The 72,089-nt window shown below is 40.5% G+C and overlaps 1 protein-coding gene across 3 annotated transcripts; it reads left to right on the top strand.

Annotated features, from left to right (window-relative positions):
* Positions 1-37,720: 37,720 nt before the first annotated feature.
* Positions 37,721-71,013, top strand: LOC122704987 (neuronal regeneration related protein). Of its 3 annotated transcripts, none has more exons than XM_043920160.1 (5): positions 37,721-37,830; positions 38,200-38,241; positions 39,533-39,601; positions 63,448-63,525; positions 69,228-71,013. In XM_043920160.1, the coding sequence occupies exons 3-5, from the start codon at positions 39,599-39,601 to the stop codon at positions 69,351-69,353; spliced, it is 207 nt and encodes a 68-aa protein (XP_043776095.1). In that variant the 5' UTR covers positions 37,721-37,830; positions 38,200-38,241; positions 39,533-39,598; the 3' UTR covers positions 69,354-71,013. The 3 variants fall into 3 exon arrangements, with proteins under 3 accessions (XP_043776095.1, XP_043776096.1, XP_043776094.1); XM_043920161.1 differs by lacking the exon at positions 37,721-37,830 and adding an exon at positions 38,046-38,064; XM_043920159.1 differs by lacking the exon at positions 37,721-37,830 and having other exon boundaries at positions 38,089-38,241.
* The last annotated feature ends 1,076 nt before the right edge of the window (positions 71,014-72,089 follow it).

Below are 72,089 nucleotides of genomic sequence, written 5' to 3'. Positions count from 1 at the left end.
TATACAGAAAACATCTTCTTTATCCATTCATCTGTTGGTGCACATTTAGGTTGTCTCCATGTTTTGGCTGTTGTGAATGGTGCTGCTATGAACATAGGGGTGCATGTAACTTTGTGAATTATAGCTTTGTCTGAATATGTGCCCAGGAGTGGGGTTTACATTCTCACCAACAGTGTAGGAAGATTCTCTTTTCTCCATATCCTCTCCACCATTTATTTGTAAACTTTTTGATGATGACCAGTGTGAGATGGTACCTCACCATAGTTTTGATTTCTGCAATGGGATTTTAAGCTCCTTGAGAGAAGGGGGAAATGCTAGAAGCCCCTTTGTTGTACTTACAGGTCATATCAAAGTATTAGGCAGTTAATAGGTAGTCGTTATATTCTGAATATTTGACTGATTAAGTCAAATGAGTCATCTATTAGCAGTTATTCATTAATTCCCCAAATATTTACTGGGCCAGACTGTGATACCACAGTTGGTTTGAGCAGGCACTTTTTCCAAAATATTTTCCTTTGCCATGACTGTCCTTATATGCTCTGTCTCACAATATGACAAAAAAAAAAAATTATTATTATGTAAAGAAACAGAAGCCCTGAATCTTGTCTTGGCTCAGCTTTCTTGACTCAGTGACTTTGGGATGCCAGTTAATATAGTGGTGTGGTAGACAAAATGAGTGCCTCTCAAAGATGTCCCCATCTCATTCCCAGAACTTACGTGACAAAAGCACTTCGCACATCTGATTGCATGAAAGATTTTGAGCTAGGGAGATTAACCTGGGTTTTCCAGGTGGCCCAATGTAATCACAAGGGTCCTTAAAAACAATGGAAGAAGGAGGCAGAAGGATAGGAGAAGGAGGTTTGAGAACAGAAGCTAGATGTGAGAGAAAAAGAGAAAGAGTTGGGGAGGGAGGAGGAGAGGGGCAAAAGAAAGGGAGAGAGGGCTTGATGATGCTGTGCTGTGGCTTTGAAGCCGGCCCTTAGCCAAGAAATGCAGTTGGCTTCTAGAAGCTGGAAAAGGCAAGGGAACAAGATTCTCCCTGAGAACCTCCAGAAGGAATGCGGGCCTGCTGATATCTTGATTTTAGCTCAGCAAAAGTCAGTTTGGACTTTTGGCTTCCAGAACTCTTAAGATAATACATGTGTATGGTTTTTAAGTTTGATAATTGATTACAGCAGCAATAGGAAACTACTGTGGTTGTTATTCAGGTTTCTCTGTTCAAAAACACTGCTTTGCCTCAGTTATTCTATTTCCAAATGAGAATAATGAAAGCACTTTCCTCTTAGATAACTGCTTAGTTATTCTTGATTTTTAATAAATATTTGCAAGTATTCTGTTTTCAGTTGATTTTAAAGCATCAATTGTAGCTGTCATTTATGTATTTTTAAGCCATTTAATTAGCTACTCCTGGAAGAATTAGCTGCATTTTACCAAAGCAATCTACTCTCAGAGGTCTTAGTATAATTTAATGGATGAGTCATTTTTTAAACAAAAATATATATTACTGGATTTCAAGGTTAAATATAAATTCTTTGATTTGAATATTAATAATCATTGTAACAGAAACTTTACCTCCTATTCAGTTTAGAAAAACATTTTTTAAAATCCTAGACTGTACAGGACAGGTGAAGCCAAATCAAAAGGATGATTCAAGCAACTGTGGAAAAACTTTGATGTCAAGAGAAATGGTTCAGAATAATTCAGATTGATTGTCCACACAGCTTGAATTTACCAAATGAAAGCCAAGTTTCCCCTACATTCCGCTGTGCAGGCCTTCTTTGTGAAGCAGCATCAGCAAAATCACCTTGATGTTTCCTACAGGAATCAGCAGTCTTGAATAGAATATAGCCATGAGGTGGCCAGTCCACTCCCTGACTGCTGACATACTCATTTTATTTATTCTTGTGTATTCATTTAATAATGATCCATCTGTGCTTCCCCGTCTATTCATACAAAGTGGGAAGATTAAAAGAGAGCAGGTTTTTCTCTTTCAATATAGAATAGAGCCATAATATGGTGGAATATCAATACCTCTTTATATGTCATTATAATGCTACTTGGACCAAAGATGTTTATACCTTATAACTGTCTTAAGGCAAGACAATTCTTTATATCAAACTTTTATATTGAATTTTGAACAGAACACTTACTAATCTGTTTTCTGTTAAAGATGGATGCTATAGATATCACTGAATTCAGAAATTTTTTATGATAGGTATTCACTTCTCAACTTTCCTTGATAATATTGGGTATATAGCATTATGCAAGAGAGTGAGGAGAGTTGCTAAAACCTAACACTTTGTCCATCTAGTCAAGGCTATGGTTTTTCCAGTGGTCATGTATGGATGTGAGAGTTGGACTATGAAAAATGCTGAGCGCCAAAAAATTGTTGCTTTTGAACTGTGGTGTTGGAGAAGACTCTTGAGAGTCCCTTGGACTGCAAGGACATCCAGCCAGTCCATCCTAAAGGAAATCAGTCCTGGGTGTTCATTGGAAGGACTGATGCTGAAGCTAAAACTCCAATACTTTGGCCACCTGATGCGAAGAGCTGACTCATTTGAAAAGACCCTGATGCTGGGAAAGATTGAAGGCAGGAGGAGAAGGGGATGACAGAGGATGAGATGGTTGGATGGCATCACTGACTCGATGGACATGAGTTTGGGTAAACTCTGGGAGTTGGTGATGGACAGGGAGGCCTGGTGTGCTGTGGTTCATGGGGTCGCAAAGAGTCGGACATGACTGAGCAACTGAACTGAACTGAACTGAACACTTTTCAAAATGAAAAAAAAGTAATTCTGTTGGGAAATGCCCATATTTCATTTGAATTCCTGAGCCCACTTAACCGAGTGGCTTGTGGGGATCCTTGTGATTTGATATGGCTGGTTATAGTTTTTAAACAGTACCATACATCCTCTTTCCCTTGCAAAGGTCCATTTGTATCCTTTGTACAGTGATGTTTAACTACAAAGAGCTAGGAAAACTAAAAATCAGAAATAACCAACAAATAACAAGAAACACATCACAGAAGAATTTTCTAATCCTAATGTGGCTTTAATATGCGCCAGTTTAGCCAACTGCCAACCGTATTACAAATGACACACATGAAAATAAGCTACAGTTGCATCACCAGCAGAAATGAGTTTTATTTTTTCATTTTATTCAAAGGATTTTTTCTTGCTTTCTCCTCTCCCTTCTTGTTTCTTCAGATTATGTAGATATTATTTATATAAGCACAGTACCTTGGAGAGAAGAAACCTTGCTTTGCTCTTTTCTCACAAGGGCCCTATTAGAGCAGAATCTAAGTTGTTACCTACTTTGCTGAAACCATCTGCGAGAGACTGTTAGGGTGGTAGGTAAGTATGCATTCATGCAGGCCATAAAAGCTTATATAGTCATAAAACCTGGAGTGTAAAATGGACGCTAAGCTATCAGTTAAATGTGAATCTCTTATTGTCAATCCATTAAAAAAAATATTGGTTCAGAGAAACAAGTAATTTCCTTATACCTGAGTCTAAAGCAAATTATTTCATGTTAATAATAAAAAATAACTCTCTTTTTCTCTCTCTCTCACAGACACACATAGACATACATAATACACACAAACTGTTGGGTATCTGTGTTGATGTGTATGTAGCTTCAGAATGTTCTTGCACTGAGATCACTGGGGAATACCACTGTCAGATGAGGAGCGGCTGAAGAACCTTGAGCAGAGAACACTACCGATTGGAACGAGGGAAGACGGATAGTGAGGGGCTATCCGGCAGGGCTGAGACTATGAGATGGAGATGAGTTCTGAGGCAGCCGGTCCACTGGCTGCCACTGGTTCCATGTGGTCCACTCCAGTATAGAAAAGTCTAATCATTTTTTTCCCTGTAAGGAGATTAACATTACCAAATCGCCAAAGATCCTAGTTCCCCGAAAGTGCTATCTCCAGGTACAACAGCATTACTTGCATGTTGTACCTTGATTGCATAGACTTCATACCAGGTTTTAAAAGCATTGGATACCTGACGTGTCCGGGGCCAACTAACAAGAATGGAGGAGCTTCTCAGACTATCACATCTGAGGAGTGCGTGACTGCGCTAGTGATATTTGGAGCAGAAAAAGAAGCAGTGAGGTCATGCTAACTGTCTGTAAACATTTAGGAGAGTCATGTTGAGGACTTTTTCTATATAGTTTAGGAGGCCAGGAAGGAAATGTTCTTGTTCAGAATGTTCTAAAACTAGAACATTCTGGAGACTGTTCTAATGAAATGGAAGTAAACACTGAGGACAGATATTTTAACAAATGTAAGAATGGACCCTCTAGTAATTAGAGTTGTTTGAAAATTAAATGAGATTCTTTGAGAACTGCATAAGCACCCTGTCACTGGAAGCAAATGCCCAGAAAGCGAAGGACCGTGAATGAAAGATAGAGGCTCTTTCAGAGGAAATGGGACACGTGGCCTCTAAGGCTCTTTCCAGTTTCTGAACACCCTCATGGAAAAGTAGAAATCTCCATTTATTTTTCTAGCTCTTGCTTTCATCTTCCCTCTGCATCTCCTTTCTTCTATCTTACCGTCTCCTCCTTGTAGTTTACATGTGAGAACGAAGGGGACTCAGGAAGACATAAGAGTGCTTTAGATCGCACTCCCGCCCCAGTGTTGCCTCTCAGCCTCCCCATTCCCACTCATCGCTACTGATAATCCATGTCTTCCCCAATCTGATAGAATGTGCAAGGACAGGCACAGCTTGAAGTCCTCCTTCCTTCCACCAACTCACCACTTCAAGCCACTTCTTAGGTATAAATTCTGGAGTCATCATGCACCTATTTTTACCAACAATAGCTTCCAAAGCTTGGAGTAATGATTAGTCACTTTAAGATAGAAATGAGTTATATCTGAGTGCAACATCTCTTGGGTTTAACAAAATCATGCTTCTTGTTAATGAAGAGAATCGTGATGGATATTTTGTGGTCTAAAGAGTCTGTATTAAAGGAAGAAATGAAACAGGATTATTGCTAGGAACACCTCCTCTTATTTCTCTCCAGGAAGATAGGATTCAGCTTCTGGCCTTCAGTTTCATGCACATATCTGATTTCTGTCTAGGCAAGCTGCTCAATGACTCCACAGCTCCACGCCTGATGGTAGCACCAAGGGAGCCCTGAGACTATAAGGCTTCCCTCGGCTGGGACAGTTTCCCCATTTCCAGACACACCCGGCCTGAATTTGTGGAAAGTAATTTTGTTCCGGGGTAGTATCATTGTATTTCTTTATAAAAATAAGTGGAATTAGTGATGATTGCTGCACCTTGAAAAGTGTAACTTTTTGTTTAATTCCCATCATTGAGTATCCTTTGCCCTAATAGTTCTCAAACCAAGCCCTGTGGTCTTTATAGATAATTTGCAACTGAATAAGATTTGCAAATGCTTCACATTCTATTATTCTTGATGAGTCAAATACACATTAATATATCAAAGGCCAAGCAGTTCTGCAGGAAACAACATTTTAAAAAAATATGTTTAAACTAAAATTTCCTCAACTTATTTGGTCATGCAAACCCTTTTTTTCAAAGACCATTAGTGATGCAGGACATCATTCCTCTTCTGGATATAGATGAGAAATGCAGCGTCAAAACAGACCAAAGCTAGAGAAGGCAATGGCACCCCACTCCAGTACTCTTGCCTGGAAAATCCCATGGACGGAGGAGCCTGGTAGGCTGCGGTCCATGGGGTCGCTAAGAGTTGGACATGACTGAGCGTCTTCACTATCACTTTTCACTTTCACACATTGGAGAAGGAAATGGCAACCCACTCCAGTGTTCTTGCCTGGAGAATCCCAGGGATGGGGGAGCCTGGTGGGCTGCCGTCTATGGGATCACACAGAATTGGACATGACTGAAGTGACTTAGCAGCAGCAGAGGAAAATGCTGTCTCACTGGGAAAAGATCTGTTTGCTTCTTTCCTACCCAACATTTGGTTCTTTCTACCCACTGGGTTTCTATCATGGTCACCGTGGGACAAACAGTATACTGTCAAATTCAAGCCTGAATTACTCCTTTGCTGATTCTGGGTCTCATTTCACCAGCCAGGTTTAGACAGAGACAGCAGATACATTCTGGAAACCAATCAAAGGCCATAATCCACAGGCCTCTTGGGGAGCAAGAAGGTGACTGGCAAGGACCAGAGAGTAAAAATGAGGCTTGGTCAAGAGGAATGACTGTGGCTCTGTACAGAGTCAGCCTTGACAAGCTCTGGGCTGGCTCAGAGGCTCCTTCTTTGGGTGCATCTGAACCATATTGTTCTAGCCTTCTGGGCAACTTGCCCTGGCTTGCTCTTGCCACCTATGTCAAAGACCATATCGCCATGCATCTGTAGTGGTCATCTTCTTCCCACATCTTTGCTGGTCTCTGATGCTATCTGGTTAAATCAGATTCTGGGGCTGAGAAGAGAGAAGAAAGCTGAGAATTCAGCATTGACTTGAAACAAGTTGTGCCAGAGATTATAAACTCTTTTATTTCGGTGGCACACTGGTTTCCCTAAACTTCATGAAAGGCCAGAAGCCATGAATCTGATGACTGGACGAAATCCAGGGGGAAGCACACTGCCATGTCAGGGGGGAAAGACACAGCAATGCTTATAAGGGGGCACAGAATATTCTTCTGCGTCATAGGACAAGATACGGGTTTAGTCTAGATGCGAGACTGTTCTTTCCCTTCTTGATAAGGAAAGCTAGCAGAAAGTTTATTTAAATCACTTCTTGAGCTTTTATCTTTTTGACAATATACTGGAGAAACTTTGAAAAACCAGTTCCAGCTGATACACATATATGCATTTTTTGATAATGTAAATACAACAGCCACATTTTAATCCACCCTGCACTGCTTTGAGTGAATATACTTCGAAAAAACCTTTGTTCTTTAAGAGAGAAGGCTTTTTTCCCTCTAAACAGGAATGTAAATGTCTATTTTACTATAAATAACAAGCTTGTTTTTCTTTAATGAAAAATGAAATACGAGATAGGCTGATGATGAAATATTTGTCTTGCAGTCTGGGCATTTTTATTTTTAAATATGGTCCTCATCCCCTCCCTGTAAAGTCCCAGCATGTTACAATAAGGGTTGTAGTCAATATGCAACCCGGTTGGGAAGAGGGGTTTTAGAACCCAGTCCAATCTTTATTTTTTTAACAGAAGAGTCTGAAGCCCAGAAAGATAAAGTGACCTGGCGAAACTCACATATTTAGTGACAGAAAACAGGCTTAAAACCTGGACTGGAAAACTGTCAAGTGCTGGGTGCCTCAGGAAGAAACCAACAAATTAAGGCCTGCTAATTAAGGGCAGGCAGCAGAGTGATACCAAGGACAGATCTGCAGCAAGAGTAGGGAGAACATGAAGATAAGAACAGGAACCTTACTGGTCTGTGGCTTATTTAGGTCTAAGACTTAAATGAACAATCGTGTTCTGCCAAGAATACTTTTGAATAGTTTCTACATATAGGACCTTATAAGGATCAAAAGGAACAAGATGGGAAGGCAGAGGGGGCGAAAGTAAAGCAATGGTTTTCATCATTGTCATTAGCTGATTAGCTCAAGTTTGGTGAAAACCCTACCCTGAGTCACAGGAGGGGATTACTATTTGCTCCACATCTTTTTAAAAAAATTAGTGAATGTTAAAAGAGTTTGCTCAGGAGACTGGGGGAGCTGTGTCTTAGTGGACAGGAGTCTAAAGTACATTGGAATTTACTAAGAAACCTGTTTGTAAAAATTATTACTTATTGCCATTTTCTTACAAAAATATATTTTGGAAAGTTGTATACTGTCAATTAAACAGCTTTTGTCTAAGCTGGCTCAAGCACTAAAAAAAAAAAAAAAAAAAAAAAAAAAGACCAAAGCTAGTAAAGCCTACATATAACCAAATACCTGGCCTTAAATGGCCTCAGTAGACATCTTCACTAAAATCTTGTATTTTGCATCCACCTAGCTGACAGGGTTAAGGATAATAATGACCAATTACATTGAATATTTGGGTCAAATAATCTCCTATTGTATATTTTCCCCAACATATAGAATATATATGAGGTAATATTAGAAAGATTTTTTTACCTTTTAAGAAAATTAAAATTTCAAATTACAAAGCAATAAGACAAGAATTTACATAGGACCCCAAAGTTAGTGCATCTTCCCTAATCCATCTCTCATGGGACCAGTCAGCATAGAGATTTAAAATGGAGATATTGTAACCAATTACATAGTTGGTAACTCTATTCAAAGTGTCACCTATAGTTTGGGGGTTGTCTCCTGCTAATATTGCAGAACAATTAGGCCTTTTTAACACAAGTTCATACAAAGCCTGAAAAAATGTGTCTATTAAAAAAATATGGTCCTTTGTTTCCCTACACCCATGTACTTGAATTTTCCATTTATTGTGTACATGACAGGAAGTTTGCGTTTTTTCTTTGCTTTGCTCATCAAAGTATTATTTTTAGAGATAATTTAGAACTCTCAGATGCCCAGAAAATTTATTTTCAGCTCTCTTTTACAGAAGAGTCAAAAGCTTCATATAGTTAAGTATAAATAAAATTAATCACTCAAAATGTAAGAGAGTCTAATTTGAAACACACATTCTCCAAGTTATGAATATGTTCCAAGGTTCGCAGAGAATATGATCACATCTGTAAGGATTGCCATTCTCCAGCACAGGCAGAGGTGAATTAATGCCCTTCGATCCTGGTAGCTAATAAATTGCTTTAGGTTAGGACATTTTTTTTTCATTTATTTTTATTATTTGGAGGCTAATTACTTTACACTATTGTAGTGGTTTTTGCCATACACTGACATGAATCAGCCACGGATTTACATGTGTTCCCCATCCTGAACTCCCCTCCCACATCCCTCCCCAGGTTAGGACATTTTGAATGAGTTCAATTTTAAAACTCACTAGTCACACTCATAGGCTGACAATTCCACATACTGTAGAATTTTCTGTCCTCTCCTTATGGAAATCCAGGGATGTAGCCCTGGAAATAGGAGTGAAGAATTTAATAATATGGAATCAGTTCCTTAGTGTATCAAGTCACTTGTCTTCTCCTTGGCTGTCCTTGAGATCTACCTTTTTATGCCTAAAATATAAAGCAACGCCTCTCCTGTCTTGGTCTTGTCTGGCTGCTATAACAAAATACCATAGACTTATAAACAGCAGGAATTTATCCCTCACAGTTCTGGAGGCTGGAAATGTGAGGTCAGGCTGACAGCATGATTGTGTGAAAACCCTCTTCTGGAAAGCAGACTTCTCACTGTCAGATAGTGGAAGGGGCCAGGGGTCTCTGAAGCCTTGTTTATAAGACATGAATTCCATTCAGGAGGACTGCACCTTCATGATTTAAGCACCTCCCCAAAGCCTCAGCTCCTAATATCATCTTGAAGGGCTAGGATTTCAACTTATGGATTTTATGGGCACTCAAACATTCAGACCAAAACACCGCTCATCCTTCCTTGCACTGGCAGCCTTACCCTTTTAGGCTACAGAACTCTTAAAGTTCAAAGAATAGTACTTGAGTTCTAACAGTGTGCCGTGAAAACACATATGACCCAATTCTTTAAGCTTAAGAGAGAACGAGTCCAAATTTCATTACAAAGTTCTTTAATTTTTTTTTGGAGATCCTGAAAGTGAGGCTGTTTTATTTATCTATTGCAGCATAACAAATTGTCCCAAAATTAGTGGCTTAAAATAATAATAATCATTGACTACTTCCCATAGGTTTTTTGAGTCAGTTAGGACATGGTGGCGATGACTTGCCTCTGCTGCACAGTGTCTGGACTCTGCCCTGAAAAATGGGAAAACTAAGAACAGGAATCATCAGGCTTGCATGCCCACATTTTTAGGGGTTGATGCTTGCTTGTTGCTTAGCTGAGGCTGTTGCTCAGAATACACACACCCATGACCTTTCCATGATGCATGAACTTTCTCACAAAATGATGGTATGGTTCCATGGGAGGCCTCCTGTGAGAAAGCAGGAGCCAGATGGAAGCCATATTGCCATTCTGGACTTAGCGTCAGAATTCACGTAGCATTCCTTCCGTCACGTTCTACTGGGTGAGGCACTTATAAGCCATCCACCAGGTTCAAGGAGGAGCATAGACTCCATTTCTTGATGGACATGTATCAATGTCACATTGTAAAAAGATCATGAGGGATGAAGTATACACTGGTGGGGACTTCTTTGCAAAGTAAAGTGAAAGTCGCTTATTCATGTCCAACTCCATGGACTATGCAGTCCATAGAATTCTCCAGGCCAGAATACTGGAGTGGGTAGCCTTTCCCTTCTCCAGGGGAATCTTCCCAACCCTGGGATCAAACCCAGGTGTCCTACATTGCAAGCGGATTCTTTACCAGCTGAGCCACAAGGGAAGCCCAAGAATACTGGAGTGGGTAGCCTACCCCTTCTCCAGGGAATCTTCCCAAGCCAGGAATCAAACTGGGGTCTCCTGCATTGTAGGCGGTTTCTTTACCATCTGAGCTATCCTATCAAGTAAATATTCACAAACAAAAAAACACACATTAAAATATTTTCCGTGTAGCCGACTTGACTGAAGCTTGCAACAGTGGACAGAATTTACATTGCAGCCAAACAACTTAGAATATGAAGAGCCCTCTGCATTCCTTCCTATGTTCCAGGGCTCTCCTCCATGGTTTCCTCTGTTTTCTTATCTACCCCTTCTCTCTCAGGAGTGAAAACTTTAAATGTCTTCCATTTTATTATAAAAATTAATTCATGTTAGCTCTGTTGAATCTCTCTAGACTCTGTACTCAGTACATAGACTCTCTGTGTGTGTACAAAGACCCACTAATGTATTCTGCTAAAAACATACAGGGCATCTAATTCTAAGCCTCACCCTTCCCTCCTCTACTTCTTTCTGCAAAAAGAAAAGTGAAAGAGATTTAGTCCTTTATATATATGAGTTACTCCCTACTTCCACTCCTAGCTTCTCCATGGAAAGGCAGAAGTTGCCACATTCATTTGTGGTTTTAAATAACATTTTCCCCCTCTGTATTGCACTAGCATGCATTGAATTGCAGCCAGCACTATCCACTTAAGTTTTCCATCTCTAATTTCCAAAACATTCATGAAAAGCTTCAGCCTCAGACTTTATGAATATACCCCAGAACAGAGCTTCTGAGGCAAAAATCACCGTACAGTCAAGAGAGAGTCTCCAGTCCCTGTTTATAACAAAACCAACTTGGTATATTCACTTTTGTCTTCTCTCCTAGAGCACAATGCTGGGTCTCTTTGAGTTCCCTTTCCAAAGTCTATCCTTTCATCTTAAGAGCTTTTATAAATTGATTGACTCAGGAAAGGCAATATCTAAATATGATGGAGATGCTCTCTGAATAATTTCTTACTAGCCAGATTCTGGAAGAATATTGCTTCCCATATGGCAGCTATAATACAAATTCCAACTGTTTTCTCCACAGTTATGTCCTCACCACTTCCATAACCCACTTCTTAGCAAATCTGCCCAGACCCCTTTCCATCTCCACAGCCCTGCTGAGAGGGAGTGTACCATGTGATCCCACACACTTGCCTACAACGTAAGGGATTACGGTGGATAAGTGGCTCAAACTCATCTAACCAGATGGTTTTCCCAGGACAACAGGATAGGACTAAAAGATAGTAGCTAATAGCCTGAGCCAGGCAGAACAAACCTCTCAACAGTAGCAGAGCACAAAGTAGATGCTGAGAGATATCATATGGATGCAAACCATTTGGCTTCCAGAACTAAAAGAAATCTGGTTCCCCAGAACCATCTAGTTCCTGCTTCCAGGCCTTGGGTAGGTCTGACTCTTGTTCTTACCCATGGGTTGGCTGAGATGCTGCCAAAATAAAAACATAAGCTTACCTGATGGCTTCAACCACTTTATAATCAAGTGAACAGATTATTCTACATAGAATATGAGAAAGAAAATAGAAAGATATTTTTATTTTCATTAATTTACTCACTGTCTTCTGGGCATATATATGTCATCAGTAGTGAAGAATTATAAATCAAGGAGTTTCAAGAAAGTATGATTGATGTTCCTGTTTGGCATTCTAGGATATTTAAAAAGATCAGACATACTTGAATACTGAATGAAATGTCCTTGTGAATTTATCCCAGGTAATCAAAGAAATTTCTCAAAAACTGGTAGCTGAAGTAGCTAGTAAAGTAGCTCTGAAGATATTTTGCATAAATTAACGCTTAGATGCTGAACTTTATTTGAAGGAACCCCATAGCAGGGCTTTGCAAGATGCTAAAGAATATGCTACTCGACAATTTTCTCAAGAAATCTCTATCAGTTCCTTAGGGTGAGTGTCACAGCAAAAACAAACAAACAAGCAAACAAAAACAAACTTGTAAAGCATTTCTGAGAAATGTGTGTCCATTTCAAGAAATGAGGTCAAAGGCATTAGTAAATTAATTAAATTAAATGAAGTAAATTAAATTAGTAAATTAATTAAGAAATGTAATGAATTTGAGGGAAAGCTAAGTCACAATTAAATAAGGATTTGGACTCTGTATGAAGCTGCATGTGTAATTCTTTATGTGAGGAATTTTTCCCACTGACTGACAATGGACCATGTAATGTACAAACAGGACATGGTTCAGAGGAAAGGAAGTGGGCGGTACACTCACCAACTGCTAAGCAAGCTACTTAGCTCATTGAGCCTGTTTCCTCATTTGTAACCTGAGGATAACAGCATTATTTACTTCAATGGGATACTTCAGGGTTTAACAATATAGTGCACGTAAAGCACTTGGCACATGCATTGATGCGATCAGTAAATCCCATAATACTTGTATAATAGTTATCTTCCTTATCACAACTCTATCTGGAAATTCTGGTGCCATTTTCTTGGCATACAGACAGCCCGATGTGCTGGCTAGAGACTAGCAAGCCACTTGCCTCTGATCACCCATACCACTCTGGTTTCTGGTGTTTGTATGTGTGTGTGTTTGCACACAAGCTAAATTGGTCTTTGCTTAATCCGATAGTTTCTGCCATCAGGCTTCAGTTCTTTGGCTTTCTTTGCCTTGCTTTATTCATGAGCAAAACAAGAAGCTGTTTTAATATTTTGCTGTCTAACCTTTAAAATTATGGTGGAAGGTTCTGATAGAATGTGGTCCACTGGAAAAGGAGATGGCAAGCCACTTCAGTATTCTTGCCTTGAGAACCCCATGAACAGTATGAAAAGGTAAAAAGATAGGATACTGAAAGATAAACTCCCCCAGATGGTAGGTGCCCAATATTCTACTGGGCATCAGTGGGGAAATAACTCCAGAAAGAATGAAGAGATGGAGTCAAAGCAAAAACAACACCCAGTTGTGGGTGTGACTGGTGATGGAACTAAAGTCCGATGTGTAAAGAGCAATATTGCATAGGAACCTGGAATGTTAGGTCCATGAATCAAGGCAAATTGGAAGTGGTCAAACAGGAGATGGCAAAAGTGAACGTCGACATTTTAGGAATTAGCAAACTAAAATGGACTAGAATGGGTGAATTTAACTCAGATGACCATTATCTACTACTGTGGGCAAGAATCCTTTAGAAGAAATGGAGTAGCCATCATAGTCAACAACAGTCCGAAATGCAGTACTTGGATGCAGTCTCTACAGAATGATCTCTGTTTGTTTCCAAGGCAAACCACTGAATATCACAGTAATCAAGTCTGTGCCCCAACCAGTAATGCTGAAGAAGCTGAAGTTGAATGGTGCTAGGAAGACCTATAAAACCTTCTAGAACTAACATCCAAAAAAGATGTTCTTTTCATTATGGGGGACTGGAATGCAAAAGTAGGAAGTCAAGAGATACCTGGTGTAACAGGCAAATTTGGCCTTGGAAAACAAAACAAAGGAGGTCAAAGGCTAACAGAGTTTTGCCAAGAGAGTGCTCTGGTCATAGCAATCACCCTCTTCCAAGAACACAAGAAAAGATGCTACACATGGACATCACCAGATGGTCAATACCGAAATCAGATTGATTATATTCTTTGCAGCCAAAGATGGAGAAGTCAGCAAAAACAAGACTGGGGGTGGGCTGTGGCTCAGATCATGAACTCCTTATTGCCAAATTCAGAGTTAAATTGAAGAAAGTAGGGAAAACCACTAGACCATTCAGGTATGACCTAAATCAAACCCCTTACGATTATATGGTGGAAGTGACAAATAGATTCAAGGGATAAGATCTGATAGAGTGTCTGAAGAACTATGGACGGAGGTTCATGACATTGTACAGGAGTCAGTGATTAAGACCGTCCCCAAGAAAAAGAAATGCAAAAAGGCAAAACGGTTGTCTGAGGAGGCCTTACAAATAGCTGAGAAAAGAAGAGAAACTAAAGGCAAAGAAGAAAAGGAAAGATATACCCATCTTCATGCAGAGTTCCAGAGGATAGCAAGGAGAGATAAGAAAGCCTTCCTCAGAGATCAATGCAAAGAAATAGAGGAAAACAATAGCATGGGAAAGACTAGAGATCTCTTCAAGAAAATTAGAGATACCAAGGGAACATTTCATGCAAAGATGGGCACAATAAAGGACAGAAATGGTATGGACCTAACAGAAGCAGAAGATATTAAGAAGAGGTGACAAGAATACACAGAAAAACCATGCAAAAAAGATCTTCATGACCCAGATAACCACGATGGTGTGATCACTCAGCTAGAGCCAGACATCCTGGAATGTGAAGTCAAGTGGGCCTTAGGAAGCATCACTACAAACAAAGCTCATGGAGATGATGGAATTCCAGCTGAGCTATTTCAAATCCTAGAAGATGATGCTGTGAAAGTGCTGCCCTCAATATGCCAGCAAGTTTGTAAAACTCAGCAGTGGCCACAGGACTGGAAAAGATCAGTTTTCATTCCAACCCCAAAGAAAGGCAATGCCAAAGAATGTTCAAACTACTGCACAATTGTACTCATCTCACATGCTAGCATAGTAATGCTCAAAATTCTCCAAGCCAGGCTTCAACAGTATGTGAACTGTGAACTTCCAGACATTCAAGCTGGATTTAGAAAAGGCAGAGGAACCAGGGATCAAAATGCCAACATCTGTTAGATCATCAAAAGAGCAAGAGAATTCCAGAAAAATATCTACTTCTGCTTTATTGACTATGCCAAAGCCTTTGACTGTGTGGATCACAACAAACTGTGGGAAATTCTGAAAGAGATGCGAATACCAGACCACCTGATCTGCCTCATGAGAAATCTGTATGCAGGCCAAGAAGCAACAGTTAGATCTGGACATGGAACAACAGACTGGTTCCAAATCGGGAAAGGAGTGAGTCAAGCTTGTATGTTGTCTCCCTGCTTATTTAACTTATATGCAGAGTACATCATGAGAAATGCTGGGCTGGATGAAGCACAAGCTGGAATCAAGATTGCTTGGAGAAATATCAATAACCTCAGATATGCAGATGATACCATACTTATGGCAGAAAGCGAAGAAGAACTAAAGAGCCTCTTGATGAAAGTGAAAGAGGAGAGTGAAAAAGTTGGCTTAAAACTCAACATTCAGAAAATTAAGATCATGGCATCTGGTCCCATCACTTCATGGCAAATGGATGGGGAAATAATGGAAACAGTGACAGACTTTATTTTTGGGGGCTCCAAAATCACTGCAGATGGTGACTGCAGGCATGAAATTAAAAGATGCTTGCTCCTTGAAAGAAAAACAATGACCAACCTAGACAGTACATTAAAAAGCAGAGCAATTACTTTGCCAACAAACGTCCGTCTAGTCAAAACTATGGTTTTTCCAGTAGTCATGTATGGATGTGAGAGTTGGACTATAAAGAAACCTGAGCACCAAAGAATTGATGCTTTTGAACTGTGGTGTTGGAGAAGACTCCTGAGAGTCTCTTGGACTGCAAGGAGATCCAACCAGTCAATCCTAAAGGAAATAAGTCCTGAATATTCATTGGAAGGACTGATGTTGAAGCTGAAACTCCAATACTTTGGCCACCTGATGAGCAGAACTAACTCATTGGAAAAGACCCTGATGCTGGGAAAGATTGAAGGTGGGAGGAGAAGGGGTTGACAGAAGATGAGATGGTTGGATGGCATCACCGACTCTATGGACATGAGTTTGAGTAAGGTCCAGGAGTTGGTGATGGACAGGGAGACCTGGCATGCTGCAGTCCACGGGTTTGCAAAGAGTTGGACATGAATGAGAGACTGAACTGAACTGAACTGACCCTTTAAAATTCCCAGCAACAGAACAGACTTTTGGACTCTGTGGGAGAAGGCAAGGGTGGGATATTTCGGGAGAACAACATCGAAACATGTATATTATCAAGGGTGAAACAGATCACCAGCCCAGGTGGGATGCGTGAGACAAGTGCTCAGGGCTGGTGCACTGGGAAGACCCAGAGGAATCGGGTGGAGAGGGAAGTGGGAGGGGGGATTGGGATGGGGAATATGTGTAAATCCATGGCTGATTCATGTCAATGTATGGCAAAAACTACTACAATATTGTAAAGTAATTAGCCTCCAACTAATAAAAATAAATGGAAAAAAAATAGGAAAAAAAATAAAAAATAAATAAAGTAAATTACATCCCCCCCCCAAAAAAAATTCCCAGCTAAACAATCATATTTCTGGACCTCCCTTAAATTGTCTCAGGCATTAAACTATTTCATGTCAGACATTACACAGGGAATCAGGCATCAGTCAGACTAGATGGAATAAAGTGACCCTGCCAGCTGGCAGAATATTTTTGGAGTCTTCCCATCTTTACCTATGGCCCTGACAGTTCTGGAACTTGGACAGTCTTAAAATCACACACCTTGCCCTCAGTATGTTTACTTTTTCTTTTTTTAGATTACTCAGAGCAATACAACCAGCATTTGAACTTAAAAACTGAGCCCAAAACATTTTTTGTTACTAAATACCACTAGCATACATATCTTGGTTAACATGCAACAATAGTGAAGCATCGTTGCATTTACTCCTGAGTGTCCCCACCTCCCTTACATTTCCACTGTCCCCTTTAAAGAGAAATGTGTGTTTACATGATATACAATTCAAATTGTACAACAGGTCATAAAATTAAAAGTGGGCTACCCACCTCCCTCTCAGAGATAGTCACTGTTAGTTTCTTGTGTAAAATATACACTTAAACACACAATATAGCATACATAAATATTCTCAGCCAAATTTCCTGGAGAGAATTTACCTCTCTAAGGCATCAGTTGTGTGTAATAAATTAACTTTTCTCTTAGGCATCAGGAAGGTTATTATGTGCCATCCTTGGGAGAATTGAAATAATTACAAATAATTTTCTGTGTGCTGTATTTCAGACAAGGAACTCTAGCTGAGAAATGCTTTTATTTAACAATCTAGTTTGCAGATTATATACATGGATACACATGGAGCTGCTGTCTTCCTCCTGCCCATTCTCATCCATTTCCATGCTCTTCCTCTTGTGCTCTTTTCTTTCTTTCTTTTTTTTTTTTTTTACTGAGTTATAACATAAGTTAGAAACTGTATAAAGTGTACTTACTTAAGTACACAGCATGAAGAGTCTTGTATTTGTGTATACCCCTGTAATCACCATTCAGATGATGATACAGAGCATTTTTATCGCTTTCATACCCTCAGAGTCAACCTCTAGTATTGTCACTACAATTCATCCTGCCTGTTTTGAAACTTTATATAAACAAAACCATATTTATATTTTCCTTCTTTCCCTCAACATATCAGGGAGATTTTCCATGTTGTTGTGTATGTCAGTTATTGTTTTTATTGCTGAGTATTATCTCATTATGTTAATGGATTCACCTGTCAATGGACATTTGGATTGTTTCCAGTTTGTGGCTATTTTGAATAAAGCTGCTAGGAACAGATTCACACGTGTCTTTTGATGGTTACAGGGGAAACGCCAGGGAGCAGACTGGGTCGTAAGGTAGCCTGTGTATAGCTTTAGTAAACATTACCCAACAGTTTTCCTAAATGGTTGTTCCAACTTTGTTCATTCTTTTTAACAGATGAATAGTGTTGTATAATTTTTCCATGATTTCTTTAAACTACCCGACTCTTAGGAGAAATACAAGTTGTTTCCAAACATTTGCTATTACAGCATGTTTCAGATATCATCCTTTTACATAATCATTTTCACATATACAAGTTTATCTATAAGAAAATTTGTAAGAAGAATATTTGCTGGATCCAAGGATATATGCATTTTTCACTTTAGTAAATATGAACTAATTGCCTCCAAAGTGTTTCAACTAGTCAACTGGCAAAATTGGACATTGTCTCACCTCATACTCACAGATACAGTATATCATAAACTGTTTTGAACTTCTCTGTCCAATGGGTATAAATTATAAATTATTTGTGGCATTCATTTTAGTGTTCCTTATGATAAGTGATATTGAGTGCACTTTTGTAAGTTTGAAAAGCATTAGTATTTCCTTTTCTGTGACTTCTTTTAAAATATACTAATTATTCTTTTGAGTTGCTGGTCTTTTATTGATTTACGGGAACTCTTTATACACTAAAGAAATTAGTCTTTTCTCTGTGATATACATTACAAATATTTCCCCTCAGATTGTTGCTTGTCTGCCATCACTGATAATAACTGAAAGAGCATTTTGAAATATCCTTTATATCAGTTTCTAAAGCATACTACAAAGCCTTAGCCTACCCTTTCTTTCACCTCCCACAAGATGGGTCTTGATATTATTAGTGAATAAAAAGTTTATTCTCATTTATGCCCTAAATGCATTCTATGGATTATTAAGAACAATCATTCCCTAATGCACACTCCAGAGAACTGAACGGAAGCCTGTATACAAAACAGCAATTAACAGACACACAGAACGTGAGCATGGCTGCTATCGTAACAATTTTAAGACAAGTTGCAGTCTAGAAAGATTCTGTGTTAGGGTTACTTGTTCAGCTTTGAAAACTGTTTATATGTGGTAACCAGATGCCTTATGCTTCCTTTAGAGCAGTCCAAAGTAAGAGAGAGATTGATAATCACAGCACACTGCTCCCAAATCCTTGGTCAATTTAGACTATGCCATAAAATGCCCTCAAAATGAGGCATTATTCTAAATAGCTGTATCAGTGAGATGCTTCAGAACGATTAGTCTCATTCCTCAGGATGATTTCTCATCCCCCCTGACCTCGTCCATTAAAATCAAAGCATCATGACCTTACAGGGCACTCACTTTCTTCTCCATCAGATTCTTTGCAGCCAAGTACCGTTTATTATTTATATCAGTTTCCTGTTGCTGCCATAACAAATTGCCACACATTTAGCAGTTAAAACAATACCCATTTTTAAAAAATCTTGTAGTTCTGCAGCCTAAAAGTCCAGGTCACCATAGCTTAGCTGATTCCTCTGCTTTAAGTATTGTAAGACAGATATCAGGGTGCCAGCAGGGCTATGATTTCTCTGGCGCCTTTGGAGGTGAATGAGTTTCCAAGCTCATTCAGGTGGCGGGCAGAATTCAGTTCCTTGAGATTTGCAGAGGTTGCTGCTTCCTCTCTGGCTGTCAGTGAGGAGATCCCCTTGGTTCCTTCAGGCCGCCTGCCTTCCTGCTTTATTGCCAGCCCCCATCTCCAAACCCAAGCAGGGACTGACTCCTTCTCATATTTTGAATCTCTCTGAATTTCCCCTTCTGTGATACCTCTTTTAAGAGGTTCTCTGCTTTTAAAGGCCTATGTGATTAGGTGGGCACGACTGGATAATATCAAATCATCTTCCCTTTTAAGGCTTTAATTATGCCTGCAAAATCCCTTTTGCCATGTAAGGTCACATATTCAGAGGTTGTGGGGAGAGGACACAGACATCTTTGAGGGACCATTAATATGCTTACCTTACATATTGTGCTTTTTCTTCCTCTCTCCCTCTTTCCCTCTTTATTCCTCTCTTTCCTTCTCTTTATTTTTTATTCACAGCATCTAGCACAATGCTGGGTTCATAATGTAAGGAGAATGAATATTGACTAGTTGAATGATCTTTTCAGAATTCTTCATCTTGAGGCGTTAGTCTAAATTCTCAGAATATATATTGAATCCAGAATTTGTCAGCTGGTTTATAAACTGCTGGAATATCAGAGTAGAAAAAACACAAGGGGCTTCTCATTATCTTTCTCCTGCAACCAGGGATGGAGGGCCTGCCTGTTCCAGGAGGGTGGTTTTGTGTTTCTTGATCTAAGCAAACACTTAGGGCTGTTTGTGCTATGCAGGGCTCTGAGGACAAAACAGATAGAACTCTGCGATGACACAAGCCAAATTTGGACTCATCAGGGTTTTTAGAAAAACAGAGAAGAATATTAGACACTCAATAGAAAGCACTGTATTTTGGAACAAAGAAATACTGTGGTAGAGGAAAAACTTTAGATCATTGTTACCTTGTCTTTGGTTATGGGGTCTTCTTGGCAGAGAGCAGAGATATCTTTGCATGAGAATTAGATCACAATCTACACAGAGGCAACTGAGAAAGACAAATTCTCACCGTTCCCCAGCAAATTTCACTATAGATAAATCCTTATGATTAAATATTCTCAGTGGAATAAATAAACATCTCCAAATTTCTTGAGCAAAGTGATTTTGACTAATACTTTAGCTGCCACTTCTTGGTTGGTATAAAGTAAAAGCACTATATCATTATTGCTTTTTTTTTTTTTTTTTTTTGCAATGGTCAAAGACTGATTTCAGTTCAGTTCAGTTCAGTTGCTCAGTTGTGTCTGACTCTTTGCAACCCCGTGGACTGCAGCATGCCAGGCTTCCCTGTCCATCACCAACTCTTGGAGCTTACTCAAACTCATGTCCATTGAATCAGTGATGCCATCCAACCATCTCATCCTCTGTCATCCGCTTCTTCTCCTGTCTTCAATCTTTCCCAGCATCAGGGTCTTTTCAAATGAGTCAGCTCTTCACATCAGGTGGCCAAGGTATTGGAGCTTCAGCTTCAGCATCAGTCCTTCCAATGAATATTCAGGACTGGTTTCCTTTACGATTGACTGGTTTGATCTCCTTGCAGTCCTTTAGTTACCTTAAAATACTATTTATATTTATTTTAGAGAATTATATATTTACTAGAGTTTTTATGTATGTTTACAACACAGTCTTCCCCTAGGCTGCACCTTCCTTGAGCAAAGGTTTCATCTTTAACCCAAGAACATAGTACAGTGTTGGGCATATAACAGTTTCTTTTTTTTTTTTTAATAAAGGCTCAGAGAATCAAATGAAAGTTACTTGCACTCTAACTTGCACACACTACTGAATGTTGGGGCCCATAACCAGAGACATATGGATGATGTATAAACATAAATGATAGTTGAAAGAAGATGTGCTTCAGTGTGGCAAAATTCTGGAATTATCAATACTATGTTGACTTTAGTTGAATACAGATAAACACAGAACCTAAAATAGATCATCTGAATGTCATTACTCTGCTACTGAAGAGAAAATAAGCAGCAGTAACCATTAGTAACAAGGTGACATCACCTAATCCAAAACTGCCATGTAATGAAACTCAACATAGTTTGTGTCCAACCTCAGTGATGAATAACATGTAACCAGAAAGATTCATGAAAAGGGACATTTTAGGAAAGTAACATCTTTCAAGTTCTGAGTCAAAAGTTATTCCAGTTAGGTTCTTCTTGGGAATCATAGCAACCCCCTGCTCAGAGGGTGTGACTATATTTCCATTAAGAACCAAGGGCATCCATGTCAGTGTTTAGTGAGAAACTGGATGAGGTAACTTGGTTTTGCAGCTGTCTGTGTGGGACCAGACCAAGTATGCTCACCAGGTACATAAAGAATTTCTCCCAAACCGAATGATGATTTACTTATGGCAGCTCAACTTCCAGACTTTCAGAAATAAGAATATTTCTTAGGTAGAGATTGCCCTTTAAAATAAAGCTTTGCATATTAATGATGGGCATCTCAGAATCATTTCTAAAATTCAGTGAAACAAGCCCTGACAAAAATGACAAAAGAATAGTATTTCAAGCTACTGAAAAATTCCAAAATAAAAAACCCTCCATCCTGTCACCTCTGATTGCTTATCAGGAATGCAGCAGTGAGGAAATGACCAAATAGTGTGATTGAGATAATAATTTCACAAATCATCACAGTTAGAAGGCAAAAAAAGTATTTCATTTAAACAGAAGACTCCACTTATTGATTTTTATATAATAATTACATTCTAAACTTTAAAACCCAAGGGCTTTAGAGTGCTGGAAATAGAGGGATTTGGAGTACTTTCCAGCCCAAATCCCTTGTGTTATAGGTCATGGAATTCCTGAAGTGAAGTGAAGTGAAAGTCACTCAGTCTTGTCTGACTCTTTGTGACCCCATGGACTGTAGTCCATGGAATTCTCCAGGCCAGAACACAGGAGTGGTTAGCCTATCCCTTCCAGAGGATCTTCCCAACCCAGGAATCAAACCAGGGTCTCCTGCATTGCAGGTAAATGCACTGCATTTACCAACTGAGCTGTCAGGCCTCTAAAACTTTTTCTAATTACAGTATTTTATAGTGGCATTTTTAACAACCTATAAATTAAACTATTTTAACAGCTGATAATTTATTTTGAAATCATTTTGTAATCATGATTCTTTTGCTTTTTTAGCTAAAACTGGTCATGAAGAATGTTTTAGGTATTTTGACATAATTTTGATTCATATAAGAGGGATAGGGAAATACTAAATATTGATGGCACAGTAAAATGCTGCCTCTAACATGTCCAACTGCTTTAAATATGTATACAGTACATGTGCACATAAAAGAGTGGGAAGGCTCTAGTCAGACAGTCCTGCTTTCAGATGCTGTCTCTGTCATGTAGTAACTGTGTGTGAGCCCAGCAAATTATTTACTCAGTAATCCCAGATCTGTTAAGATGAGTTAAAAATGCCTGACTTAAAGAATTTTGTGACGTTTAAGAGGAATTATGCAGGAGAATGTACCTAACACAGTACCTCTCAAAACATATAGCTTAATAGCTTCTTCTTTCATTCCTTCCCTCCACCATCATTTATCTGTCTTCACCTACTACTTAAGCACATTCTGTATCATTTTGTGATTTCTAAATGAATTAGTCCCATTCTCCTAATAGCTATGCCTTCTAAGGCTCAGTCATGTCTGACTCTTTGCGACCCCATGGACTGTAGCCTGCCAGGCTCCTCTCTCCATGGAATTCTCCAGGGCAGAATACTGGAGTGGGTAGCCGTTCCCTTCTCCAGGAGATCTTCCCAACCTGGGGATCAAACCCAGGTCTTCCGCATTGCAGGTGGATTCTTTACCATCTGAGCTGCATGGGAAGCTCCCTAATAGCTATAGGAAACAATTTTTTTAACATCAACATGGATAAGAAAAATAAATTTAAATACTTTTGTTCTTTAGGTGGAAACAGATTTTTCTATATTAAATATTTCTTTCCTGGCAGAAGAAAAAGTTTCCATGCATGAGTTTTGGAGAATACTTTGAAAGTACCCATTCAAGTTATGCTATAGGACTTTTTTCTGTTGCTTGCCCAGGGAGAGGGGATAACTGGGAATAATTCATTATTTTTCCTTCCTGAAGTCTAGTCAAATTAACATCAACTTCATTTCAACTTTGGCAGTAAATCAAATTTGAACTTGATATGGTTAAGGAGAGAGAAAAATAATATTAACACCTCAAATGAATTATAAAGGTAAGAGCTGCCTTTAGAGCCTAAAGAAAGAAACTAGCTTGCTTTTATAACTCTCCACAGGTTCTGTGCATATTGGAACTTGAATATTGTTAATTTATTAAACATTTAGTAAAACTTCATTTTCTTGAACCAGTTGACCACTTAAAACTCTATTTTTGAAGAAAACATATGCTCTTTTGTATTTATACATTAAGCAGATATTTTACCTACTTTTTACGGTTTTATGTGAGACATCAGGGATCCAAAAATCAAAAGTAGTAATCCCCAGTCTGGTGATAAGACAGGCAGACATGGTGAAGTCTTACAATACAACACGGCACGCGCTACATTAGAGCAGTCCTGCCTTTCTGGTCTCGTCTTTATCCCTCTTTCTTCTGCCACTACCCTCTAGCTGGTGTGACCTCAACCACACTCTTCCTCTCCTTGAACACACCCACTGATCTGTGCCTCGGTACCTTTGCAGTTGCCTCCCCCCGCACCCCACAGGAATGTCTCCTCCAAATCCTTCAGTGGCTGGCTCTATTTCATTATTCAGGTCTTAGCTCAAGTGTCACCTTTGTCCCCAGTCAATCTTTGCCACATCATTTTTTAATTCTTTATCTAAAAATGCCTTGCTTACTAATTTTTTATTTATATCTTGAATAGGTAATTGTAATTGTAGAATTAAATTTCATTAAGACAGTTCCTGGTCTATCTTGTTCATGGTTCTATCTCCAGTGCTCAGCCCTCTGCCTTGCTCACAGTAAGCAGTACTCAATAAATATTTATTGAATTGAATGAAGGGTGCCATGAGGAGTAACTGGGGCCGTCAGGCAAACTTCACACAGAGGGTAATGCTTGAGGCTTGAAAGACCATATTTAAAATGTGGGATTAACACCCAAACTGGGGACTGTTTAGAAGAGGGATTTCTGGAAGTGTGACCATTTTCATAAACAGAACAGAAGATGGTCCTATACTTCCAAGATAATAACTTCGGTTTCAGATAAGGTGAGTTTATGATGCCTATGAGTCATTCAGGTAGGGATGTGCCATGAACAGTTAGACAAAGGAGAAAAGATCTGTCTTGGAGACAGAGGTTTCTGCTACCTTTTTGCCTTGTAAAGCTACTCAGGACAGTTGCCTGCATAGGCATAACTCTTTCAGGGACTGCTTTAATAATTTTTCTATAATTAGCAGCACATTTTGTGAAAATTACTGAAAATAGGCTGAAACCAAACTTTGAAATATAAAGCTAGAGTTTCAAAAGCTTAACTTTTGTTTATCTCATTAACTTCTCTTATAAAAATATATTCATATATTTTTAGCCTAAAGTTTATTCATATATTTTCATTTTTTTAATATTCACATATTTTAAGCCTAACTCAACTGAAGCATCAAAATTCCTGACTGCATGGATTCCATTTATATATCATCATGTGTGTCCTTGAACCCCTGGGGTAGGGGAGAAGTTTAAAGTATATTGAAACTTACGAAAATTTGACAAAAAGAATTCAGGACATTTTAAACTATAAAACTATAAAAAGTAAATTTGTTGACAGAGGGAACCAAGAAGTTTCTGAACTTAGCAACTGAAGAAGAATTACCATTTGTATGATCTGTGACAGAAAGAAATTTTCTTCCCTTGTCCAGCTCTGCGAGGGAAAAAGCCCTTCCCCACCCCTTTCCTGGACCTTCAGCTCCTCTCTCCCACCAGGAAGGACCCTGACTCTCTGGAGAAGTCAGTAGACTGCCAATCTGAACTTGAGGTTGTGAGGGGGGAGCACCAGAACTCCAAGGGGGACGAGAGGAGGAGGAGCAGAAGAGGGAGAGCTGAGGGTGCCTCCTAGACGAGGGAAGGGGGGAGACCCAAGCAGAGAGGCTTTCAGATGTCTGTCCAGGTGGACTCAGTGTGGAGGAGGCAGCTGAAGATACACGATGGAGAACCACCTTGCACAACCCTCTGCACTGGTGATCTTGATTGTCTAAACCTAAGAATTCTCTCTGTACTGAGTGTTTAACCCTTTCACCCCTTCAGGGCATAGTTAAGGGATTACAGCTGGATGCTTTAAGGCTCTGATCTTTTGGTGCAAAATGAGGCAAGGATGCAAATGAAGACCTGGCAGTTCTTCTTGGACTCTTCATATTTCAGCTTCCTAATATGCACATTCTCAGAAGTCTCAGGAAAGTCTCACGGGACTTCCCAATTGCATAGTCAAATTCTCACTGTTTATTATGATGCTTTCCAGAATCAACAAAAATAGAACTTTACACTTTTTTAAAATGATTAAAAACTCTAACAAGGTGTTTAGTTTAGAATGAAAGAACAAAAATACACAGTGCCAAAACCAAGATGAACTTGAGGTTATGAAATCTGTGTACTTTTACAACAATAGGTATGTAAATGAATATATGTGTGTGGTATGGGTGGAGAGCTGGGGAAGAGAACCTTAGTTTTTCAGTTCTGTTTTCTGACAATATGTTATTACCAGTTTTTGGTGGAGTAACTGGCACATGATGTCATTCAAAACCATTTGCAAAATAAGTTAATCATTTCAGAGAATCTCAGACAGTTTTAGGGCCAGTTTACGTGTTTTTTTAACAAGCTGTTCTGCCTGTAGAACCATCTCATTTCTGTAAATTGCCAGAATTTACAGGGTAGAAGAAGGAAGATGAGTTGATGTAAAGGTCAAAAGAAGCCAGAAAGTAGGGCTAAGAAATTAAGGGGAGTCAAGAAGTGAAGGACTAACCAGTGTCCGTTGAGTCCGGAAATTTCTAGGCCTCTGCGCCCAGCAGAGGAAGTACAAGAGCGTGATGATTAAGAGACAGAACTCTAGAGTCGGACTTCTTGAGTTCAAATCCCAGCTCTACTCTTTACAATACGTTAAGTAGTTGGCTGACTTTCTCTTCACCTCAGTTTTTCATCTGTGAAATGAGGATACTGATGTTACAGCATTGATACAAGGTCTCTGTAAGCGAACTCCCTGCCCGTGGGGAATGCTTGCTTCCAAGTGCTTGTCTCTGAGTACCGGAGGGTTTTCGGTGAAAAGTAATGCAGTCTAGTCATGATTTCGATAGTCCAGTGTTACTAAGTGACTTCTTTCAATATTTTTGCCTTCTTTCTCATGTTAAATCTGTTTCTTGAACCTTATAAGATATATTTTGGAAGATTTTCACAAGATAATACAGAACAAAAAAATATGTGAAAGTGTTATTCTTAAATTCAAACACTTTCATCGTACTTTGCATGTGTATTCCCATGTATTCCAGGGCACCGCAACATCTGATGTCTGAAAATTGTGGCAAGAGTTTACCTTCTTGAGTATCTCCAGAAGGAGAGGGAGTAAATAATGCCAATTTTTAAAAAAGAAGAACCTCATACTAAAGACAAGAAGTCTTCGGGCTTCCAGTCAGCTGTTTCTCTCTTTGGTCAGCCTCGTCCTTCCCTCTCCACTCTCCTTGAGTGGTCAGGTGAGAAGGGTGATGAGGCGAGGAAGGTGCCCCGAACTACAACCCTGGGTACCTCAGGTGCTGTTGAGTCCTGAAGTCTGAGGGTGACCATCCCACCATGAAATGACAGAACTTGGTTTAGCTATCAAGGCACTTAATTTCAAAAATAGATTTAGTATGTATAGAATTTTGTTTTAACCATGGCACAATAGCAAGGGATATTTAAGCCTGGAGACCTTTTCTTGTTACCCCATGTCTTAAATAAGAGGAGCACTACCTTTATATGATAGTATATGTTCTGTCAGCTTTTTAGAGCACATTTCTGCATTTTCCCAGTGTTAGAGAGAGTATCCATTGATTACTCTAATCAATTTTAAAATTCACAATTTCCCATGGGGGGGGAAATTCTTCTTTGTTAAGGTTAATTAGCTAACACACACGCACGCGCACACATGTACACATGTACACACACACACACTGGGATCTTTAAAATAAATTCCCTATACTTGTTTTGGAACAGCATTTACCACTCATATTATTTTTAAGGTTTTACACCACCATTCAGATAAGTTTTAAGGCAAGCAGAAGGCTAATTTTAAAATATGTTTTATATTTTAAACATAAAATGTTTTGCATAGCAGGGATAATCTGAATAAATCTTCCTTTGAGACATTCCTTCCATTTATCTCTCTTGTTTCTACAACAGCCAGCTTGTTCTTTACCTACAGGAGGAATAACAACTTTTCCAGGGATTTTCAATTATTTCCAGATGTTGGACAAAATACAAGATAGAGAGAACCATGATTTTCAAAAGTTATTCATCTCCTACATTTGTCTTTTATCTCTCAAATGCTATGTCCATCATTATGTTTGTTAGAGTGATGTAAATTAGAAGTTATCCTATATCCACTTTGACATTCATATTTCACGTTTCCCTAAATGTAAATCTGTTTTTCTTCCTTTCATTGCCAATGTCCCCAACATCGATGGCTCAGTTCTTATCTTGTGAGCCTTCCTGAGATTTACTGTATTCTCAAACATGAAGGCACTTTTCTGAGCTCACTTTCAGTACGGGTTTGTCAGTGGTGAAGTGAAGGATCCTCATCTGTGCTGCCTTCAGCAGCTGTGTAAATACAGCTGGAAACTTGCAAGTGGACAGTGTTGATCGTCAGTTGGCTTCCTTGTGTGTTTTGGGATGCTGTGCTGAGAACCATGAACCCTCGGTTTCAGATGAGCCTTCACGGCTGCAGCCTTCATGTGCATATTTTATGTATTCTGGGTTTGGACAAAGCCTTGCCCTTAGTAGACATGTTCTTCATTAGGACCAGGCTTCTTCTTGGATTTTCTATTCATAGTTTACAATATCCTGAAACTGGTAACAAAGAGAAACCTTACAAACCCTTTACTCTTCTGGGTGCTTGGTATCATGAGGGTGTATTAGTCTGTTAGGGCTGCAATAACAAAATACCACAGGCTGGGTGGCTTAAACTGGGTGGCAGTTTACTTCCTCACAAATCTGGTGATCCAGGTGTCAGCAGAGCTGGTTTCTTTCGAGATGATCTCCTTGACTCGTAGGTGGAGCATCTTCTCCCAGTGTCTGTACACAGTGTTTACTTTGGGTGTGCCCCTGGGTCTTAGGGCTTCCCTGGTGGCTCAGTCAGTAAAGCATCTGCCTGCAATGCGGGAGACCTGGGTTCCATCTCTGGGTCGGGAAGATCCCCCAGAGAAGGAAATGGCATCTCACTCTAGTACTCTTACCTGGAAAATTCCATGGATGGAGGAGCCTGGTAGGCCACAGTCCATGGGATTTCAAAGAGTTGGACACAACTGAGCAAGTTTACTGGTTCACTGGTTCACAGAGTCTTAATTCCCTTCTTATAAGGATGCAAGTCACACTGGATTAGGGCCTACTCTCATGAGGCATTTTATCACACATGCTCAGGCATTAAGTCATGACTGACTTTTTGCAACCCCATGGACTGTAGTCCACCAGGCTCCTCTGTTCATGGGATTTCCCAGGCAAGAATACTGGAGTGTGTTGCCATTTCCTTCTCAGTGGATCTTCCTGACCCAGGGACTGAAACCACATCTCCTGCATCTTGTGCATTGGCAGGCAGATTCTGTATCACTGAGCTATCAGGGAAGCCCCATTTCACCTTAATCATCTCTTTAAAGACCCTATCACCAAATATAGTCACATTATGAGATACCAGGGGTCAGGACTTCAATATATGAATTTTGGAGGGGACACAATTCAGCCCATTAAAGGAAGGATGCATGAGGAAAAGGGAGGTTGTGATAAGAAAATTATTCAAAGCTTGCTGTTGGGATATTGAATGTGTGAGTTCTATGCTCAACAGGTACAGAGATGAGCTCATTTCACTTCCTTCTCCTCCCAGATCCACTCTTCTTGTATTTCTTATTTCAGGAGGAACCATCGTCATCTTAGCAGTCATAAAGCCAGAAACCTGGAATCATGTTGGATTCTTTTCTCCAGTTAATCCCCACTACTCTGTTAAATCCTTCATGAGTTGTGCAATTCTGTCTTGGAATGTAATTTGACTTCCACCCTCATCTCCTTTCCCATGGTCTCTACCTTAATTGTGGATATTTATAATTAGTCACCTGGAGTACTAAATCCCCTAATTTATCTTATTTCCCCAATTATGCCCTTTCTCCCTACTAAAATTTATCCTCCAAACTGCTCTAATACTTTAAACCAACAAAGGTCCATACAGTCAAAGCTATATTTTTTTCCAGTAGTCATATATGGATTTGAGAGTTGGCCCATAAAGAAAGCTGAGCACTGAAGACTTGATGCTTTTGAACTGTGGTGTTGGAAAAGACTCTTGAGAGTCCCTTGGACAGCAAGGAGATCCAATCCTAAAGGAAATCAGTCCTGAATATTCATTGAAAGGACTGATGTTGAAGCTGAAGCTCCAATAATTAGGCCACTATATAGTGGCCATATAGTGCATATAGTGGCCAAAAGACACTGGTGCTAGAAAAGTTTGAAGACAGAAGGAAAGGGGGACAACAGGATAAGACTGTTGGATGGCTTCACCAACTCGATGAATGTGAGTATGAGCAAACTCTGGGAGTTGGTGATGGACAGGGAAGCCTGGTGTGCTGCGGTCCATGGGGTGGCAAAGAGTTGGACACTTCTGAACTGAATTGAACTAGGGGGAAAAAACCTGGTCATGTCAGTTTCAGATTAAATTTCTTCAATGGTTCTATATAGCTTTAAGCATGGAATTCAAATATCTTAGTTCTAACATGCAATATAATTCTTTCCTTTCAGTCTGATGGTCACACACTCACATGAGTGAGCCCTTATTATATCCAGGCAATTCAATACACCGATTGGCTAAAATAATTAGTATCTACTCCTTAGGGTCACCTTCCCTGGAATCTGAGCGACTAAACTCCCTGGAATCATGGGCTGTATGGGAGAAGAATGGGGACCAGGACAAAATCAGGTTTCATTAAGAATGTGGAAGAGGAAAGAGACAACTGGTGTCAGGCAGGTAATCAACAGTGTCTTTAGTCTGTCTCTTCATGGAATTTGCAGCCTAGTGGTGAAGACAGAAAAATAAAGTCAAAGTCACAGGGCAGTACGATAAGAACGATTGCAGAGTTTTGCACAGGGTGCACATTGAGCATGAGGAGGAGATACACAACCCAAATTTGTGAAAAATGAGCAAGAGTGAACACGCTAACGAAGAGGGAAGAGGCACTGTGGCAGCAGGAACCACAAGTGAAAAGACTAAAGAGTCATGCAGTACTCACTGGGGAGCATTGTTTGGGTTGACCAGAGAGGAACTAGAGATGAGGCCAGAAGGAGAGGTGGGGCAAATCACCGTATGTCATGTACGTTTTATTCTATAAAGTTACCTATAATACTTCTATTTTATTCTATAAAGCTACCGTGTATGTAATGCTAACTATGTGGTAAGCATGGTATGCAGTTCTACTTAATACAGCACTCTGGGTTTAGAATGTAAACCCAGCTTAAAGATGAAGAAACTCAGACTAAAGGGTTAAACATTTATCCAGGGTCATATATGCTTGGCTGTAACCACTTTTATACACAACTTTTCACTTAGAATTCAAACTCACCTAACTTATTACATAAAGCAATGATAGGCTTAAAAATAGTTTTCTTGCAGGAATATACATTTGAGATACATTTTATATGAAGATACATTGAAGAACCACATATCTAAGAGAGATGGAAGGAAAACCTATATCTGAAGTACGTCTTCTCCTTTGACCACGTCCTCTGATGGGCTCTTCTTTGGCATACGTGTTAGAAATAGACTACAGCAGTCAGGTTCTGATGCACGATTCTTCTGTCGGTGATTGTCAACAGTCATCGATCTAACATTGTACAGAGCAATATTGAACAGGAACCTGGTATGTTAGGTCTATGAATCAAGGCAAATTAGAACTGGTCAAATAGGAGATGGCAAGAGTGGACATCAACATTTTAGGAATCAGCAAACTAAAATGGACTGGAATGGGTGAATTTAACTCCAATGACCATGATATCTACTACTGTGGGCAAGAATTCCTTAGAAGAAATGGAGTAGCCATCATAGTTAACAAAAGAATCTGAAATGCAGTACTTGGATGCAATCTCAAAATGACAGAATGATCTCTGTTAATTTCCAAGGCAAACCATTCAATATCACAGTAATCAAAGTCTATGTACCAACCAGTAATGCAGAAGAAGCTGAAGTTGAACAGTTCTATGAAGACCTACAAGAACTTCTAGAACTAACATCCAAAAAAGATGTCCTTTACATTATAGGGGACTGGAATGCAAAAGTAGGAAGTCAAGAGATATCTGCAGTAACAGGCAAATTTGGGCTTGGAGAACAAAATGAAGGAGGTCAAAGGCTAACAGAATTTTGCCAAGAGAGTGCTCTGGTCATAGCAAACACCCTCTTCCAAGAACACAAGAAAAGACACTACATGTGGACATCACCAGATGGTCAATACTGAAATCAGATTGATTATATACTTTTCAGCCAAAGATAGAGAAGCTCTATACAGGCAACAAAAACAAGACTGGGAGCTGACTGTGGCTCAGATTATGAACTCCTTATTGTCAAATTCAGACTTAAATAGAAGAAAGTAGGAAAAACCACTAGACCATCCAGGTATGACCTAAATCAAATTCTTTATGATTATACAGTGGAAGTGACAGATAGATTCTAAGGATTAGATCTGATAGACAGACTGCCTGAAGAACTATGGTTGGAGGTTCATGACATTGTACAAGAAGCAGTGATCAAGACCATCCCCAAGAAAAAGAAATGCAAAAAGGCAAAACGGTTGTCTGAGGAGGGCTTACAAATAACTGAGAAAAGAAGAGAAACTAAAGGCAAAGGAGAAAATGAAAGATATACCCATCTGAATGCAGAGTGCCAAAGAATAGCAAGGAGAGATAAGAAAGCCTTCCTCAATGATCAACACAAAGAAACAGAGGAAAACAATAGAATGGGAAAGACTAGATATCTCTTCAATAAAATTAGAGATACCAAGGGAACATTTCATGCAAAGATGGGCACAATAAAGGACAGAAATGGTATGGACCTAACAGAAGCAGAAGATATTAAGAAGAGGTGGCAAGAATATACAGAAGATCTATACAAAAAAGATCTTCATGACCCAGATAACCATGATGGTGTGATCACTCCCCTAGAGCCAGACATCCCGGAATGAGAAGTCAAGTGGGCCTTAGGAAGCATCACTATGAACAAAGCTAGTGGAGGTGATGGAATTCCAGCTGAGTTATTTCAAATCCTAAAAGATGATGCTGTGAAAGTGCTGCCCTCAATATGCCAGCAAATTTGGGAAACTCAGCAGTGGCCACAGGACTGGAAAAGGTCAGTTTTCATTCCAGTCCCTAAGAAAGGCAATACCAAAGAATGCTCAAACTACTGCACAATTGTACTCATCTCACACGCTAGCATAGTAATGCTCAAAATTCTCCAAGCCAGGCTTCAACAGTATGTGAACCATGAACTTCCAGATGTTCAAGCTGGATTTAGAAAAGGCAGAGGAACCAGGGATCAAAATGCCAACATCCGTTAGATCATCAAAAGAGCAAGAGAATTCCAGAAAAATATCTACTTCTGCTTTATTGACTATGCCAAAGCCTTTGACTGTGTGGATCACAACAAACTGTGGAAAATTCTGAAAGAGATGCGAATACCAGACCACCTAACCTGCCTCCTGAGAAATCTGTATGCAGGCCAAGAAGCAACAGTTAGATCTGGACATGGAACAACAGACTGGTAGGCTGTATATGGTCACCCTGCTTATTTAACTTATATGCAGAGTACATCATGAGAAACGCTGGACTGGATGAAGCACAAGCTGGAATCAAGATTGCTGGGAGAAATATCAATAACCTCAGATATGCAGATGACATCACCCTTATGGCAGAAAGCGAAGAAGAACTAAAGAGCCTCTTGATTGAAGTGAAAGAGGAGAGTGAAAAAGTTGGCTTAAAACAGCATTCAGAAAACTAAGATCATGGCATCTGGTCCCATCACTTCATGGCAAATAGATGGGGAAATAACGGAAACAGTGACAGACTTTATTTTTTTGGGCTCCAAAATCACTGCAGATGGTGACTGCAGTCATGAAATTAAAAGATGCTTGCCCCTTGGAGGAAAAGCTATGACCAACCTAGACATCATGTTAAAAAACAGAGACATTACTTTTCCAACAAAGGTCCATCTACTCTAAGCTATGGTTTTTCCAGTAGTCATGTATGGATGTGAGAGTTGAACTATAAAGAAAGCTGAGCACCAAAGAATTGATTCTTTTGAACTGTGGTGTTGGAGAAGACTCTTGAGAGTCCCTTGGACTTCAAGGAGATCAAACCAGTCCATCCTAAAGGAAATCAGTCCTGAATATTCATTGGCAGGACTGATGCTGGAGCTGAAACTCCAATACTTGGGCACCTAATAGGAAGAACTGACTCATTGGTAAAGATCCTGATGCTGGAAAAGATTGAAGGTGGAAGGAGAAGGGGATGACAGAAGATGAGATGGTTGGATGGCATCACCGACTCGATGGACATGAGTTTCAGTAAGCTCCGGGAGTTGGTGATGGCCAGGGAAGCCTGGCGTGCTGCAGTCCTTGGGGTTGCAGAGTCGGACATGACTGAACGGCTAAACTGATCTGAATTGATAGATCAAACGTCTTAGTTCATGGTCTCTTCCTCCCCGCCTCTGCTGGAATGTGTCTTCCTCCTTTAATTTACTGCCTTTTGGTCATTCTTCACCAGTTCAGTTTTAAGCATCACTTCCTTTAGGAAGCACTGAATCTTTATAAAGAAGCCTTTGTGTTCACTGTGTACCTTGTGTAGAACTCTAGAATTGTCCTTATCACAATGCGCCATAACTTTGGCTTTGATTGTTTCCCTATCATCTTAACACAGTTGATAAATTCCAAAATAAGGACATCGCCTTCTTATTTTTCCTCTTTCCTAAGAAAGCCTCAGTTTTGCTCAGGTCTCTGTACCTCGTGCATGCAGTCCACATAGCTAAAGAGAAGCCAGCTCCTTCAGAAATGGATCTGATTGTTCAACCAGCGATTATCCCCCAGAGGTGAGCTTGACCCTCAGAAGAATATTTGACCATGTGTGGACACATATTTGGTTGTCCTAACTAGAGTTTGCGATGGGCATCCAATTAATAGAGGCCAGAGGTGTTGCTAAACATCCTGCAGTGAACTGGATGGTCCCCTCTATCCTCCTCATTGGTTCCCTTGTCCCCATCAAAGAGTCATCTGACCCCAGATGTCAAAACATCCCTGAAGTTGAGGCATTTTGGTTTGTCAGTGTTTGTATGAGTTTGTTTCCTAACTGTTAATGGTGGCGGGATGAATATAGGCCCTAAGTAATGAATCATACAGAAACAAAGGACTGATAAACCATGACTGGGAAAGAAATGGGATGATAAAACTAGAAAGTGAGATTGTGGTCACATTGTGGCGAATTTTAAGTAGAAGAGTAAGTATGTATGGTCTTTGTACTATAATGGAGCAGGGATTAAAAAGCATTTCAGGACAGTGGATCTACCATGTCACCCACAGGGTAGATGGGAGTGAGCATGACAGCCAGGAGCAAGTGAGACAGCTATTGCTACATTTCTTGGGTGAGGTGACATGGTGGGTGCCCCATGCATGTCCCTAGTGGTTAGTGTAGTCTCCTACACTCAGAGGACTCAAGAATGTTTCCTATAGTTGGTTTGCAATGCTTTTCTGGAACACAGTAAGTAGATTATGATTCTGACCCATTCTTCTTATTTCTTGAAAAATCCGTGTCACCTAGATGTCTGTGATTACACATGAAGAAAAATTAGCATTTTATAATTTCCAAATTTCCCTGTGTTTTGAAAGGACATCATCTTAGGTAAGTTTTGCATAAACACTGAAGTCAATGTGTGTTCGAGGAAACCAGAATTGAAAAAGACACGTGTACCGCAAAGCTCATTGAAGCACTGTTTACAATAGCCAGGACATTGAAACAACCTAGATGTCCATCAGCAGACAAATGGATAAGAAATCTGTGGTACATATACACAATGGACTATTACTCAGCTATTAAAAAGAATGCATTTGAATCAGCTCTAATGAGGTGGATGAAACTGGAGCCTATTATACAGATTGAAGTAAGTCAGAAAGAAAAACACCAATACAGTATATTAATGCATATATATGGAATTTAGAAAGATGGTAACGATGATCCTATATGCGAGACAGCAAGAGATACATATGTGAAGAACAGACTTTTGGACCCTGTGGGAGAAGGTGAGGGTGGGATGAATTGAGGGAACAGCATTGAAACATGTATATCATCATATGTGAAATAGATCACCAGCCCAGGTTTGATGTATGAGACAGGGTGCTTGGGGCTGGTGCGCTGGGATGACCCTGAGGGATGGGATGGGGAGGGAGGTGGGAGGGGGGTTCCGGATGGGGACACATGTACACCCATGGCTGATTCATGTGAATGTATGGCAAAAACCACTATAATAGTGTAAAGTAATTAGCCTCCAATTAAAATAAATGAAAAAAATAAACTCAATGTGTGTGTGGGTGTGTTTGGAGAAATGCTTTCTTGTAGAAATAACTTGAACATATTTTCCTGGGATAGATTTTTGGTCCATGTGGCAGTACTCTCTCGGGTTTCAAATCTGACTCTGAGGTTAATGCCTAAGATCTCAGTGTTGGGGTGCCCTTTACCAGCTTCCTGGGGCTTCAGACCTACAGAGGCAGCCCCCAGGCTTCTGCCCTATCCCACTGCCCCATTTACTCCCCAGACCTGCCTTCCATCATTTTCTGGGCAGGTGAACACTGGCCCTGAAGGCATTAGGAAAATTCACTGAGACTTGTTTTTTCCTTTTGTTCCTAGTTATGGTTCCAAGGTAAGTTTTCTTGTGGTCCTTAGGAAAATATCTGTGATGTTTTATTGGTTCAGGGAAGCTCCAAGTGGGCCCCTCAAACATTACACCCACTAGCAGTCTAATCAGTATTTGCTGCTACTTTTGTAGTGAAATGTTTAAGAACTTAGTTTTTGTAAGTCCATCCACCCTTTCTTTTGATTGCTATAATGGAAAACATTGCTTTCAGTGATCAGAAGTAAAATGTTGATGGCAAATTTAGAAGACATTATGATCCTTCATATCTTTTTTCTTGGCAAAGCAATTGAATTAGGAAATAGTACTGACCTCTAACATGTGACAATTACCATAAAGTTATATCCTGTTTGGTTGGCAACAAAATCAGTTTGTTCGAATTTGTAGCAAAAATCTGAGCTTTTAAATTACTGTAAAAAAGACAGTCATATTTTAAGTAAGAAACATAAGGTTTTTTAAAAAAATCAGAAATGCAAAGAACCTCTTTTAAAATGCAATCTCCAGTTTTCAAGAGTACGATTTCAGTGGGGCTGAGAGTGGGAACCTACTAAATCCTTCTGGGAGAAGGGAGCATTTGGGGAGGGTGTCTTGTGCTGATCACACCAGATCTCAGCCTCTAGCTGTCTGTGCACGCGTGTGACCGTGCACGCACGCGTGTGTGTGTGTGTGTGCGTGCCCGTGTGTGTGCGCGCGCAGCCACAGGGCCACGGGGGTGCTCGGGCGGCGGGCTCCCTCGCTGCCGGGAGCGGGGCGCGCGTCCCCGGCGGGGCCGGCCCGGGCCGTGCGCAAACGCGGGCAAGGCGGCTCTTTGTGTGTGCGGCTCCGCGCCGCCGCGGGCCCCATTTTCTGCTCCGCTCCGGACAGGCACATAAAAGGGAAGGCGGCTGCCGCCGGTCGCCGTCCTCTTTCCCTCAGATGCCCTCTGCTGCAGGTTTATTATTACAGTACGGGCCGCGCCGCCTCTCCCCGGGGCCCTGGCCAGCCGCCGGGCTGTGCAGCGCCCTGGCCGCCTTCACGCCTGGCGCGCCCCCAAACCGCCTCCTCCGCCTCCTTATTTGTCTGAAAAGCAACCGCACGTCGAGGCGGAGAAGCCCGCCAGGGGCGGGAGAGGCCGGGCCGGGTGTGTGCGCGCCGCGCTCCGGGGGCGGGGCCGGGGCGGCGCGCGGAGCCGCGGGCCCCTTTGTCCCCGGGCCGGCAGGCGCGGGGGGCGGCGCGGCGCTCGGGGTTCCCGGGGTGCGGGGGGCCGGGGCGCGCGCGCGTTGGCAGCCTGCCGACCGGGCCCCGAGTCGCCGATTCCTGCCGAGTAAGCAGTCTGGCTCCGCCGCGGCCGCACAGTGGCAGCGAGGCTGGGGTGCTGGCGCGGCGCCAGCCCATCAGAATTAGCTCATTGTTCACTAGCACACTAGCAGCAGAGAGAGAGAGAGAGAGAAACTGACTCTTAGAGAGAGAGACACACACTCTTGGAGAGAGCGCGCGAGGCAGGGAGACCTTCCCCCTCCTCCTTCTTCCAAGGCTGCACTTCTTGGAAGTGAAGCCGGTTTGGGTTTTGTTTCCCTTCCCCCTCCTCCCTCCTTTTCCTCCACCCCTTTCCCTCCCCCCCGCCCCCTCCCCCACCCCCTCCCCAGTTGTCTTTCTAGCATGATACCCTTTTTCATCCACATTTGTGTTTCAGGTGTAGAGAGGAGAGAGTGAACAGGGAACGGGGCTTTTGTCTGTAAGTATATGCCATTCCCATCCCCGGCCGGGAGCGCTGCTTTCTCTTTTGTGTCGATTTCTTGCCGTTGCTCTTTGCTGTACTCCAACCCTGCAGAGTTCATGCTTCTTCCCTCTAAATTTTAAAGAACGGAAGCCTGTACTTAGAGAAATTCTGGCATTTTGGTCCCGCTGCATTAAGGCTGGCATTTGACTTGGGTGTTTTTTTTTTTTCCTAATGCACAAGTTAAGAGGGAGAAATCTGTTGGGAAGGGGTGGGGTTTTTCGCTTGTCGGTGTGATTAATTTTTGTTCTTCTTGCTAATAAAGCATTGTTAGGAACTGTTTTGTTTCTTTGCATTAAATGCACTCTGGTGCATGCACACCCCCCTCCCCTTTTATAAAGTGGATTTGTGTTCCTCCATCCTTAGTGTTTATTACTCTTTCAAAGCTGCTGCGCCTCCAAGGGTCTTTTCAGGCATTCGATCTTGCAACACTTTTTTTCTGCATTTTCTTATAAAGCAGCTGAACTTTGGGGGAGGGATGGCTTAAAAATAAGTGACTGCTTTTTGCTTGATGATGATAATAATCTGATTTGCATTTCTGTGTGTCTGTAATACCATTATAGGAAAACTCGAAGAGCTTATAATACCCTGTTAGAGAACTTTGCTTCTCCATTCATCTTAATTTTTGTCATAACTTATGCTAACAAAAGAACTGTATTCTGACACGAGGGTTGAGAGGAAAATCACCGCAGCACGTATATTAATGTTTATTTGGTTTAGGGAGAAGGGCATAATGGTGTATATTCCTGACTTTCCCCCCTTAGTGTAGTTTTTTTTTTTTTTTAAACACGGAAGGTTATGTAATGCAGTGCCATTTCCAAAAATATCCACTCTGAGGCATTACACTACACGGTGGAAGGCTGATTCCTATTCTGCTGTCTTGATTGCAAATATACTGCCAGTAGTATGTCTGGGAACAAAGAGCGGCCAGAAAACAATCTATTTTTATCACTTGGTTCTACTTTTAAGTTATTAAACCTTTTGAACTCCTGCAATTTAAAGATGAACCCAACACTAAGAATAGCCCAGGACTCTGCAAAGCCAGGTACCAGGGATTCCTTTGTCCCCTATTTAAGCCTGCAGACCGATTGAAAAGCTCTTTCAGAAGCCCCAGTGGTTACAATAATTTGCATGTAACTGAGCTTAACCACAGAAAATGATTATTTGTCTGTAACCTCTAAACAACCATTTCTCATTTGCTGACCTATGGTAAGGCAATTTGTCTACTGTATTTAAACATATTTTGCAGGTTGGTTGGTCTCCTTGGACTGAAGAGAGGGAGGGTGCAAGGCCAAGACTGTTAAGGATTCTCAAAATGGTAAGAATTGGTCATCAGAGGAGATTCTCAATTGCTTCTTACTAGTCTTTATTCCTTTTAAATATCAACCACCCACCTTCATCTCCCCTGAACCCTTCATTGTTTCTACCCGATATGACCTTTCAGAGGTTCCTATCCAGCCTGGTGAGCTTCTGCAGTACAGCAATTTATATTAATTGGATGTGATGAATTTGGAATAAGATCTTTTGATTTTCAATCATTTTGAATAGAAAACTGAAATTCCTTTCAGAAGTGAAAAATTTTTAACTTGAACAACAGAAACTGTCCTGTTCTTTAAGAAGGGTGATAAATTGTGACATGCGTGGAAGAGGTGGCAGCAATGGGGCTCAAACAAAGCAATGGGTCTTCTAGTAGAGAGAGCCAGAACTTATCCCAAGAGTAGGAGTCTGTGTCCAGCTAATCCAACAGCTATAGTGTATGCTAAAGTGGTATATGTGTAGAGGATGGACTTTTATGTTAATGCACGCTATTGTCTCCCAAATATAATTACCGTTTTATTGTTGTTGATTTATAACTTCATTGATGAGAGACATCTGCTCAGATTTAGCAGATAAGCGTGTTATCCTCTAAATGAAGGTGTAACTATTTCTGACAAGCATTATGATCCACAGAGGAGGCAGCTTAGTGTTCGATGATGGATTAAAGAAATAGATGAAATACACATTAAAAACAGTTGAATACATGTATTAATCTTTTTTGAAAAATTTCCTCTCTGGAAATGAAGTTGAACTGAAAAAAAGAACAGAAATGTCATGAAACTTTTTAGTTAAGTACAGCATGTCCTACTGCAGATGTTTATGCTCTTTAAAACACTTCTTTGCCACTTTGAGTGTGTGGTTTCCAAATTTAGTTTTCGTTTTTTCTTTTAAAGGAGGGAGGAATTTAATGAATCAAAATTGAATCTGATATACTTGATGTTTTTTTTGAGAGCAATCCAAGTATAAGCTTCCAAGGAGAAAAGTGAGTCAGAAGCAGTTAAATGAATTCTGTTTGAATTCTGTTAATAAGTAAGCTCTTTATTTTTTGTGTATGCCTCACTTGTCATTTCAACAGGTGGGTGTCAAAGCATCAAATAAAATAGATCTTGCTTGGGCATAGGTTGATAATGACCAAATTAAGGAACTTAAGGTAGAAGGCAAAAGGGATAAACAAAAAATTAATCAGTAGGTTTTGTGCAAATGGTTCCTAAGTAGATATTAAATTCCTAACTATCCATTGTCACAGGGTTCTAGGATGGTAATAAAATAACCCACTGCAAAATATTTTTGTTTATTCCTTTATCTTTTACTGTGATTGGCCACGTCACTTTGGCCTGTGGCTCTTTATCCCAGAACCTCACCCTGGGGTAAAAAGGGTATGAAGATTCCTGTGTGTTGTAATGTCAGGTGACCAGTTTGGTTAAACATCAGTCTGACCACTGATTCTGCCAAAATTAGTCCTATAGATCAAGCTCAAAAAATAAATATCATGTTTCCATAGTAGTGAGCGGAGTAAGCATGTATGCCAAAGCCAAGAATGAAAGTTGGAACGATTCGCATGCAGAAGAGCAAATTCGAATTATTGTTACATGTTGTCAATTTCTTATAGTTGTCGTCTATTTATGGTGGCAGAATGAGAAGTCAGTTTGTTGCTCTTGGAAGGATTTTTAGTCATGGAAAAATTCTTACAACTTTTTGGTGATCCTTTCATCAAGATGTCAGTCCCTTTTGGCACAAGCCCATTGCCTGAAATGAAACCACTGACAGTTATTGTCTGTGGGTGATTCCAAGTAACTTTCTAGCAATTTTCTTATTCCGGGAGGTCTGAGCTCTTCAGTCTTTTCACATACTAATGTAAAAAAAAATAAATTTAGATTGTCTTTTTTTTAAAACTGATAATAGAGGTGTCGTATACCTCCTTTTCTCCTTTTTGGAAAAATAAAGTTATTTTCTTTCCTTGATTAAAACAGGAATTACTTTGCTGACCTGTGTAACAGGCTTACTTAAAGACTTATCACTAGGGAAGCAGTAGACTTAACACCTGGTCACCTCTAGAAAATATATAAACTTTTGTATCTTTTCTGTGAAACGTATCTTTCCATTTGTATAGAAACATGGATTTCCATATTTTAAAACACTAAAAAGCTAATTTCAGTGTTATTGACCTGTTTAGTAAAGGGCTTATTCCAAATATAAATTTATAATCAACTCATTTCAGAGTAAGAAATTAACTAGTAGACTCCAGGATCCAAAACAGAATGGTTCAATATTTAGACATTTGACATACCCTAAAATGATGTTTCACAATGATAACTTTTTGCATTATCAAAAAATACAACTGCGTTGTTAATCTATGAGGCGCTAATCACATTGTATTCCGTATAGGGGACCCTTTGGGCACAGCTCCAGGGGGCATCATTTACATAGGCAACAGTGCATCTGTGGTTGTGCATTTTAGGAGTACTGTTACAAGTTTTAATTTTGAGTGTGGTTTGCCTTATCTTAGTTTTCTAGAGTGTTCTTTTTAATAACATCCCCCAGCTTTTTCAGTTTTCTAGTAAGCATAACTTTTCTAGCACCACCCCCCCCCCATGTCTTTGCAATTAACAAGATACTGTGAGTCTGCAGAAATCTTCAGCATTTCTTTAATTTATATTTGACTTTTTGTTTAATTTCTAAGATTATATTTAATATTGGTCCTTGGGATTTACTTAGTTGTTTTATTTTAAAGGTACTTGCTTCAGATACATCACCGAGAAGAAAATATTTCAAAAATAAGCAGATGGTCTTACTGAATAGTTTGAAAAAATAAATTATTTAATTCAGTGTCAAAGTTTAGTCCTGATTTTCAACATGACTACCCTTTGTGCTGTAAACTTGCCTCCTAGTATGAATGTGCCATGGATTCACAGTGGCAAAAGCTTGGGCTCATTATGTTTTAACAGAGACCTAGGAATTGGAACAATTTTAGATTCTCTCTAAGTCTGATGCTGAGCTTTTCAAAATGATGAGTTGACTCCATTGTACCGTTCATAGAGCTTTGCTTTCTGTACAGTCTGTGAAGTGGCATTCATGAACTTACAAGGAGACTCTTTCAATAATCTCTTCAGTAACATAAGGTTTTCTTGTTTAAAGAAAAAGATTGCAAAGGGATGAGGTACTGTTGGTAGTTGTGCCGTTGGATTTTGGAATGTAAATTTACAAGTTACTCGGGGATTTTTTGATTGTGGGGATGCTGAAAAGTACCTAGGAGAGTAATTTTAGATGGTACTGTCTTCTCTTTTACCAGTGCTTCTAGTGCAGTGTGAGGAGAGAATTGGGAATTGTTTGGGGAATTGGGACAGTAGGGATGGTCTACCTGGGTTTAGCCCCAGTCCCTCTTCCTCTTGAGCTAAATAGATAAGTCAGGCAGAGGAAGGTATCTGAGCAGAAATCTTGGAATAAACAGGTATTTAAAATATCATTCTATTTTTTTGTTTGTTCTATTTTAAACTGATGCAATTCTTATAAACTGGCATGTAAATCAAATCTTCATAAATACACTGAAAGAATTCTCTTTATTTTAAACCCTAAGATGAATGATTTTCCCGGGTGGTGCAGTGGTAAAGAATCTGCCTGCCAATGCAGGAGATGCAGGAGACACGGGTTCAATCCTTGAGTCAGGAAGATCCCCTGGAGTAGGAAATGGCAACCCACTCCAGTATTCTTGCCTGAAAAATTCCATGGACAGAGCAACCTGACTGTCTGGAGTTCATGGTGTCGCAAAGAGTCAGATGTGACTGAGCGCGCACACAGTCTAAGATGAATACTTTAAAATAGGAAAATACACTTCTGAAGTATGAACACTTTACTAATCCAAATGAATAACCTCCAGATGATGAGTTTTATACATTGTGTTCACTTACACTAGACTGACGAGGAGCTTCCCTGCTCTTGCACATATGTTTTTAAGTGCTGTTTCTGGCTGATAAGTCTTTTAGGACCTTATCCTCACAACCAAAGTGAAATGCAGGGTTAGGATAATTATCTGAATAGTTATGCTTAACACAAAATAACTTGATTTTGCCTGATTCATCTTGGTTTATTCAAAATGTTGCTGGACTGAGGCAGGAGTGGAAGGGATTTGCCTGAATTATCTGAATAATTCCTTTGTTATACAGGAAAAAGACTAGCAATAAGGAAATCTTACTAGTGAATCCAATTTGAATATACCAGAGGAAAATGTAATGGATGTAGCTGGACTGTATCATCTTAGTTGATCAAGATATATTTTAAATATTCTGGCTTTAAACCACTCCTTTGCTTTATATTGGAAAATTAACCATAAGTCTCAGTCTACATCTGTAGAAATTATAGTTCCTAAAAATCCTATTTCTTGGATCTAAATCTATCTGAAATGAGTATTTCTGGACATGTTTTGCACCTATGGACAGCTTCAAGAATCTCTCATCTCAGTGGGTTAAAAAACAGCAGTGATCCTGAAATTGATCTGTTAGTGCATGACAGTATTAGCAGCGCTAATGGTTTGGGATTTAAACATTAGCATGGCACTCAACTAAATTCTAAATATCAATTCAGTTATTAGTAGCAATGACATGGTATTAGCCTGGTGTGATACTAGATTATACTGTCCTGCATTATTTGTTGGTTGGATCACATGCATTTCTTTCACTGACCAGCTAGATTATAGACTCCCAGAAAGTTTAAAAACTTCATATGCAGTGTTTAATGAAATATTAAATATATGTTAGAAGCTCAGTAAATATTTGGTCCATACATGCTAATATCTGTTAAGTTGGACTTTTAAAAAATTCATCCTTAAAAAAAAAAAAAAAAAATTCATCCTTAATGACTTAATCTTGTTTAGTTTTCATGGACTAGAAGTAATTTTTATCCTTCCATTCTTCTAAAGAGCTAGGAAGTTGAAGTGAATGTAATGTTAGCTTCCACAGCAAATTATTTTCCATTATTTATTAGAAGAAGAAAAAAATTATGATTAAGCCATAAAGCCACTTATCAAAAAAGAGTGTCTTGCGGTTGCTCACCTTTATCAGCATTTAGAGCCATCCTCTGAACAAGCTGGTGTGATACTAGCCTTCTAGATTTGATGCAGCTGTGGTACTCAAAACTCACAGCAACTTTTTCCTACAGTCCTAAAAATCCCCTCCGGGATCCAGGAGAACCTTTGCTCGAAGTACTGGAACGTTAAAGCCTTTACTTATTTCCAGTACGATCTCTTTCTGTGATATCATGTAAATGATCCCAAGAAAACAAAGTTGCCATGTATGGAAGCCCTGAAGAAAATGAGAAGAGTTAGCAGTAGGATTGTGCATCTATTCTTGTGTCAACTGAACAAACATTTTTTTCTTTTGAGTATTTTCTTTGTGCCAAGTTTGTTGCATTATGGAATGTAGATTTATATTTTATTTGTGGCAGGAAGACTGATATGCATGATGAACTTAATGTCTTGCGATATAGTCTAGTGCTAAATTGTAAGATGCAGAAGAGTGGTATCATTGGAGACTGGGAATTGGAGGTGAATGCTTTTTTTTAAGGAGGTAGAAATTAAGCTATACCCAGAGATGACAGATACATGGTTTGTGTGCCGTTTCTGCCTCCTCCTCCACTTGTGGCAGACATTGCTAATCAGTGTCTTAACACACAGTATTATTATTATTCATCCTGAATGAGATTTCCAAATCTTCACTGTCTTGTTACATTAACAACTGATTGGAGTCAGCACAAAATTTGAAACCTAGAAGGACCTTGAGAGCAGGTACTGTGCCTTCTTGATGTTTTCAGGGCTTAGCATCAGTCCTTAATAAATATTGAGTGACCGAAGAATGGGTATATTTAGATGAGAGAAAAGCATATTTCTGGTGAAAGAAATATGTTTATTAGAAAGGTATGCTTACAGGAGTGAGCATAATAGATGTTTACTGCATTAGTGAATGTCCTCCTCCCTATTTCAGGCCTCTGTGCTCTCAAAGACAGATCTCACACACTAGACCTAGAAGTCAAGGACTCCATGTGCCGAGCTAGAGGCAGCCACAGCGCAGGCATCTTGGAGATGGCCCCAGGCTCTCACTCAGGTTCCAGCCTGTCTCAGGCTCTTTGCATTTTGATTGTGCCCAACAGAAAAAAAGCACACATGTTCATTCACTTACACCTTATTTATTGCTGCCTCTCACTCTCCTTGGGCAGTGGTAGAGTGGTAAGAAGAAGGAAGGTCCCTAGCTGGAAGCAATAGGGAAGGGAGCACGCTTAACCTCTTTCTTGGGAGAAAGTGGCTGCACTTCCCCTGGTAAATGCCAGAGGATTCCTTAGTGTCCACTTGGCCAGAGAGGCTGATCCTGCTGCGCCAGCTGGGAAAGCAGGCCCCATGCTTCCCTTTGCGGCTAGCCGTGTGCTAATCAGTCGCAACCACACAAAACCAGCTGGTTCTCTCTACTACTTCCTGATTAGCCAGATGTACGTATTCAGAATTCAAGCCAGCGCTTACATCATCATAATAAAATTGTTTACAATTTGAGGCCTACGGGCTGTTACTAATTTAGACAATAGTTTAGTGACCATCATAAGGGAATCTCATCACATGATACCCAAAAGTTGGGGAAAGCCAAGACCAAGAAGGATTTTTCTGGAATCTCTTCTGGAAACAGGACAGACTCAGAAGGCATCAGCTGCAAGGTTTTCAATATGAAATGATTTTACCAGTTCTGGACCCTTCAGGTGCGGTTGGACTCAGCCCCTAGGCAGTAAGTGACACACACAAGCGCTGTTCCCTTAAATTCCTTATGCCTACTCCCACATCATACTTGTAAATATTTTTTTCAACTTGTGTTTTAAACCTTCATAAACTGAATCTCTGTGGCTGAGCAGCCATTCCAGTAGCTGTGTGAACTCGCGTTTTATTTCTAGCTACTGTAGCATTTATTTTCTTAGAAGGACCAGGCCACTTGTTGTTCTGAACGTGCCCCAGGAGGCCCTCCTCTCTGTGCCTTTGCTTACTCAGTCCTGGAAAGAATGCTCCTCCTGACAAAATAAAGCTCTTCTTCCAGACTGAATTTAAATGACAACACCTCCAAGGAACTCTCCCCAGGACATCTAGCAGGAATAGTCTCGTGCTTCCTTGTACACTGAACACACACACTATCCTGCTTGCAGCCGGCTTCTCTGAATGCATTTCTACCCTCCAAGGCTGGAAACTTGACGCAAACACTGACCACTAGTCGGTGAACATCAGACCTCTTTTTATGGTGCAGTTGAAGCTGTGATGCCTCTATTTCCCCTTTTCCTGTATCAGGATGGTGAGTTCAGTTGTGGAACAGTTGAGAGGGAACTCTAGAACAGCTAGTGAAATTGGCGGGCATTCTTTTCCTACAAAGTGAAAGGAACCCCTAACCTTCATGGACCTTGGAATAGATTATACCTCCATGAGCCGGTCTAACCACTGCTCCAGTACCTGTGTGGTAGCTGGCACATCCTTAGGAACCAACAAGTGTCTGTGGAATAAATGAGTGAGTGAGAACTCAGGAATACGTGGAGATCTCTTATTTCTGGGCAGAAGCAGGTGGCTCATCTTGAGATTTACAACTCGTAGTAGCCCAACACTTTGCAAGGGTGTGACAGTTCTGATTATAAAACGTAGGACCCAGGAAATTAAGTCACTACACACAGGGGATGAATTTGCTGCTGAAAACCATCTCTCACTGAATAAAGAAGGCTTAGTGTTAGGGAGGTGAGAGGGGAGAGTTAACTGAAATGTCAACACGACACAAAACCAGCTCCTCAGTTCTGCGCTGCCTTCTCCACTCTTTAGACAGAAGAGGCCCTCAGAGTGTCCAGAAATTTAGTTTGGTGTGGTCTGCTGGAAGGGGGCTCTCACCTTTAGGGTGGGGTCACACATCCATCTGGAGTCATGCTGCGGGATGTTGCTGTCCTTCAGGTGATCGGTGATGTATTACCAGTGGTCCACAGTTTGCCTCTCAGCAATCTGTCAGTCATGACAGCAGAGCATCGTCTGCTCTGGTTTCACAAGGTGATGAATTCTTTACAAATAAAATAATTGCCCGTTATTACCTCAGAATGGTTTCTGATCTCAGCCTTGTGCCTAAGAAGTTGCTCAATTGTGTCCAACTCTTTGCCATCCCATGGACTATATAGCCTGCCGGGCTTCCCTGTCCATGGGATTCTCCAGGCAAGAATAGTGTAGTGGGTTGCCATTCCCTTCTCTGGGAGATCTTGCCAACCCAGGGATCAAACCCAGGTCTCCTGCATTGCAGGCAGATGCTTTACACTGTCTGAGCCACCAGGGAAGCCCTAGATTTATCTAGCTGGAGGTATTTTTAAACCCTTGATTTTAACTGTGCTTGTTCAGTATTCATCCTAACTCCCGTAAGCTAAAATACAAGCATCATGCCTGTTTGAAGAGAAGGGAAGGATATTTAACAGAATGCGGTCAATGAAAGGAAGGTCTGTTTGCCCCTTTTATGCTGAAATTGGGAACCAGAGCCATTGATTGGAAAGAAAGGGAGAATAGCTGAATAGTTGTTGCCGGTGAAAATATGAGCCAGAGACCTGTACCAATAAGTAATTAAAACAAGAGGGAGATTCATAACACGCACGAAGTTTTGGTGTGGTTGCCCAGTTCTAGCTCTTGTCCCTTCTCCACTCTAGCCCTTACTCAGATCACCATCACACACCGCTGTCCTTTGATTACTAGGGCAGGTAGCAGCCTTCCTGTCTGAATTGTGTTTGATACAATTCCAGCAGGGAAAAGTACTGCAGTCCAACAGGGGGAATTTATAAAAGTTGTTGTGTTTAAAATGGATCCAGGCATTTTGTGGTCTCTTGTTGAAAAACGTCAGTGTCAGATATAGTAGGAATTAGGAAAAGATACTGTGTTTGGCAGCCAACATTCGAAACTGTCAAGGAAAAACTGGATTCTGTGGTTAGATGAATAAAACTAAGATACTTAAAAACGTGACCCAAGTAAGGGATTGTTATTAAGTACTTTTCCAAGAAGGACTATTTCTTGCCCTTCGTGAAGTCATCATAGTGAAAGTTAGCAAAAAGCTTATTGAGACCACGCTGGGAAAGTCTGCCGTTGTGCACATTTGCCAGGCAGTTGCTGAACCTCCGTGTACCGTGGTGCCCTGTGGGTTTGGCAGCACATGTTTGAGCATCTAGCCTAGTGCCTGCTGCCTTGTGGGGACAGTTAACACTGGCTGAAAAGAAGGAATACTGGGCAGAGAATGGACCTACTATTTGAGACATGCAATCTCATGGACTTTCTGAGATAGCATCGATATGAGAATTAGAATTTGAAAAGATGAAGTCGTTAATTAACCCGCTTCCCTGGTGGCTGAGAGGTTAAAGCATCTGCCTGCAATGCGGGAGACCTGGGTTCGATCCCTGGATTGGGAAGATCCCCTGGAGAAGGAAATGGCAACCCACTCCAGTATTCTTGCCTGGAGAATCCCATGGACAGAGGAGCCTGGTGGGCTGTAGCCCACCAGCCCATGGGGTCACAAAGAGTCGGACACGACTCAGCGACTTAACTTTCACTTTCACTTTTCCTGAATAGATACCCCAAGATTTGGTGGCTTAGCTCTAAAAAAAAACTTGTTTTTTTAAAATGTGTTTTCTTTGCTGTTTTAGCACTTGCAGCCCAAACTAATGGGGAATTGTCTTTCCTAAGATGTGTATTCTCTGGAGTTGAAAGCTACCTACCAAATATTCAATACTTCATAGAAAATAAGTACTTAGTAAATATTTCTTGATTTTTTGATTGGATAATTAATACATATACTCAACCAATTTAGTTAATACAGCACCAAAAATTCTGCCCACATCTTGGAGCCCTTCTCATGTTTGTAATTTTGATCTTCTATTACCTGGATTTGATTGTTTCCAAAGCCTGAATGCTCTGGGCCCTATAAAAAAGCTGTATAACTGAAGCTCCATTTCACAGTGCCCTGTGGAGACTTGGTTTTTCATACATCGTGGAATGCCTCTGGCCCTTGTATGTTTTGCTCGCTTCTTAATAATAGAATCTTAAATTATTCTGATCTTGTTATCAAGGTCTGGGAGTCAAGTCTCTACATCTTTTCATTTCATCTTCATTAAGCCTATTCCTTTTTTTTTTCATGAGGACTGCTTTTTAAACTTTAATTTTATTATACAGGCTTAACTGTCTACACTGTCACAATCAATTCAATCAGAAATTCAATTAAATTTGGTTTTTGGCATCATAGAAACAATTCATCTGATAATTAATGTGAATTTTTACCCAATTGATCAATGTTCTTATGTTCTTTAGACAAAACCAGAGGTTCATCATGTCTTTGAATGAATGAATACAGTACTCTACATGTGGTTTGGGGATCACAAACCACTTTTCTTGTTACATGCTATTTGTTACCTTCATGATAGTAATAACTAATGGTTGGCTTGTTCCCTGGTCCCTGTGTTTCCATTTTTGTCCTTAGAACTGACTGCATTTCTTAGACTGTGTTAATTAAAAGTTCCCAACTGGAATCAGGTTAGATTTGTTTTTCTTTCTGAATTACCATTCTTAATAGTTTATACATGCCTCTCTATTCTAATAAGTATTTGTTTTCTTCCTCTTCAACTAGGATCACTTTACACTTATATGTAATGTATGGTTTGCATAGCTGCGTATTATTGATCAAGAATTTAATTCTCCTTTGACTAAACAGTTTGTCTTGAAATTTTGAAAAGCAAAGTTGCAGTGAACATGATTTCTAATGGCATTTGTTGAAAGAAAGATATTCTGAATTAGGTTGTCCATTGCCAGGTCATCAGAGAAGTTGTTTGAGAGTTTATTTAGAGGTCATATTAAAACAATTTGGCTTCTCAGCAAATACCCTTTGTAATTACCCGCAGTGTTTGCTAGATATTTGTATTGTGCTGAACATTTCCTTCCAGGGAAAATTGAAAAAAGACAAAACTGGTGATCAGTGTTGCTTGGGTTTAATTAGATCCACAGTCGTAAGGTGGCCAAGTGAGAGTTGCTGCTCTAAGAGTTGTCTTTCTCCAGTGACTGTGGCAACGCTTGGATGCTGGCGAGCACGCCCTCTGTGCTCTGCAACAGTGCTGGGTTTTTTAGGCAAGTTATTTTTTTAAATTAATTTATTTAAATTGGAGACTAATTACTTTACACTATTGTGGTGGTTTTTGCCACACATTCACGTGAATCAGTCATGGGTGTACATGTGTCCCCATCCTGAACCTCCCTCCTTCCTCCCTCCCCATCCCATCCCTCAGGGTCGTCCCAGTGCACCGGCTCTGAGCGCCCTGCCTCATGCATCGAGCCTGGACTGGTGATCCATTTCACATCTGATAATATACATGTTTCAATGCTATTCTCTAAAACCTCCCACCCTCGCCTTCTCCCACAGAGTCCAAAAGACTGGTCTATACATCTCTGTCTCTTCTGCTATCTCGCATATAGGGTCATCGTTACCATCTTTCTAAATTCCATATATATGCGTTAGTATACTGTATTGGTGTTTTTCTTTTTGGCTTACTTCACTCTGTTATTTTTGAAGGGCAGCTGTTTATCAGAAAACACACACACAAACGAAAACACAGCTAGCAGAGAAACAAATATTTTTGAGAAAACTACTCTTGATAGTAGGTGTCAGCAATCCAACTAACTTTCATCAGAAGGGCACTAAGTAGAGATGCCCAGCACCTACTTAGGGGCTGAAAGCAGGCCCCGCTCTCAGGGGCCTCATGGCCCCAATGTTCTTTGAGAAGAGAGGCTGCGTGTGCATCCTGTCTTCTCCATTTCTTGGATATGTGACCTTGGGCAAGCTCCCTGACTGCGGAGCGTCCTCCTCCGTCAGACGGTGAGGCTGACCCAGGCCTGCTTGGTCCATCTGTGCCCGCCCTGTTGCCGTGGCCTTACATGTACTGATGCATTTCACCCTTTCAGCGGCACCCTGAGGCTTAAAGGGGTGTGCCTAGAAAACGTGCCTAAAATTAAAAAAAAAAAATTATAATGAACTTCAGTGTGCATTTCTCACAGAAAACTGTGGCTCTCCAAGTTTAAATATTCTGCCAGTGTGGGTTCCAACAACGCTCATGTCTTGCTCACAGTTCTCTTCCTTTGGAGAAGTGTAGTTTTGCTGATTGGTTTACCATGGAAGAAGAACTGAAGGAAAAAGCCCCAAAGATGTCAATATCAGTCTTCTTTTGTCTTCTCTTGTCTCAGAATGCAGTCAGGATTTAGAATGAAGTTCTGAGTTTCCAATGCTGTCTTTTTCATGCTAATTAGAATACGAGTGATCCCTTTCTCAGGGAATTTGGCCTCCTAATTTGGCATTCCTTTTGCAGTCATCTTCATGATTCTGCAGGTATTTATTGGTGACTCCCCGTCCCAAAAGGCCTCATCCATTTGGGTCGATGGCCACCGCCTGTGGCCTTCTCTGCTTCCCGTGTCACTGCCAGGCTGGCCTCTGTCGGGGAGAAGCCGCCGTCTGAGTCAGCCCGCGCTCAGTGGGGCTGAGCACCCAGGTGGTGGACAGGGGCACATCCATCCTAACCTTCTTCTGTTCCTCTGTGCTTTTAACTTTTTGCCAGTTTTCATAAAGGACACTTTACCAGGAGCCTCATAGTGCCCTGAGCACTTACGGTGTGCACATACAGATCTGCCTATATTTTCCCCCTCTTTAGAGCCAAATTTCTTAAAAGATAATCAACTAGCATCTGATTTAAATAAAGTTTAATTACATCCTCTCCATGATAGAAACCACTTCCCCTCCAAATTTGGTGATCTGTTGTGATGCTGTTTGCTGTTGAAAAGTTATCTAGTCTTTAAATGACCAAGACGGTACACGACAAGCACTGAACTGTGAAATGACTTTTGGTAAATGCTGAGCAGTTTGCAGCTGCCAGCAGAAGAGGGTGCATTGATGGAAAGAGTGAATAACTTCTTTTGGAATGAGCACTTTGGGAGAAAAGGCAAACTTTCTGGAAAAGTCAGTCTTGCATATGTCAGCAATAGGAATGCTTTGAAATTGTTCATAAGCTCATCAAAAGCAACTGGCTATCTCATTATTCACCCAGATCAAGAAAAACCCCAAGTCCATATGTCCAGATAAATATTTATTCACTAGCTTTTAATTTAGGGCTTTAGGGAAAAAACCCTGAGTTTCGAGGACTTTTTCTTCCACATTGTTGGTAACAACTTTCATAGATTTTATTGAATAGCACAGTAACTTTAGAACAAGAAGAAAGAAAAATTAGCATTCTTGGTGAGTAGAAATTAGACTTCTTATACGAAGGTGAAATGCAGTATACCTAAAATTACTCAAACTGGCTAATAAAAGCAAGTCTAGATGTTTCCTATTAACCTTGGAATGTGCTTGGAAAAGGTCCTGCTAATTCCAGATGTCTAGTATTGGAAAGGGTATCAAGAGCATGACTCATATGTGGCAGAGAATACAGTTCAAAAATTCGCAAGTGCAGTTTGGTGCACTCGGGCCCAATATGGTTTTCTTTTCTTCCTTACAGCATTCCTTGGTCATTCTGTCCGTCAGTCTTTGGCTCTCTTTCTTTCTTCCTCTCTTCCCTCCCTTCCTTCCCTTTCATCCTTCCTTCTCCTACCATAAAAGTAGGAGAAACATTGCAAAATGTGGTGTTTCTAATTTCTTGGTTGCAAATGAAAACCAATTTATATAAGGGAATAAGGTGGTCCAGACTTAGAACTCAGATGTGTTAAGTAAATATTTACTCTGGTTCCACTCCAGGGAGGTAAAAGATTTTATTAACATATTTGTTGAGGTCATGGGGCTAGGAAAAGCTTATGCTGTGCTTCAATGCCTAAGGGGCCTTTTTTTTTTTCTTGCTAGTTAACAAAGGCCAGTATTTTTTATCCTGCTGAAGAGAGCAAATGTCTTATTTTTGTGGCCTGTACTTTCTTATTGTTCACTCACAAACTGCTTAATCTCAAACCAGAGTTTTAAAAAGCTGCTTTCTTTCTTCCCTTTGTTCAGAAAATCTCTTCTTAGATATCCTTTATGAGATTTGTTTCCAAGCTTTCTTCTTGTGCTTTTTCTCCCGGTTTACTTTGGGCTGTTTTCAGCTGTTTGTATTTTGTTTTGTCTTCATCACTGAAAAGAAAAATCGCCCATTAAAAGTCTAGATTTGAAGTGTTGAACTTAATTCCTTGAGTCCAGTCCACAATTTGGCTCTGCTTAGCGTACCAGGCTGACCTCCAGCACAGGGGAGGGTGCCTTGGCAGAAATCTGAGAATTCCTCGATCAGTAACTCCCTTTTTTGGATTTATGGAGCCTTTACATGGATTGCTTTGTGCTAAGCATGTTCCTATTGGAAAGGAATGAGGCTGGGATAAGAGGAGTTTGCATAGCACAAAATGTTTGCAACTGACCTCCGGTTCAGCGTGCCGGGTTCACCAGCTGCTTCTGCACCCTGCCTTGAAGCACACGCCATCCAAAGCCCCCAAACTCACATCATGAACGGTTTCAAAGAGCGGTGACAAAGTTGCCACAAATGTTAACCTTTTGTGGCTTGCTTCTGACTTGATTCCTTGCTCTGCTTTAAGTCTTTGTTTTTGTTCTTAGAAATCAGATTTAAAAAGACTCAGCAGCCAAACGGGCAGAATATTATGTTGTGGTGGAAAGCTGTTTGTGCTGACGATTAATTTCACTTGTAAACACTTTCATTTTGTTGCCAGTGAGGAGACTTCCTTTTCCTTTCTCTGCCTAGTTGAAATCTAGAAATGAGATTCCACAGCTGTCAGGCTCCCACATATTCATCAGCGGCCTCTCAAGATGGCTTCACAACAGGCAGAGTGAATCTAGAGGATTCCACTGTTAAAACTCTGAACACAGCTTGTTTCAAACACCCCAGCTCACAAAGGAAAGAAATGAATCTTTTGCCTGCCTGACATGGCATCATGGGCATTAATATAATCTGCTGCATAATAAGAGTAAAATGTGGACATTTTCTGTGCCCATAGTAAACATCTGCCCCCAAAGCAAAGTTAATTTGATGGGCTTAATTGGCTTTGTGCTGTGAACCACAGTTGTCTCCCCCACCCCCATTTCTACAGGTTAAGAACTTATCAGGCCATAGGAAACCAAGAGTGTCAGCAGTGTCCTAAAAGACCATCCCTTCCTTTCCAGTAGGAGGGCATTTGTGGTTGAGTGCAATAGTCAAGTGTTTGTAATGCTTTCTCTGCAATTATCCATTGGTTACCACAGCCAGCTTATGTGTGCGTGTGTGTGCGTGTGTCCACGCGCACACGTGCGCACTTAAATTAGATCCCTGCATGTTTCACTTAGTTCTTGAACCAGAATGTTTGCCAACTTAGGGACCAACTGACACATTTATTTTACTTTATAGCATGTGCAGAGATGATGTCCAGTATCTGAATGACCCAATGTTCAGTGTATTTTTCTTTTTGTCTGCTAGTTGCAGCGCATTTTCCCCACTGTGTACTCCATCTCCAAGCAGCATTCACAGGGTTAGGCAGGTCTCTAGAGAGACAGCTCAGCGCATCATCTTTTGGCACCATCCAATCTTTGATGAGAGAAAATGATCCTTGTCACTCATTTATGGTTTCAGTTTACATTCTGCCCTCTCACATGACTAGTCACACCTGGGAGCAGACCAGCTTTTGAGGGAGATTCTTAATAGGGCCACTTCCAAGGGTATTTGCAGAAATGAAGTGCATGTGTGTGCACATAAATTCTCCTGTATTACAGTACTGAGTTCCATAACCTCCCAGCCAATTAGGCAGAATAGAAGATGTACACACATGCGCATGCACGCGTACACACACACACACACACACACACACACACAGACAGACAGAGTAATTGGCAGAGAGATTATAAAATATACTCCTTTGCTGCTCAAAGAATTAATTATGCACGTTGGACATCTGCTGCTCTGGTTCACTCTTCTAATTGCAGGGGGTGGGCTCCTATCTTTGATAAATCATAAAAGGGCCATTGTTTAAGCACATAGAACTCCACCAAGGGTAGAAAATAATTATAATTATGGTTGTTAACAACCAAGCCATGCAGCATCTTCATCACGGTTTTCTCAGAAGGTATGTTAACCGGTAAAGTAAGCAACATGTATATGTGTGGTGCATTTAGACCCCAAATAAAGCCATGATCCTGCCTTTGAAGATTGTTCTCATCTAACAGTCTCCCCAAAGAAGTACTGATAAAGACGGTGAGTAGAGGGAAATATGAATTTAGAAACAGGTAATAAATAGATATAATTCAAAATTTTCATGCAGTATGGTAGAAGTGATAGGAAGCATGTCAGTTAGATTGATTCTGTATATGGACTGTGTTGTTATTCTTTAGTTGCTAAGTCGTGTCTAACTCTTTTATACCCCATGGACTGTAGCCCGTCAAGCTCCTCTGTCCATGGGATTTCTGAGGCAAGAATCCTGGAGTGGGTGTTCATTTCTTTCTCCAGGGGATCTTCTTGACCCAGGGATTGAATCCACATCTCCCGGTGAATTCTTTACCGCTGAGCCAACAGGGAAGCCCTAAATTTTGTTGTATTTCTTACAAGATATTCCCATGTGCTTGCATTTCTGAGATGCTCACACCACCACCTCTAAGAGAGAATTTGATGAAGATGATAATTGGTCTTTATGAAGAACACAAACTTGAATCCAGAAAACTGAATATATGGGAAACAATTTAAGCCATGTGTCCACTTACTGAGCATCATTTGACATATACCAAGAAGAATGAGCAGCCTTGGGGTCCAACAATAACAGGTGAACTACAAAAAGATAGATCAGCTTACCCTTTTCTCTGATCTACATGTCATCAGCACTTGAAAGCCTCTCAACCTTCCATCTTCCTTGGCTTGCATCTGGCAGCCTTTACATACCCTTGCAAATCTGCTCACTGCCACCCTCATTTCCTCTGTTTACAGTGCTACTGGATGTCTTGCTAAATGTTGGTTTTGTTTGTTTTTTAAATCTATTGATAGATATTCTGACAACCATTATATTTGACATAACCTATACTTTTTAAAAAATTGCACCTAAAGCAGACTGTATTCATTTCTAGTCAAAGCTATGGTTTTTCCAGTAGTCGTGTATGGATGTGAGAGTTGGACTATAAAGAAAGCTGAGTGCCAAAGAATTGATGCTTTTGAACTGTGGTGTTGGAGAAGACTCTTGAGAGTCCCTTGCACTGCAAGGAGATCCAACCAGTCCATCCTAAAGGAGATCAGTCCAGAATATTCATTGAAAGGACTGATGCTGAAGCTGAAACTCCAATACTTTGGCCACCTCATGCAAAAAACTGACTCACTGGAAGAGAGTCAGTCTTTCTGCTGGGAAAGATTGAAGGCAGCAGGAGAAGGGGACGATAGAGGATGAGATGGTTGGATGGCATCACCGACTCGATGGGCATGAGTTTGAGCAAGCTCCAGGAGTTGGTGATGGACAGGGACACCACTGAGCAACTGAACCGAACTGATTCATTTCCTAGGGCTGTCAAAACAAAGTACCACAGACTAGACGACTTAACAGAAATGTACTTTTTCACAGTTCTGGAGTCTTGGAGTCTGCGGTCAGGGTTGGTTTCTTCCGAGGCATCTCCCCTTGGCTTTTCGATGGCCGTCTTCTCCCAGTGTCCTCACGAGGTCTTCCCTGTGTGTATGTGTGTCCTAATTTCCTCCTCTTGCAAACACACTGGTCATATGGATTAGGGTCCACCCATATGACTCGGTGTAACTTAATTACCTCTTTATATACCCTATCTCCACATACAATTTGAAGTATTACGGGTCAGGACTTCACATTTGGGCATCAGGGGGAACACAGTTCAGCCCATACCACATTTAAATGATCTTTTAGATCATTAAGTGATGTTTTAGAGGATCTGTCACCCCTACTGTCCCTCTCACCTGCCCCTTGATTTGAGCCCCTAGGAGACAGGAACTCTATTTCTCTTCTGGTGGTATCCAGAGTCTAACTGTCCAGCACACTGCAAGTATTTTACAAACTTCTGGTGAATGCTGGCAAGCACAGAAGTATTCTGAGTTAGAGAGTAAAGATAATGATTGTCATTGATATTTTTTCTCTTAAGTCATTCATATTCAGTTCAGTTCAGTTCAGTCGCTCAGTCGTGTCCGACTCTGCGACCCCATGAACCGCAGCACGCCAGGCCTCCCTGTCCATCACCAGCTCCTGGAGTTTACCCAAACTCATGTCCATCGAGTCGGTGATGCCATCCAGCCATCTCATCCCCTGTCGTCCCCTTCTCCTCGTGCCCTCAATCTTTCCCAGCATCAGGGTCTTTTCCAATGAGTCAGCTCTTCACATCAGGTGGGCAAAGTGCTGGAGTTTCATCTTCAACTTCAGTCCTTCCAATGAACACCCAGGACTGATCTCCTTTAGGATGGACTGGTTGAATCTCCTTGTAGTCCAAGGGACTCTCAAGAGTCTTCTCCAACACCACAGTTCAAAAGCATCAATTTTTCGGCACTCAGCTTTCCTCACTGTCCAACTCTCACATCCATACATGACCACTGGAAAAACCATAGCCTTGACTAGACGGACCTTTGCTGGCGAAGTAATGTCTCTGCTTTTTAATATGCTGTCTAGGTTGGTCATAACTTTACTTCCAAGGAGTAAGCGTCTTTTAATTTCATGGCTGCAGTCACCATCTGCAGTGATTTTGGAGCCCAAATAAAATAAAGTCAGCCACTGTTTCCACTCTTTCCCTGTCTATTTCCCATGAAGTGATGGGATCAGATGGCATGATCTTAGTTTTCTGAATGTTGAGCTTTAAGCCAACTTTTTCACTCTCCTCTTTCATTTTCATCAAGAAGCATTTTAGTTCTTCACATTCTGCCATAAGGGTGGTGTCATCTGCATATCTGAGGTTATTGATATTTCTCCTGGCAGCCTTGATTCCGGCTTGTGCTTCATCCACCCCAGTGTTTCTCATGATGTACTCTGCATATAAAATAAATAAGCAGGGTGACAATATACAGCCTTGATGGACTCCTTTTCCTATTTGGAACCAGTCTGTTGTTCCATATCTGGTTCTAACTGTTGCTTCCTGACCTGCATACAGATTTCTCAGGAGGCAGGTCAGGTGGTCTGGTATTCCCATCTCTTTAAGAATTCTCCACAGTTTATTGTGATCCACACAGTCAAAGGCTTTGGCATAGTTAATAAAGCAGAAATAAATGTTTTCCTGGAACGCTCTTGCTTTTTCGATGATCCAGTGAATGTTGGCAATTTGATCTCTGGTTCCTCTGCCTTTTCTAAAACCAGCTTGAACATGTGGAAGTTCATGGTTCACGTGTTGCTGAAGCCTGGCTTGGAGAATTTTGAGCATTACTTTACTGGTGTGTGAGATGAATGCAATTGTGCATTAGTTTGAGCATTCTTTGGCATTTCCTTTCTTTGGGATTGAAATGATATTGGTGATAGAATATTGGAGTTATTAGAATAATTGGAATTATTGGTGATAGAAGCAAGGTCCAGTGCTGTAAAGAGCAATATTGCATAGGAACCTGGAATGTTAGGTCCATGAATCAAGGCAAATTGGAAGTGCTCAAACAGGAGATGGCAAGAGTGAATGTAGACATTCTAGGAATCAGCAAACTAAAATGGACTGGAATGGGTGAATTTAACTCAGATATCCATTATATCTACTACTGTGGGCAGGAATCCCTTAGAAGAAATGGAGTAGCCATCACTGTCAACAAGAGTCCTAAATGCAGTACTTGGATGCAGTCTCAAAAATGACAGAATGATCTGTGTTAGTTTCCAAGGCAAAGCATTCAGTATCACAGTAATCCAAGTCTATGCCCCGAGCAGTAATGCTGAACAAGCTGAAGTTGAACAGTTATATGAACACCTTCGGGACCTTTTATAACTAACACCCCAAAAGATGTCCTTTTCATTATCGGGGAGTGGAATGCAAAAGTAGGAAGTCAAGAGACACCTGGAGTAACAGGCAAATTTGGCCTTGGAGTACAGAATGAAGCAGGGCAAGGGCTAAAAGAGTTTTGCCAAGAGCACACACTGGTCATAGCAAACACCCTCTTCCAGTAACACAAGAGAAGACTCTACACATGGACATCACCAGATAGTCGACACTGAAATCAGATAGACTATATTTCTTGCAGCCAAAGATGGAGAAGCTCTATACAGTCAGCAAAAACAAGACCGAGAGTGGAGTGTGGCTCAGATCATGAACTCCTTATTGCCAAATTCAGACTTAAATTGAAGAAAGTGGGGAAAATCACTAGACCATTCAGGTTCAGGTATGACCTAAATCAAATCCCTTATGATTATACAGTGGAAGTGGGAAATACATTTAAGGGACTAGATCTGATAGACAGAGTTCCTGATGAACTATGTATGGAGGTTTGTGACATTGTACAGGAGGCAGGGATCAAGAACATCCCCAAGGAAAAGAAATGCAAAAAAGCAAAATGGCTGTCTGAGGAGCCCTTATAAATAGCTGTGAAAAGAAGCAAAGCAAAGAGCAAAGGAGAAAAGGAAAGATATACCCATTTGAATGCAGAGTTCCAAAGAATAGCAAGAAGAGATAAGAAAGTCTTCCTCAGTGATCAATGCAAAGAAATAGAGGGAAACAAAAGAAAGGGAAAGACTTGAGATCTCTTCAAGATAATTAGAGATACCAAGGAAACATTTCATGCAAAGATGGGTTCAATAATGAACAGAAATGGTATGGAGCTGACTGAAGTAGAAGATATTAAGAAGAGGTGGCAAGAATACACAGAAGAACTGTACAAAAAAGATCTTCACGACTCAGATAATCACGGGTGTGATCACTGACCTAGAGCCAGGTATCCTGGAATGTGAAGTCAGGTGGGCCTTAGGAAGCATCACTATGAACAAAGCTAGTGGAGGCGATGGAATTCCAGTTGAGCTATTTCAAATCCTAAAAGGTGATGCTATGAACGTGCTGCACTCAGTACGCCAGCAAATTTGGAAAACTCAGCAGTGGACACAAGACTGGAAAGGGTCAGGTTTCATTGCAATCCCAAAGAAAGGAAATGCCAAAGGATGCTCAAAAAAGTCATTCATATTAGAGTCTTCAAAACACCACAGGTATAGGAAAGAATGAAGCTGTTATGTAGGTAGCATTTCCAATAATCTACCACCCTTTCCCAAAACCAAAAAATAAAAGTTTATTCCCCTTTAGGTTTCTGTGTCCAGGGATGTGCTGAGTTCTTAAGAGACCAGTCAGGCAGGTGTTAAGAATGTAAATGAGATTCTTCTGTCTCTTCCATTTTGGGGTTAAAATTCTGACTCTGAAGAAGACTATATGAATTTATCACAATGCCAAAATTACATTTATCTTTCATAATACCTATGATGATTATGATTCACACACTAAAAAAAAAATGCCTAATTAGAAATGCCTTTGGTCACTTTATAGCTAAGCTGACATGTGGCACAAAAGCAAATCTGAGGTATGGAAGGAAGTTTACTTAGCCGTGAGTTGCTAACAGATACTCATGTTCCTGACTTCATTGGCAAATATCACTGGCTGTTTTTCTTTAAAAAAGGAAAGTTCTTGGAAAAAATTATAGTAAGTATTGTGACTAAGTATAACAATTTCTGAGAGCCAAGCTATTTTTCCCTACAGATCCAGCCTGGGTTGCTTTAGTATTGATGCTTTGAACCTAGAAGTTAAATGCTAATGTTGTGTCATTTTGTTAAAATAGTATATCACAGAAAAGCAGAAGAATACATATATAACATTTAGTTGATTTTGCTTTTCATTGCATCCATGTGCCTATTAAGCTTATATATGTATTTCTATCAATATTTTTGGTTTACAGTGAAATATTTTTTCTTGCTAATACCTGTCATGTTTTTAATTATACTTAAAGCGTGCCTTTAAAATCAGTAATACAGAGATGTCATCAGCTTTTATCTGTTTATATTAAGTGACCTTATAGTGGATCCCAATCTGAGATCTCCTGAAATTTTCCAGGGTGGGATTTTGTGTGCTGTGACTTTCTTTTAAGCCTCAAAGCAAAGCATGTGTATCTAAGATTGCAGTTTTGTTTTCTTCACCCATTCCTGGTTAAAGAGAATGTTGTGGTGGCTGTTTGTCCCAAACGAGGCAGATGGTGGAATTTTACTAGAAGGAGCTGAGCAGAGGAGGGGAAAGCTGAGCAAGGGGAAGGAGTTTGAGATTGGGGGAACCACATGGCCCAGAAAGCAGGCCCAGTCCAAAGTCAGAAAACAAGCCCAGTTTTTGCAGGATGAGCTTTCCAGTATTTAAGACCTAAATGTGTATGGTGGCTGTGGGCTGGTGTAATTTTGAAAGAGAGGTAGTAGGCAGTTTGCATTCTGGAATAATTTGAGGGCATCTTTAAGGTGCCAATAACTGAAATCCCGCTTTAGAACTGGGAATCTGGCTTGAGTTTGAGCCCTATCCTGTACACTGTGACCTTTCTGAGTTGCCGTTTCCTTTTCTCTGTAATGATAAGACCTAGTCAAAATTTATAATCAGGATAAATTAGGTAATGTACACAAAATTGCTTTGTTCAGTGGCATGTGCCATAAATGCTACTGGAGTTGAGCAAAGATAGTTTCTGTTAGACTGTCCCACAGAACCTGCACAGCCATCCACATTTCATGCCTCAGACCAGATGGATTGATTGGGACATTGATATCGTTGCGGTGAGCCCAATGATTAGGCTACCACATCTAGTGCTTTCAGAAACAAACCAAAAAAAGATACATAAGTCTCTTTGATAACTGATTAATGAAGTGAGATTCTTAATGTCATTTATTAAATGTAAAGCTTATTTACAGCATTTATAGAATCAGATCTTCAGGGGATCTCATCTAATTTTCTCCCCTCCCTTCAAGAAGGGCTGTATCAAATGTAAATTAGCCCTGACAGATGGTGATTGGATTCAGTTTCTAAATTTCTTAAGGAAGATTTCACAGTTTTCCTCTCTAAATTCTTTCAGTAATTTAACAATTCTTATGCCAAGTTTTTCCTTACAGCTGACCTAAATCTGTACTTGTAAGTCCTTCCTTATCCCCCTCCTCCAGTCTTTTCCAGAGATAGAGAACAGCTGGCCAGCAACCTTCTTATGATAAACCCTTTTCAGTATTGAAAAAAGAGTTACTCAGTTGGACTCAATCGCTCCATCTTGTCCACCCCTGCTCCACCCTCCACCCCCCCCCCCCCCCCCCCCCCCCCCCGTTCATTAGCTGGCCTTGTCTTCTCTGAATCACTCATGACGATGCCGCCATCCCTTGCCCTGTCCCTGTCTCAGACCCTTGATACTTCCAAGCAGCTGGGCAGACTTGTGGCTCTGGGGAGGAGGCAGGCTGCTGCTTCCTCTCCTTCCTATGCTTTATGCATCATTGAGCCTTCTAATAAATGAATCAGGATAACCCTTAACAGTGTTGGGCGAGTACATGGCACATTTATCTCATAAACATGGAGTTCTGCAAGGATACTAATCACAGGTTGCTTTGAAAATTGGGCCTCCCCAGTGCCTTAGTTTGTTTAGCCAGTCAGGCCATGACGCTACCACTTTGCATGCTAAAGATAACACTGATTGATATCTCTGCTCTCTTGAACTTAGTCTTAGAAGACACTGAGCTAAAACTCTCCTGAGTGTAGAGTATGCACACTGACTGAAAGAGAGAATGGACTTCCCCAGCTTTCTCAGTTGCAATTGGGAAATAAGTGACCATTGAGGACAATTGAGCTCATTAAGCTGATCCCAAGAGGTTTCAGAGTGGCTCCTGTTTTTAATCTGAATGTGTATGCTTCTTTGTCTCTCTAGGTTTATTACCCAGAGCTTTCTGTCTGGGTCTGTCAAGAACCATTTCCAGACAAGGAAATGGAGGGAAGGCTTCCTAAGGTAAGATCTCCAGCTGACATTTTGTTAAGGTGTTTTTTTTTTTTTTTTTAATATAGAAACAAAAACAGCTATTCCTCATTTTAATACTGATTACTGTCTACTATAATAATCCCCTTATGGCAGAAAGTGAAGAGGAACTAAAAAGCCTCTTGATGAAAGTGAAAGAGGAGAGTGAAAAAGTTGGCTTAAAGCTCAACATTCAGAAAACTAAGATCATGGCATCTGGTCCCATCACCTCATGGCAAATAGATGGGGAAACAGTGGAAACAGTGTCAGACTTTATTTTTGGGGGGCTCCAAAATCACTGCAGATGGTGACTGCAGCCATGAAATTAAATGATGCTTGCTCCTTGGAAGGAAAGTTATGACCAACCTAGACAGAATATTAAAAAGCAGAGACATTACTTCGCCAGCAAAGGTCCGTCTAGTCAAGGCTATGGTTTTTCCAGTGGTCATGTATGGATGTGAGAGTTGGACTATAAAGAAAGCTGAGCGCTGAAGAATTGATGCTTTTGAACTGTGGTGTTGGAGAAGACTCTTGAGAGTCCCTTGGACTGCAAGGAGATCCAACCAGTCCATCCTAAAGGAGATCAGTCCTGGGTGTTCATTGGAAGGACTGATGCTGAAACTCCAGTAATTTGGCCACCTCATGCAAAGAGTTGACTCATTGGTAAAGACCCTGATGCTGGGAGGAATTGGGGGCAGGAGGAGAAGGGGACGACAGAGGATGAGATGGTTGGATGGCATCACTGACTCAATGGACATGAGTTTGGGTAAACTCCGGGAGCTGGTGATGGACAGGGAGGCCTGGCGTGCTGCGATTCATGGGGTTGCAAAGAGTCAGACATGACTGAGCGACTGAACTGATAATAATCCATTAACCTGATACCATAATCCATAACCTATTATCATCTTGGAAATAACATGTAGTACAAAAAAAAGAAAAAGAATATCCTGATATCCTGTGACTCTTACAGTTCATAATATCTTTCTTTCTTGATGCCCAAAGTCCAAAGCAAATTTTCACTTAAGAATTGTGGAACCAATTTGTCAACTATACATTTTACAGGTTTTTTAATTTGTTTGTTCCATTCTGATATAGATAAATCCAAATATGAATATATCTAACTAAAAGATCTCTTAAAAGTGTAGATGATGATAATTTTTTCTGGTAACAATACCTGACTATCTGATAAAATTACCCATGAAACAAAACAGAAAGAATATTAAAAAGCTGCTATATTTTTTCTTCTAAGTTTTAGGCCCAAAAGTATTTTCTATTAACATGCTTTTATTGCTCAGACATTTTCAGTGTGACAGTTTTCTGCCGTAAGAAAATTTGTAAAATTTACATTTTATTTTTTCAGCAGTATTTCAAAACAACAACAGAAACATTTACCAATTTTTACTGTAGATACCTTTGAACTTTGCTTGTTAGGGTAAATTTCAATTTGACCTTAAGCAAGGATGATTGTATTTTTTACCACTGACCTGTTGATTCTGTAATTTAAAAAAATAGAGACCATTGAAAATGCAATTCCCATTTAAAAATTTCTTAAGTGTAATTGACCAATGGAGAGGACTCCCCAGCTATTACTGTCATTTCAACTTTGGTAAACTATCTTACTTGCCTTTAATGGTTTCAGCAATTTCCTACCTTTTACTGACAGGCAGACATTAGTTAAAGAGATTATGTCGACTGGCAGTTTGCACTGAGAGAAAACAGTCCTAAATCACTTTGAATCTCTCAGAGAATTTCTGAAGGTCAAGGTCGAAATCACTGGCAAGAAAGTACGTGAACTAAATGATTTGGTCCCTGCCTGGGCTAGACTTTTTCTGATCTTGTAGAGTTGGAGTGGAAGTGAGCTAAAATACAGGTGCTTTATTTAAAACACACTCACACCCCACCACTGCACCACCAGGGTTGCAGTAGTCTAGACATTCTTTGCTGGACCATCTCAGGGCATAATTTCCCAGAGTAGCTGAGGATAAGATGTGATCATGGAAGGGATGAGGGGAAGTATAGCCTTTTTATGAGTGCCTGCCCCATTCAGGAGCCCTGAGTTCATGTCTTTGATACTGGTAGCATCAACCAAACAAGCAAGACTGGCCAAATTCCTCAGTGAGGTCAACAGTGCCTCTGTTTCCTCTTGAAAGGCCATCTGAGTCCTAGGCCTTGTTGGCACTGAGATATGCTCCAGGGGGCTGGTGGATCCTGGAATTCAGGTCTTCTGTTATTTTGAGTTCTTTCCTCTCTAAATATATGAATAGTATTTTAAGCATAATATATTTGTCCTTTTTCTAGCTGTTGCCTTCTGGAAAAGTACATCTTTGCATAATCATAAGAAAAACAATCCTGGCTTACTTGGCCCAAAACACATTATTGAGTAATTGGGGGACTCATGTACTAACAATTATTGGCAGGGAGAGCCACCCAGGAGCACAGTCTCTGGGGGCCCCTGGACACGTATCTGTATCTCCTCCTCCAGCCTTTTGGTTTACTCAAGTTCCTCAGTCCTATAGGGACCATTATATGGGGATGACGGAGGGAAATAGCACAATTTTTGCATAAAATTCTTCCAAGGTCTAACTTGTGGAAATAAGACATCTTCCTGTCTCCTCTTTGAAATACCTCCTTCTCTTGTTGCAGAAGCTTGAACTTCCTTCAATGGGGGCAGAGATATCTTTTTTCCTTTCTTTCTCTCTTTTTTTTTTTAGTGAATAGGAGGTAGGGACTGAAGTCTAGTGAATTCCAGTCTCCAAAGGAAGGATGCACAGAACTTTAGCTCCCCATGGTGTCTCATATCAGAACTCCCTGCAAGGTTTGTCACCACTGCTTTGCTGTCCTCCAGTTACTTGGGTGGCTCCCATATAGCATGTTAATTTTAGGGCAGGCTGGAGGGACTGCTTTTGTCCCTCTTGCCTTAAAATCTTATAGACTGTTCAGTCCATAGTAGGCATGCAGAACCTGAATAATGAAGGAAGGACACATCTGAATATTTGGGGGTCTTGAAAGAGAGAAAAAAAAAATACTAAAATGGTAAATTCAAATCTGAAATAATCTCCTTAGAATTTTGTTTTCCTGGAAGAACTTCTTTCCAAATTAACCATATCCCACCCAGCTCCCACCCAGCTCCCATCCATTTTGCTGTATTTTTTTTTTCATGGAAATATGAGAGTAGTAAGACTGAGATATATAAAGACTAACTGATGTTCTGTATAGTCACTTAAGAGTAAGTCTGAAGTAGGCAGTTTTAAGGCCAGCCATGATGTTAAGTGAAGTGTGTTGCAAGCTTTTGATTTCCTTTTCTAGGCCTATGATAGTTAGCATTGAATTCTTCATTTGTCTAAAACTTGTTTGTCATATCCTGAACCATGATGCTCACTGGTTGATATGGGAGGAGAAACAAACATTATTTTAAAAACATTGGGTTTCAAAGGATTTCTTCTTTAAATAGTGGGATTGCATGCCAAAATTTCAAAATTGAAATTATTTTCACAAAAGAAAGGAATTGCTCGAAATAATGCTTTTGGATATTTTTCTGGATCCTTTAGGGCATGTAAATGATGAGTAAAATTTTAGTTTAACTTTCTGGTTTGGCCCTTTTGGCATTTAATGATACCAAAACAACCTCTAAATCACAGACTAAGCCTGGAACATTAAAGTACATACTGTGTAGATTTTATATACATTCTGAAAATGTTACATGCTCTAAAAGTCTGATTTTGAAAAAAAATTTAGATAAAACAGATGTGTAATATGAGAACACTGTACGGTAAGTAAAACTTCTTAAAACTGAATTATCTGTTACATTTAGTTCACTCTGGGGTTGCTGAGTGAACCGAACAATTTGGTTTCAAGTTGTTTGGACGTATCTGATTTCTGAATTCTTCAGTTCAAGTTCAGTTGCTCAGTCATGTCCGACTCTTTGCAACCCCATGGACTGCACCTTGCCAGGCTTCCCTGTCCATCACCAACTCCTGGAGCTTTCTCAAACTCATTGAGTTGGTGAAGCCATCCAGCCATCTCATCCTCTGTTGTCGCCTTCTTCTCCTGCCTTCAATCTTTCCCAGCATCAGGGTCTTTTCCAGTGAGTCAGTTCTTCACATCAGGTGGCCAAAGTATTCGAGCTTCAGCTTCAGAATCAGTCCTTCCAATGAATATTCAGGACTTATTTCCTTTAGGATGGACTGGTTGGATCTCCTTGCAGTCCAAGGGACTCTCAAGAGTCTTCTCCAACACCACAGTTCAAAAGCATCAGTTCTTTGGCACTCAGTTTTCTTTATGGTCCAACTCTCACATCCATACATGACTATGGGAAAAACCATAACTTTAATTAGATGGATCTTTGTCAGCAAAGTAATGTCTCTGCTTTTTAATATGCTGTCTAGATTGGTCATAGCTTTTCTTCCAAAGAGCAAGTGTCTTTTAATTTCATGGCTGCAGTCACCATCTGCAGTGATTTGGAGGCCAAGAAAATAAAGTCTGTCACTATTTCCATTGTTTCCCCATCTATTTGCCATGAAGTGATGGGACCGAATGCCATAGTCTTAGTTTTTTGAATGTTGAGTTTCTTAAAAAGATTCAAATATGGTAATTTGTAGACTACAAAGCATGATTATCACTTTAACCCAATACCTATATCCAGTCAAATTGGCTTATTATAACTATCCTTTTAGAACACGTGGCCTTAACAAAAAGATAAAAAAAAAAAATCCCAACAGATCTTTTAAAACCATAATGGATTTATTTTTTTTCAAGAAAATTCCTATACTTAACGGTTAGGCTAAAAGAGACTCTTGTCATATGTTCACTGTTTTCATTCCTGAGTGGGGCATGACATCTAGTTGTGATAAGACCTTTATTTTGTATCATTGCTTGGGCAGATGGGCCTCATTGTCCTGTCCTCCTGCTGTTTGATTGTGGTGGGGATCTCCTCCCTGTGGGTGCTCAATGGGTCCTCAGTCACAGTGTATTTGGATTCTCCTAGTCGGATACATAAAACCTCACTCATCAGGATTGTGAGGATAGACTAGAAGAGCCCCAGTCAGTCCCAACTAGCTGAGTCTCCCGCTCTTCTGGCCCTGGTTTCCCTCTTGTCTCCTCTCTTCTGCAGCTGCTGCCTGCCCACCCCCAGCCCACATGAGTTCCCTCCCAAACACTCCCCTGTCTTTAGTACCCACTTTTGGTTCTCACTGTAAGGCCTATAGGGCCTGGGCCACTTGCTTCTAGAATAAAATGTTCACAAATTCTATTTGTTGCAGTTGTGATATGCTTTAAATACTTTAACTATTATAAAACAATTATCCCTTTCCACCACAGTCATTCAACTCTTTTTAAAAAAAAAAAAAGCATTAACACTCCTAGGAACCTCTCACCCGGTCTTCTGTCAAGCCATATTTGATCCCAGAAACTGCTTTTAGAAACCTGACTTTGGGGAATGCTGCCTCCCACACGGCTGGGCTCAGCCCTTAGAGAAGCACTTGATTCTACTGCAGCCAAGGCAGCTAGTGTTTAATGACTTCATGCCCTCACAGACCTAATATTTACATTCAGGTGAACTGTGTTTAATATGTAAACTCTGCAAAATGTTGGGAGTTCGGGGACAAAAGTCGGGAGGAAGAAGCAAAAATGTTCAAGTGGTTTTAAAAGCATGACTCAGTGTGATTCTTTTTGTGTGTGTCTGTCTGTGTGCTCTTCAGGGAAGACTTCCTGTCCCCAAGGAAGTGAACCGCAAGAAGGATGGCGAGATGGGGGCTGCCTCCCTGACTCCCCTTGGCGGCAATGAACTCCACTCCCCAGGAACCGGTTACCTCCACTCTTTTTAATCACCTCCATTTGTATTACATATGGTGTGTGGGTATTGATGAGGTCATGGTATCATATATGGGATTTTTTTCTGTGTAAATCATCAAGTATAAGAAGAAACTACGGGACTCTGAGCCTTGCTTTAGAGATTTTACAGTGGACAAATAGGTATCATCAAACCAGTTTTTAATCATTCTGACTCAAGTGAAAACGCTCAGAATTTCACACTGTGAATCCACGTTTACAACCCTTACAGGTGGGCCTTCAGGCCTGGTTTGCTACGACAATGTCTTCCACAACTCAAACCCCCTCTGCTCTCACACAACCGGTCCACTTCTGCCTTTTCACTCACACAGCTCCTGACTGCTTCTTGCAGAGGCTGAGAGTCCCCTTTTTTTTTTTTTTTTTTTCATTTAGATGTAACAAGCCTAGTAGTTTATGTTCATCAATTGTCTGTATATCTCTATATTTTACCCATGTACTCTTTTGATGTATAGAAGTAGTTTGAAACTCATTGTTTCCTTGTGGTAAGTGACCGAGATGCTGCCACAGGACCTGAGACACTGATGAATGGTGCTATTTTGGACTTTCAACATGCTCCTTGGCGAGGTAGCTCTGATGGAGTTATTTTTTATTTTCATGTTCTAAGAAGGTGTTGGTACTCTGTTTCCCTGAATGTCGTTCTCTAGACTGGATTGACCTGTTCTCCTCGTGTCTTCAGTGTGGCTTTCTTCGTCAGCGTTGGGGGTTGAGCGACTGCCACCGCGGAGCAGGAGACCCCGGCTCCCCGGCTGGCGCTCCCGGACGCGCAGTCCCTGTAAGCGGGAGCAATCACAAAACTGTAATTTCCTTACCAAATCTCTTCCTTTCGGTAGCCTCGCCTGCCTAACTTAGTGAACGAAAAGCAATAATTTGACAGGCGTTTTTAGGTGTCTCTTTTGGTTCTTTCATTTGAAAGAATATTCAGGGGGAAAGGGGCAAACTTTTTTTTTTCCCCCTTTTTATAAATGCCCTCTGGGGGCGGGGGGGGGGGGTGGGGAAGAAATCCCCCAAATTAGCATCTCAGTAGGAACATGAAAGTTACACCTTTCCCAAAAATTAGGTTGAAGAAAATGTCTTTACCAAAAAAAAAAATTCTTTTTTTTCAAAAGGCAGAGCACTCTTTTTCAACAGTTCTGATAAGCAAGGTGTAGATTTTACATTTTTGTCCTTGCTCCCAATGAAATGGATAAACAAAAATACAATCAGACAATACCATCTACTCACGGAATGTTGTTGTGTTAGCCAGTCTGAAAGCCCACCTTGATTTTTATATAACTGTCTTTTAGCTCTTCCTTTGACAGGGCAGGCTTCGTTCTGAACTGTTCCGCTTCTGACTGTTACACATCGACTGACGCATGCGCTGCACTTCTTCCTTCTCTTCTCGCTCCCCATTGGCCTGAGTTTCCTGTGCATTTCCCCCCTACCTCCTTTGTTAGAGTAGGTGTATCCGCTGTGTAAATAGAGCAAGAAAACAGTATTCTGCATCTGTGGCATTTACGTAGAGTTGCAGTTGTGTACTGCTGAATATGCAGGCTTTTGTAACAATGTGATCTTTACTGATGCACTCACGACAAGTACCCAATGTATTTTAGCTATTTTAGTAGTATTTGTTCAATAAATATGCAAGCTGTATGGTAACTGGCTTGGCTCATCATTGGAAAGGCCTACTTTTGAATACTTTCACTGTCTCATGTTAATTCATGTGCTCTCAGAGACCCAAAAGTAGATCCAAGGGCAAATATCAAAAGAGAGAGAATCAGCTCTGCCTTTCATGCATTTTTGCCTTCTGAGGGTTTTATGAGATGAGGGCCTAGGCAACGGCTCATTAGGATGGTATTTGTAGAGCTGCCTATGGATACAAAGGAGAATTAAACCAAGACCCTTTTATTTCTGCACTTTTGTTTTGCTCTTTCAGTGCACTCCCTCACACCTCAAAACATTCTTTTTTGCCCTTGCCATAAAGACTTACTCTGTGGGATTTTTAACCCATACCAAAAGATACCTAACCTTGCTTCTTCATGGAATATTTGCAAATACTCACAAAAGTGTATAAACGTATAAGAAAAGTCTTGTAAGTGGGTAGAATTTTGAGATAGAATTTTAAGTCTTGAATTCATATGTACCCAGCTACCTGTAATCTAGCAAATGATAAGATAAGCATCACCAGAACCTTCTGGAGGTGTCCTGAGATGCTGAAACCCAACAATTCAGGGAATTTATTCTCTCCCTGTGTATGAGAAATGCCAGCTGGTCCTTCCTCATCTATTATCAGTGAAACTTCAGTTGGGTATACATATTAATACAAGTTGTTAAATTGACTGGTAGTAAACCCTACTACCTAGCTATTTGGGTTTCAGCAGAACGGGCTAAGAAGCAGATGTCTAAGAGCCAGAGAGAGACCGGAGAGGAGCCAAAGATAGCATTGCCCCAAGCTGGGAGTTCAGGCTTTGGAGAAAGGGGATCAGATGCTGTCTGGGGAATCTTGGTTCTTGACACCTCTGTTTGTGTCAGGAGGGACTTTTAAATTGGGGAGTTGCTTTTGAAATTAATGCATATCTCAGATTTTGGTCAAGATCCTTATTTTATCTTAACGTTTAATCTTATTAAGAGAAAGGAGCTTTAGGGCAGAATTGCCTATCAGATCATCGGAATCTTCTCAACTTGGAAGAAAATTGTTAAATGGGGCTACACTGTTTTGGTAATCCCACCGGAGG

The sequence above is a fragment of the Cervus elaphus genome, chromosome 12 (genome assembly GCF_910594005.1).
Source record: "Cervus elaphus chromosome 12, mCerEla1.1, whole genome shotgun sequence".
Lineage (NCBI taxonomy): Eukaryota > Metazoa > Chordata > Mammalia > Artiodactyla > Cervidae > Cervus > Cervus elaphus.
The sequence above is the reverse complement of the archived record's forward strand: the minus strand, read 5'-3'. Positions and strand labels throughout refer to the sequence as shown.

Bases quoted from the DNA above. Each gene is read 5' to 3' on its own strand.
- LOC122704987 (XM_043920160.1), top strand. The intron at 63,526-69,227 runs GTAAGATCTCCA...TGTGCTCTTCAG, and splicing joins TGGAGGGAAGGCTTCCTAAG to GGAAGACTTCCTGTCCCCAA.